General features: G+C 33.4%; 1 protein-coding gene across 1 annotated transcript; it reads right to left on the bottom strand.

Annotated features, from left to right (window-relative positions):
- Positions 1 to 12,121: 12,121 nt before the first annotated feature.
- Positions 12,122 to 41,986, bottom strand: LOC120084222 (nicastrin). Its single transcript, XM_039040129.1, has 16 exons — positions 41,762 to 41,986; positions 40,649 to 40,759; positions 40,425 to 40,539; positions 39,315 to 39,397; positions 39,081 to 39,157; positions 31,010 to 31,087; positions 30,185 to 30,256; positions 29,980 to 30,053; positions 29,747 to 29,879; positions 29,587 to 29,658; positions 24,283 to 24,402; positions 19,077 to 19,148; positions 14,683 to 14,823; positions 14,416 to 14,500; positions 13,871 to 14,309; positions 12,122 to 12,793 (listed from the first exon to the last, which is right to left on the bottom strand). Exons 1-16 carry the CDS (start codon positions 41,820 to 41,822, stop codon positions 12,529 to 12,531), a joined length of 1,998 nt encoding a protein of 665 aa, XP_038896057.1. The 5' UTR covers positions 41,823 to 41,986; the 3' UTR covers positions 12,122 to 12,528.
- Positions 41,987 to 70,946: the final 28,960 nt, after the last annotated feature.

Below are 70,946 nucleotides of genomic sequence, written 5' to 3'. Positions count from 1 at the left end.
TCAAAACAAAAGTGAAATTTGGAATATCAGAACAACCTGGCTCTGATACCAATTGAAGGAAATCGGACATGAGGATTTCCATGAGCAGCAGAAGGATCGTTCCAAATTTCAATCGTATATGAACATTAACAATTACAGTACACAAACGGAAACTACAGGCTATGTGTACAACGAAATTATAGCATGCTTTTCTACAGATCAAGGGATAGAAATTAACATACCTTTGAAGACTCATCTTCACCACCCTTGATCACGAATGCTCGTTAACAAAAACACGGCAACACACGAACGATCGTACACTACAATCGCAACACAGCACGATCAACAAAGAACTCGAACACTGCGATCTCCAAGATCATGAACAATCTGCAACCACCACACAAACACCACGAACTCAACGAATAACCTTCGAATAACCTCGACTATGTCGAGTTGAGTATGACACCACTACAAAGGTTACCTTGGTATTCTCGGTGTGAGAATCCAGAAGTGTGGGCTCTGTGTGGACTTGGTTAGAGGCAGAGACCGGAGGAAAAAATCGTATAAACAATTGAGCAAGTGGGAGATGTCAAAGCCTATCATATAGGACAATGCCCAATCGTTTAACAAAAGCTATGCGATCGTCTAGCAAAAACTATGCGATCGTTTAGTTTATCGGTCAGTTAAGTGTCTATCGTATAGAACCACTCCACAATCGTCTAGTCTCTCCAAACCGTCATTTAGTGAATCGTATTTACTTAACAACCTTTCCGTGAGAACTTTCCGAGAATGGAAATCTCAAATCAACAACTTTAAAATTAGGAAAACATTTTTCATTTTTATCTCATAGTTACCATGAAACCACCAATAACCTCCCACTCGATTGGTTATAGAGAAAATTAGATAATTATCCAATAATTAATATTATTATAAATATAAATGATAACCAACTTACCATACTATATTTATAACATATAGTTTTAATATTTCATCTCATGAAACATATAAACCATAGCCCTTTTTCTTTTCCATGATCCAATGTAAATCTCATTTACATTAATCCTCCACTAGATGTATCTCATACATCACACCGATCATATCATATATAATCGAATTACCTCTTGTTAATTGGAACATTTCAAGTCAACACCAAGAATTAATTTTCTACTTGAATCCATTGAGCTACCAAGGGGACCTTATGGACATGTAGCTCAAAGCTCCAATGGTACGTGAATAATTGACTAAACTTTTTAGTTATAGGATTCACCATCCGTTAACTGTCAGGCACTCCACTAAAGACGACAGCTGAACTCTCCAAGCTGCAAATGTATTATGTGTCCATCTTAACCAATCAACACTGCGATAACCCTTCACAGATCGCTCGTAAGTACAGCTCGACCAATAACCATTATGCCCCTGTAGTTACATCTAACTCCTCAAATACCACTAATCCTTCTAATGAACATAAGTCATAGTTCTACTATGACTGAGTCCTCTCTTCCAAAGAGAAGTTGTGGCCACTACGTTCAAGCCCCAGAATCAGCCTTTAAGGGAGCAATCTATCTACTTACCTCTGCTTCGGGGAAGGAGTGAATTCTATCTTGTGTAACTAAATTCCCAACTCCCAAATCAGACAAGTCCCCAAAAAGGTAGGCATGTTGAGTTGGGCAATCTGGCCACTCTCACCAATGCTAATCAAAGGACCGCCTTTAAAAGCAAGAGTTCCTAAAACACTCAGGATTGGGGTCATGTCACCTATGGTCATTTAGTTGAGATGTAAGCCTCTAGTGTCAACGACGTTGTATACAGAGACTAGTCATCTCGTGGTTCGGTCTTATACAAAATCTTTGTATAGGACATCCCCGCTCACATGTCTCCACATGAATGGTCAGGATCTACCATCTGTACTAGTTCACAATACTTGCAAACCTCTACAAAGTGGGTCGTATCTGTAGTGTCACCAGGATCAGGTATCCCACATTAATCCATATACTACCTATTTAGGTTATCACTTAAGGCATGATCCACTTATATGTCTCATATACATGCTTAAGTTTACATACAATAACGATGGAACTTTGTTTATTGGATATGAGTAAATGCCAAGATGAAATAACTCTTATTTTATTCAGAACAATGTGTATAAATTACAAATAACGAGAATCCGAGAGAATTAGGACACCAATCCCAACAGAGATTTATTTTCTCTCTTCTCCTCTTCTTTTTTTTTCTTCTATATTTTAGACTTTTTAATTTAATCAATGTAGTATAGCGGTAGCCATTAATTTTTTTTCCAATAGTGATGTTTAACGTGCTCAAATGTTGGTGAAAGATATATTTTTTCCACCATTTTTATATAATTTAAATATTTTATTTTTTAGTTATATTATATATTTTTCCTATGAAAATTTTCACAAAGAAAAAAAATGTCAATAAAAAAATAACAAAAAAAGATACTAATAGATACTTGTAGACTTCTATCAACGTCTTTCAGTGATAGACTTGTATTAGTTTCTATCACTATAGTATCAATGATAGGCTTCTATTAGTTTCTATCACTGATAGACACTGATAGACTTCTATCAGCCTCTATCAATGATAGATTTTCATCAGTTTCTATCACTGATAGATTTCTATCATCGTCCTATTGAGGTGTATGCCCTAAAGTCTCGTAGTTTTATGTTAGTTGAATCAATGGTTGATTGGTTTTATAATACTTGTGCAATAATCTATTAACCTAAGATCCAAGGTTATATGATGTAATTTAAACATGTATGTGGAGACATACAGGTGGATCATGTTTAAGTGATAACTTAAATGGTCTGTAGTATATGGATAAGGTTGAATGCCTTATCCTGGTAACACTACTAATACCATCCACTTTGTAGTTGTTATAATTGTTGTAAAGTGCTACAAATGATCTGATCTTGATCATTTTTGTAGAGACATGTGAGCGGGGGTATCTTATACAAAAGAGTTTGTATAAAGACCAGACCACGAAATGTTAACTCTCTCTTTATAACGTCGTTGCTAAAAGAGACTTACATTTCACTAAGATGACCATAGATGACTTGACCTTAATCCTGAGTGAGTTGTGAACTTCTGCCTATAGGGGCAATCCTTTGATTTATATGGGTGAGAGTGGCCAGATTCGCCGACTCAATAAGCCTACCATTTTGGAGATTCGTCTGATTGGAGAATTGAGAACACAACTACACAAGAAGAAATTCACTCATTCCCTGTAGTTAGGGTAAGAAGATAAATTATTCCCTTGAGGGCTGATTCCGGGGCTTGAATAATGAGACGTCTCACCCTCTCTTAGCCCGAGAGGGGTTCGGTCATAGTTGGATTATGACTAATTGTTCATTAGAGGGATCAGTGGTACTTAAGGAATTAGATGTAACTACAGGGGTAAAGCGATAATTATACCTAGCTGTACTTACAAGTAATTTGTGAAGGGTCAACGCACTGTTGATTGGTTATATCCAATGGACACATAAGTATATCTATAGTGCAAAAGGTTCAATTGTCGTTCTTTAGTGGAGTGACCGGCAATTAATGAATGTTGATTAATTTGATTAAAAGAGTTTAATCAATTAATCTCGTATCATTGGAGCTTTGATCTATAGGTTCATAAGGTCCTCTCGTTAGCTCAATGAGGACTGATGGGAATCAAATTAATTTTTGTGTGATTTGAATTGTTCAAATAAATTAAAGGGAATTAATTGTATTGTTAAATAATGTACATTGATACATTATATAATATAATGTATGTAGATACATTTTTAAGAGAGAAATAAATGTTTGAATATGATTCAAATATTAATTATATAAATATGATTCATATAAAAACTATATGTTAAAATTTAGCGTGAATATGATTCATATTAAATTTATATAGTTTTATGAGAGAAATAAATATTTGAATATGATTCAAATATTAATTATATGAATATGATTTATATAAAATATATATATTAAAATTTAATGTGAATATGATTCATATTAAATTTATGAGAGAAATAAATATTTGAATATTATTTAAATATTGATTATGTGAATATCATTCATATAGAAACTATATGTTAAAATTAATATGAATATGATTCATATTAAATTTATATAGTTTGATGAGAGGGGTCGTTAATTGAATGTGATTCAAATATTAAATTATATGGATGTGATTTATATAAAATTTATAGGTTAAATTATATGTGATATAATATAAAATATAGATTATATGGTATGTGTGATATTACATATAATTTAATATTTATATATATTAAGTTAGTTAATATATGTATTTATTAAAAAAATAATAAATTTTGAATTTGAATTTATTAAAAATAAAGGGGAGGGAGTTAACTCCACCCCTTATTCTCTCAAAAAATACACATAACAAAAGGAAAGAGAGAGAGAAAAAAAAACTCTCTCACTCTCCTCTGTTTCTTCTTCTCTCTGTGATTTTTACATATAAGAATTTTTTTCTCTAAAAAATCTCTTCTTCTTCCCTCACACCAAGATTGAGTGCAAGCCTACAACTCTGCACGATTCTCCTCCCTGAGAATAACGGGAAAGACCCTTTGGTGATGTATGTTCCTGTTCGTTGAGTTCGTGGATGCCGAGTTCGTGAGATCAGGAGAAGATGACTCGAATTGGAGAGGAACGTAAAAAATTGGTCTTCAAAGGTGAGTGATTTCTTAATCCCTGTTCTCCATTTTCACTATAGTAGCATGCTTGAATTAATAATGTTTGTCAATGGTTTCCATTATTTTGTATTTTGTATGTTCTGTAAAATAAATTTAGAGATCGTTGCATCCAATTACTTTTGCTGGGAGGAATTCCAATCCCTTCACGTCCGTTAATGATAGACTTGTATCAATTTCTATCACTGACAATATAATAATAGACTTCTATCAGTTTCTATCATTGATAGACACTGATAAACTTCTATCAGCCTCTATCAATGATAAACTTCTATCAGTTTCTATCACTGATCGATATTGATATACTTCTATCAGCGTCTAGTCTATTTGTACTAACATTGATGACAATGTCTATCACAACTATCTAAAAGCAATAAAACTCAAATCTAACATCCAAATTTATGGGGTAAATCAATTTTAACAGAAAAACATAATGGGTGTTCAATAACCAAATAAAACTAACCCAAAACGCTTAAATTCTTACCCCTAAAGGCAAAAATCTGGCGAACTCTAGCATTGGCAGTGACAAGACAACGACGACGAGGATTGGGCTGCACGAATCTAAGAGTTAGAGAAAGAGAGAGAGTGAATCGAGTCGCTGACGGCGACATACAACTAGATCTGCGATATAGATCCAAATGGCGATGGATTGACAGTTGGGCATGAGCGTAGTGCCTGTTGGACGTTAAAGTGCGTGGGTTAGAGAGAGAGACCGAGATTGGAAGGAAGAAGAAGAAGAAAGTGCGTGAATTAAAGAGAGAGACCGAGATCGAACCGAAGAAGAAGAAGAAGAAGGAAGGAAGATGATTAAATTTTACTATTTTGTGAGAATAGGTTAACTTATTCTTCTATTTTTGAAACTCCATTTATCCTACTATTTTGAATGTAATGAATGCTTGAAGTTTTAATAAAGATTGTTGGCATTTGTTTTTCTCAAAATAAAGTTGTTAAAAAAAAATAATGATTCAAATCTCTTTATGTCACATCTTCACAAGTCACATCTAGAGATGTCCACAAGATAGGGCGGGGCGGGGCCGAGGATATCATTCCCTATCCCCTTCCCCGCTCCCCATTTCATTCCCCATCCCCGTGAAATTCCCCAAGGGGATCGGGTTCCCCGTGGAAAATTTTTCTCCATTATTATTTTTTTTTTTGTAAAAAGTCAATTAATTTAAATCATTAATGTGAGCAAACTTTAATTAAATAATTAACTTTATCACTAAATTATTTATTATGATTAGTTTTATATGACAATTTGAAAAGATAAATTACTCAAATTTTGGCATAAAAAAGCTAATTCTTTTTTAGTAGAAGGAAATAAAAATAAATCAAAGTATTCACATGTATAATCTAAATTTAAACCTTCAATTTAAACATATTTATTACCTTTCCCAATAAATAATCAAATTTGAAATTTAAATATAATATTTATATAATAATAATAATTAAATAACATTAGATAACTATACTAAATAAATATGTAGAAGCTAATCGGGGCAGGGACGGGGAACGGGGTAGGAGCAGGGATGGGGAATGTCCCCATCTCGTTTAGCTCACGAGAAATTTTTTTCCCCTACTCCCTCCCTTATTCCCCGCCTAATCGAGGAATTCCCATTCCGTCCTCATGGAAAAATTGGACATCTCTAATCACATCTCACTCATGCATGTGCATGTTTATTTAGTCATTGAACAATAAAAGAACTTCTCTATTTTCAACTGTTAATATATCGACTTTTAAATTAAATGACTTTTTTATTTATACTTTACATTGGGGGGTGTTAGGATATATGCTTTATTTATTTCTTCTTATTCTTTCTTTTTTTTTTTTTTTTTTTTTTTTGAGAAAATATTGAGGTTTATAAATTGTTTATTTTAATTTTATTGTTAGTTGTTAATTTAAAATAAGATTAATTGTAATGTGAAAGTAAAAAGTATAAATGTAATTCGTGATGATTAAGATCATTCTATTTTCTTTGATGTAATTTTTTTTAATAACATAGTTTAAAATATAATAATAATAAACTAAGTTTCTACAATGTTTTGGTACATTATCTTTGAAAAAAAAAACAAAAAAACAAAAACAAACTAACTAACTAATTAACTAACTAACTGGAGAATCAGGAGCTGGGTCTTCTTCACTCTCCTCTATCTTGAGGAGTTTGATTTAGCTTTGTCTTACAATATACTATATTGTAGTGTTTTGTGTTTTGTTTCCTAAATAATAATAACAATAATAATAAATAAATAAATAAAATAGTACTAGAAGACATTTCGTTTATTACTTTTGTTAATATGAATAATTAAAATAAATTTTTACGAATAGAAAAAATCTCAAATCATTTATAAAAATAGGAAAATAAAATTTGATAGATATTGATAGGCTTCCATCAGCGTCTATCAGTGATAGACTTTTATCAATTTTTATCACTGATAGATATTAATAGACTTTTATCTATCTCTATCGAAAAATATTAAAATTTTACTGTTTTGTGTAAATAGTTTATCTTATTTTTTTATTTTTGAATTCATTAACTAATTGTAAATTTAAAGTATATATTAGAACTAACCGATTAAAACTATTAAAAGAAATAAGAAAAGTGTAAATGTTGGGAGTTTGGAAAGATTAGAATACCTAAAATTAAATTATTGGTATTGGTAGATAGAGACTAAGCATGCAAATTAATCTTTTTCTTTTAATCCATGCAAATTAATTACAAAAGATATATAAATGTGACAACAATGACAAAAGATAAATATAACTATGAATAATGAAAATTTCACGTTGTTAATATAAAGTTTGAACATCTGTAATATATTAAAAGGTGAGATGTTTGAAAAACAATTTTGGATTTCTTTACTCTTACTTGAGTTTCCAAATTTAGAAGAAAGATATCAACATTAATTATTTAAATGTCATTTTAATGAGTACAATTTCTCTCTAATTAGTTGAATGTCATTCGAATAATTAATTATTTAAAATAAATGGTTATGCTTCTTAAAAAAAAATCAATAATGAACTAAGGAAAACTTAGAAATTGGTATACTAAAGTTCCGTCTGGTAACCATTTCGTTTTCTATTTTTTTATTTTTAATATTAAGTCTATTTTCTTCTCATTTCTTATAATGATTTGCATCTTTGTTAATTATAATGTTTGAATTCTTAGTCAAATTTTAAAAACAAAAATAAATTTCTAAAAGCTATTTTTTTTTTAATTTTCAAATTTTGGTTTTTTAAATGATTGGTAAAAAGTAGATAACAAAACCAGAAATTTGAAAGTAGAAATCTTAATTTTTAATAAAAACAAAAAATCAAATAATCATCAAACGGGACGAAGATACTCTTATAAAACACCTCTCTCATACCCACTAACATGTCAATTAAAGTGAAACTCAAGAAGTTTCAAAAACAGTCGAACACTTATATAATTCATGTACTTCCTAATTAATATTAAATTAAGTATTCAATATAATTAATATTTAAATGTTGTGACGGTTAATTAAAGTATGATTAAAAATCGTGATAAATATGTAAAACAATAACCGATTGAGTTTATTCCCCTTCTCTCTTTAGACATATAAACAAGGTAGAGATCATTTGATAACCATCCAAAGAAAAAAGAAAAATCTATTGAGAGACAAAGTGAGCATGAAAATTCAGTTTAATTATTTACCGTCTTCCTCCTCTCTGTCTTAATAGCTTTATCATGTCGATTCACTCAAACCTTATTTCCTAGAATGATTCTAAAAAAATAATGGTTGGAATCGGCTACCCTCCAACAGTCAAGATTTGTGAGCAGCGAACAGTCAAGAATAGTAGACGTCAGGAAAAAAACAAAACCTGCAAAACAGGAACTTGTTACAGGCTACGTCGTCCCATGATAAAATAGCCCATGACACCCTTCAAGATTGAGATGCTCGAAAAACGGGAATGGAAAATGTAGACTGATGAAAGGAAGGAAGAAGAATGAAGACTGATGAAAGGGCTCGGGTCTAGGCCTCAAAGGCCAACTGATGACGGGGAGAGAATAATCACACCTCGTCTCGCCACGTCATGCCCGCTTGACCAAATGGATGACGGCGGCAGCGCGTGCGTGTAGGATGTCCACTGTGTCCACATGTGTCTATCTCCTCCCTCCCTCTAAAATATGGGTACTCCTTGGGGTCCAAACCCATAGTCCAAGGTGAGAGTATAAGAAAGAGACTTCTCTTTAAAAAAAAAAAAATAAGCAAAGTGTGATTCTCAACCGAAGGTTTTTTTTTTTCTTTTTCTTTAAAAACTTGAATTTTCACCAACAACAATATATTTACATAATCGTGAAACATTAGGTTAAACGAGGTTGAAGAAAGCTAGGAGATGAGATCTTGAGCGTCATTGAACATGGTACCACATATATGCACAGATCTTGTTAGTATAAAATTCTCTGTCTAAGAAAAGTATAAATTTCTCTATTTTCTATTAAAAATATAGTATTGTTTCTTTTCCTCCAATGGTAATTTATAGGTGGATGTCTTTGAAAGAAAAAAAAAAGTAAGAATTTGAGGATGTTCTAAAAACCAAGTATCGATGTTATGTTAATTCCAAGAGAAATATAGAAACATTTACAAATGAATTGAAGTTCAATAAAAAGAAATCAAATTTATTTTCAATAATGAAGATGTGTAATATATTTACCTTGATAATCTGAACTTTATATAAAAGAAAATTCAAAATACTAAGTACATTAGTTACATCAAACTCATATTCACCAAAAATATAATATGTGAATTAATTAAGTAAATATAGATTAAATATAAGGCAATTTTCAAAAATAGAAAATTAACGGAAACTATTTACACAAAATTCAAAATTTTAATCTTCTTTGATAGAGGATGATAAAAGTCTATCAATGTCTATTAGTGATAGAAACTGATAGAAGTCTATCACTTATAGACGTTGTATTAATGTCTATCAGTGATGAAAACTAATATAGAAGTTTATCACTTATAGAAGCTGATAGAAATCTTTGACATTTTTTCTATCCGTGAAAATTTCCCTTAAATATATGTTTTACTATTTTCAATTTATTAACTCTTAAATTTCATATTTAGAAAAAAAAAAAAAAAAGAAGAAGAAAAGAACTCAAGTTTCAATTTAATCTTTATTTAAATATTTTTCAATTTAATTCCAATTAGGAGTTAAGGTTAGATGACTAATAACAAACTTACATAATATACTATTTGGTTTTAAGAGAACACAAACTTGATTTCTTCAAGTTTCCTAGATATTATGCATTTTTTTCTCAAATATAATTTTCTTTCCCATCTGTGTTTTAGTTTTAGTTTGCACTATGTATTATATCATGTAAGCTCATAACCAATTTTAACGTTCATCAAAAGTGAAAATAAATGGAAAAATCATTCAAATACAAATGGATAATTGAAAATGTTGAAATCATGTCGACTAAATTGAAAAAATACTAAAAAATTAGGGATTAAAACATACTATTAATCCACAATAATATTCAAACTATAGAAGATTATATTATAAGAAGATCTAAAATTAATTTTAAATAAATTTTAATGTTTAATAAAAATTTAAGTTTAAAAATACACGTGCCATGCACGTGGTTGAAACACTAGTTTTATAAGGGTGGATAATACAAAATATGTTGTGCTTGTCTTATTTGCTTTGGAGTTTAGTGTAACAAATTCATTGGACTCTTGCAATGGTCCAAAATGCACAAGAGACAGGAAGAAAACATAAACTTTTCAGAAGAGATTTTACAAGCTACTTTCAATCTATCCTCAACTCACTAGGTTTATATGAAGCATTTTATGAGGTGAGACTTTGAGATTCAAAGGAAAAAAAAAATCAAATTTAACAGGTGTACATTTGGTTGAGTTATGCTCACGTTGATTTTAAAAATTTGTTCTTGAAATAGTATTAAAGGATGAATTGCATATACTTCAAAAGATGATAAAATATATTTATACTTAACTCGATGATTTACGTAAGTTATCGGTTCTTTTCGAGAGGAAAGAGAGATTAAATTGTAATTTATAAGTTTAGTTCTTACTATAAAGTTTGTCTCTAAATTATTGATGACTTTTAAAGTGTCTAATAACTACATGAACTTTTTTCTTTTTTGAGGCAATAAGTACACGAACTTTAAAAATGTATAATAGGTCTATTAACTTTAGAAATGTCTAAGAAGTCTTTGAATTTATACTCTAAATAAAAGTAGGTCAACTTTCAATTTTATCTAATAAGAGCCACATACATTAAAATATATATATAAAAAAATGAATTGACCTATTAAATATAAAAATTTAACTTTGTGTCTAATATGCCCACGAATTTTTAAAAACACCAAAGAGGTCAAACGTTAGATTCAAATTGAAAATTTTAAAACCTACTTGATACAAAGTTGAAATTCCAGATGTAAGGTACATAAAGTGAGATGCTATTTACTAAAAATCTATTACACTTTTTAAAGTTAAGAAACTAAATGCACACTAACTTTGAACACTACTGGTAACTCGTGCCATTTTTATTTACAAAATGAACATGAGATACATAAGGTGCAATACTACATGCTAGGTATATACTAAAAATTTATACATGATTGCTATGTTAAATTGCTAAGTATATACTAAATTGATATTTCTAAGTTTTAGTTTTCATTCCTATAAAAACGGTTAGACAAATATCAATTCATACCCCTAAACTATGGGATTATATCAAATCAATTAGCACCCTAGACTAATTAAATTGTATCAATTTAAATCCTAAATTTTCGTAAGTGTATCAATCTACACCCTCCTTCATGTTTCATTCGACCAAAATATCATGTGGAACTCATAATATAAGTCAATTAAACTTCTAAATTTTCATAAGTTAATTCATTTAGACGTTTCATTATGACTACCTTTAAAAATCATCTATGCATTAATTCTCAAACATGTGTAGACTTCTTCAAATGTCAATTTTATAAAATTGACAATTAGAGTAAACGATTCTTAAAGAAAATTAAAACAGAGTCTAAATAGATCTATTTATCAAAGTTCAGAGTTTGATCGATACAATTATAAGTTTTATATAAAATTTTTCCAAACTGAACGTAATATACTCTCTGACTTCTCTTCTGTCCTAACTTTTAATTATATGAAATCCTTCTCTACACACTCAATGGTGTCTCTATATACATACTTTATTTTACTAATCCCACAGTTCAGATACTTACCCTTACTCCCTCTCTGCACGTCTAAAAATGCTCCCAAACATCCCAAAGTGCATACAATTTCTTTTTCCATACAGCTGAAAAACCAATAAATTTTCACTTCCAAAGAATGCATATCTAGAAAGCATTATTGAAAACTAAAAAATCAAAATGAAGAATGACCCAGCGAACTCAATTCATAGAATATGTTGGGGAAGAAAACTGAACAAGTGAATCTTAAAAATGGTGCCCAGAACAGTTGAATTATCTGTCTATTTTCAATTCCAATAAACTGTTCAATCAAATATACAGAAATGTCTTTGTCGATGGCTTTTCTGTTTCTGTAATGATCAGGCAAGTATATCATGTGTGGATGCTGCACCTGAGAGAAGATTAACTACAAGAATCACAAACTGGAAACAGATAAAGAAGCAACTATACAGAATCTCGTCCAGACTCCAATCATTTGTGAACTAACATGTAAAGCTTCAAAGGCAACAGATCCGGCCATTCGCCAATGGGAGACAAGAGGGTTGCAAAATTAAACAATACAACACCTCTGCAACTAGCATGAAAATGATCTAACTGTCCTATTTTTCTCAGCCTTTTCATTTAGTAGTTCCATTAATTAACCTAAAACACTATCAATCTCTCTTCAAGGCCTTTATAATGGAGCTTTGCACGGCTACTATTGCAAAATAAGCTAAGATTGTGGTAGTAATGCCTCCAAGTAAAACAAATCGATCATAAGCAGTAGCTTGGATGGTATACATCCGGAGCCCTATGGTATTCCAATTGCTCTCTGTCCAAACTGGATCGACAGCCCCCAGCGGGTCAGATGAATTTGGAGGAAGCACATTCCAATATCCAGATTCGAACTTCAATCTTGTTGAGTATGCTGGAATGTACCTGTGGCAAATAACTACAGATGTTAACAAGAGAAGGGAGGAAGTCATTTTAAAGGGCATTTGCAGTGTAACTAATATGCAAGTTTATTTCTTTTCTATTTCAAAAAAAAAAAAAAAGGTTTGAGAGTACGGCATGTTGTTCCTCAGATTGGATGTGGAAGCAATCAGCCAAGAAACAAACTGAGCTCCTCAATATGACCATCCATGGAAAAAGGGCATGTAGAAGATTATTTTTTTAAGAATAAAATTTTATTGATGAATAAAAAAAGATTATGAACAAGATGAAATAATATGTTAAAACTAAGATATTATGGCGATGTAAAGAGTGGACCGTCCGAAAGAAAGAAAAGCTAGTAACAATGGGTAAGTCACACAAGCTGGGTTTTCTTTTTTTTAAAAAAAAAAAAAAAAGAGAGAGAGAGAGAGAGAGAGAAAAGGATAATCCCCTCTTATGGGTTGGTCGGCCCTTTCCCTTTTAGGTCTCTCTTCAATCTCTGTTCTTTCCTTTTAATCAAAGTTGGTTTCCCATTTAAGGGAAAAATGACAAAGACATGACCAATTTTGTGCGTCTGCTATTTAAGTTAAAGTTGGACAGCATACACCTTTTCTCATCAGAAAGAGGGAAAATAATAAATAAATAAAGGGTAAGGGGGGGCAAGTACATAGCTCTCCTTTATCCCCCCCACCAAAAAGAAGAAAAAAGATCACATCAATGTTCTTGACTTCCCATTTGGAGTGTGACATCAGTTTTGGTGGCAGAACAGACTAACCCACTTACACCTCTACATTACTGGCATCAACACTCTCTCGGGCAATCCTTCCTCAAGACACCTTCGCAGTCTAACACGTAGGGTGACATACATCCGACCTCTTAATAGAAGATTAATGCCTTAAACTAATTGAGCTATACTTAATTTGCTACATTTGAAGTTTGTAGTATTCTTTACTTTAATTTAATTGAAAAAAAAAATTACGAAAAAGATGTTCTTTCACTTAAATTTTGATGCAATATCTAAGTATATCGTGTCCACCAATACGCTTTTGTAATAAAGAAGTATGCCTGTAAATATAACCATACCTGGTAGTTGATATAACACAAGTTCCTTTTCCAGTCTCCGCTCCAATGCACACCTCACTTTTGTCGTCACAATTTTGTGAACAGACTGAGCTAGTATTCTCTTTAGGAATAGATGTTCTGTCAGCCAAAAAGTTCCAAACAAATCTTGAAACATCATGAACATAACCAGGATAAGGAGTAGACGAAGGTTCATCAAGGATAACACCAACGTAATGGTTTGGACAAACACTGGAGGGAGAAATATATCTCTTCACCAACTCACAAGAGAGACCAGGGTCACAATTAAGGAGACATCCTATAAGCTCTTCAACCAACGACGTGTTCACTTTGATAGCAGTTAGGGCAGAACTACTCAATTCCTTTTTGTTGGTTGCAAGAATGTAAAGAGTTCGGGCAACAAGTAAAGCAGCTGCTTCAATAGCCGATGAGTTTATATTATCTGGATTGCAAAAAATATGAGAAATAAGAAAAAGCAAGACCAGCTATAAATAATTGTGATGACGACGAATGAGAAAGGAAGAAAGAAAACAACATAGATAACTAACGTAAATCATCGAGGTGACTTTGGTAAAATTGATTGGTAAAGCTAGTATCAAAGTCTTCTAATACCACCCCAGAGATCTGAGGGTTCTGCATGGACCAAACAAACTTGTCAAATAATCAAGGTCTCAAACCTTAAATTGAGTGCCTTTCGTTTCTAATTTGGGTGTGTGTGTGTGTTTTGTTTCTTTGTCAAAAAAGAAATAATATAGATCAGAGGGTTTGGACAATAGAGGGTAAATAATAGTATCATCAAGTATGTTGTTGAAAACCTTTGCCAGAAATGCCATCAAGGAAGATGGCGGTATCCCTGGATTTGTAGTACTAGCTGGTGAGACTTTTATGTTCTCTAATGGAAGTGACTCTCGAGCAAGCTTCAAGGCGTTCCATGTCTCATTCTTGGAAGATGAAACCTACAGAAGCAATATCTTGCTAAAATAATAGGTTCAAATAAAAAATTTCATCCAGCATGACTGTAGTTACCCTGTGCATCGTAGGTTATAGAACAAAATATCAACGGAATAGTTGAATATATTACTAGGGCACCATACAGCACTAGTATAACAAAATAGATCAAATATCCAATACGAAAAAAGGTAATGGCCTCAGATTCTCAAGAGTTTGGATGAACATTTTATCAAATTTAGAACACAACTAAGTAGCAGTCTCCAGAGTTTTGAAAATGCCTAAACACAGTTTTAAGATTTTAAATGTTGCAGCAACATTTCAGATATGCATAAAATAAGGGTACATAAAAAGGTGAGATATGGAGAGTGTGTCAATTTAGTCCATAACGGAACGTTTGGCGTGCAAAGTTAAGTTGAGCTGGTAATTATTATTTGAGAAGTTAGATTATCTGTGGAGTTAGATTGTCTGTGTTTGGGGTGCAGAGTTCGATTGAGTTGAGTTAGAAAATTTGTGTTTGGGGTGTTGTGAGTGGAGTCAGAAAATCTGTGTTTTGAACAGACTTTGAACAAGCATTTGGTTTGTCTATTAATTTCTCTAAGAGTGAGTAGTTAAGGGTTAACCTTCCCGAGGATGATTTGGACTGGATGGTGAATTCATTTGGATGAAAATGAGGCCATTAGCCCGTGACTTATCTTGGTCTCCCATTGGGAGACAACTCCAATTCTATAAGGTTTTGGCACCCTGTTGTTGAGAGAATTCAACAGAAGCTCCATAACTGGAAGTATGCTTATATATCTAAAGGCGGAAGGCATACTCTCATCCAAGCCACCCTTTCAAGGTTGCCTACAAACTCTCTCTCTCTTTAGGGTGGCCTACATACTACCTCTCTCTTTTCCGAGCAATTTATTCATGGCTTTCTTTGGGAGGGTTCCCATGGTGAGGATGGCATGCATAATGTGAATTGGGCAACCATTCAGCATCCTACGCTTCTGGGTAGCCTTGGTATAGGTAACTTTTGATGTCGTAATTCTGCTCTTCTAGCCAGATGGATTTGGCGGTTTTTACATGATGCATTGCAGAGGCAACTTATTGAGGCTAAATATTACTCTCCTTCATGTATATGGTCGTCGATTCCTCGTACTTTGGTCAAATCCCGATGGAGGTTTATTTGTCGGACTGTTGATTTGGTTGCTTCTCGCACTCAGTGCTCCCTTGACTCGGGCTCTACTTTTTCCTTTTGGAAAGACCATGGGCTTAGTTGTGGTGTTCTCTCTCTGTGGTTTTCCCTCGTTTGTTTTGGCTTACTAGGTCTCCCGATATTACGGTGGCTGAGGTGTGGCTTGCGGATTATGAGTCTTGGAACCTACGTCTTCGTCGTAATCTTCGTGATTCTGAAATTCACAAATGGGTTTCGTTATCTCTATTACTGTCTACTGTCAGATTTCGTGTTGTGCCCAATTCGTAGAGATGGTTAATTGGCCCACCTTCGTCATTTTCCATGAAATCTCCCATTGATGACTTAATGGTTTTTTCTGAGCCTCCTGTGAGAGAGTATGGATTTATACTCTGTCATTTGGCGGGATCATTATCCTATGAAAATTAAAATTTTCTTTTGGGAGCTTAGACATAGTGCCATCAATACTGCAGATCATCTCCAACGTCGCATGCCTTATATGTGTCTCTCTCCTTCTTGATGTGTTATGCGCAACGTTCAGGTTGAGTCCCTTGCTCATCTGTTTATACAATGTTCCTTTGCCTCCTGCTTCTGGAACAAAATTTTGGATGCTTTTGGGTGGTCAATCGTTTGTTCCCATAATATTTTGGACATTCTTGTCTCCCTTTTGGTGGGACACCCTTTTACTGGCACAAACATGATGACTTGGCTGGCTATTCTGCGTGCTTTTTCCTGGGCCTTATGGGGTGAATGTAACAAGCGTCTCTTTAGGGACTCCATCTCATCTTTTGACTCTTTTATTGATCTTGTCGTGTCTACCGCTTTTTATTGGTGCAAATTTGGGCACCCTTTTAAGAACTTTACTCTTTCTTATTTAGTTTCCAATTGAAGATCTTTTTGTAATCACCTATAGATGTTTGGGGTTTCCCCATATTTCATTTTTTCAATGAAATGTTTCTTCTCTAAAAAAATAAAAAAGAAAAGAAAAAGAAAAAGGAAGTTGTATCGTAAAAAACGTATGAAATTGCAACTTTCAATTCAAGAAATTTAAAAAAAAAAATAAGAAAAAAAAAATATTGTTGTCCGCGATTTGTCAAAGGAGAAGGCGACTTTGTGTCGGCTATGGCCACAACCGCCAACGAAGAAATGAAGTGAAACAAAAGAAAAGAGGGAAGTAGAAGATGAAATAGAAAAAGGGAAGATGAAAATGAAAAGCCGAGTCTGAAAAAAAGAGAAGAAATGAAATAAAAAAAACTATGGAACCTAGAAAATGAAGAGTCACACGCAATGAGGAAATAAAACTACGAGAAACGGAAAAATCATCTAACAATTTGAAAATTATAATTATTAAAATTAATTGGGTGGTTGTTTCTTCGAGGACTCCATAATGACAATTTTTTGTTTTTATTAAATACTTTATATGCATATTACATCATATTGGTTTAATATTTTATTCTTTATAATGTTTTCTTCCTACATATTTTTAAGTTATTTTCTGTTTTGATCTATTTTAGACTCAATTATTTATATTTACATTTAAATATTATTTATTAATTGAAACTTACAATACACGATACGTTGCGACACTCGATACACTAAATTTTGATTTCAATACTCCTTCCGTTTCACGAGTTAACAACCTTGGTTAGGAGTACCCCGAACAAAGATTTTATGCTTTTTATTGGTTTTATAATAAAAATTATTTTATTCTTTTGAATTTAGTCAAATTTTGTGAAAATGTCCTTTTGAGATTTATGCACGCATATAGTATCGATCTGATTCTCATTCTAGAACGTCGAGTCGTTACAAAAGGTTTATTTACACGTTTACAAAAACTAGGGTTGCCACTAAGGGTCTCGTTAGAGGTGGTCTTCATCAGAGTTGGTCGCCTGAGGTGGATGTTAGTGTTGGTTGATAGAGGTGATGTTCACCAAAGTCAATCATCGAAGATGGTCTAGTCGGAGTTGTCGTCGAAGGTGGTCGTCAGAGCCCGAAGGTGGTCATCGGAGTTGCTTTTGTGCAAAGGTGGTCGTCGGCGACATGGGTTTGGTGGGGGTTGGTGGGGGTTGTTTTTTCAACAGCGGCGTGGGTTTCTATGTTGGCAATGGAGTCTTCATCGGAGGAAGGAAAGAGGGAAGGGAAGGGTCAAACAAGTTGGGTGGGAAGGATAGTTTTATTTAACTATATTTTAATTTTGATTATTATTATTATTTACTTGTTTTCATTGTTTTTTTTAAACATTGCCACGTCAACATCAAGTTGACAGTGCCTTTGATGAAGGAACTAAAATTGAGCAATTTATATATATCATGGACTTGATTGTCCAATTTTCAAACTTAGGAACTAAATTGACACAAATCCTAAACCTTAACCAAAGATATCAATGAGGTGGGGCGAGGACGAGGCCGGCTTCCCCATCCCCACCCCCTATTTTGATCCTCATCCTCCTGAAATTGCTAAGTTTAGTTCCTCGGGGATCATACACACATTCCTTGTGGGGTTCAAGTTCCCCAAAGGGAAAATTTTTCATTTGCTTTTTCTTTTTTAATTTATTCTCAACCAAATACATTTTTAAAAGTTTCTATGCTTTAGTGGATCATTTCCAATCCAATTTCCGTTTAAAGGGGAAAAAATAAAATTTCCTATGCCAAGTGTAAAAATATAAACAGAATGTTCAAATCACCCTAATTTCTAAAAGTTAAAATTCCAATATACAAATACAACAACATAGTCTTCAACTTAAACATTACAACGTATTTCCAAAAAGGAAAAAAAGAAAAGGAAATCCAACAAAATTGCCCTCAATTTCCTTCTTTAGTCATTATAAATTAGGGTTTGTTTTATGTATTATATATATATATATATATAAAACTAGATGGGACGAGGTGGGGAATCAAGGCAAGGCTGGGGACATCCCCGACCCTACTCAACGGAGAGAAATCTCTCTCCACTCTCTCCCCCATTCTTTCTGCAAAGGCAGGGTAAAGAAACCATGCTGGTAAAATAAAATGGACGTCTCTAACCTCAGAAACCAAGAAGTTAATTTGCCCTTAAAATAATAATTAAGAGGAAAGAAGCCATTACCTCTGTCATATGAGCGAAAAACTTTCCAAAACCATGACTGGAGCTCTTTCCAACAGATCCAATTTCAAAAACCTAAATTGAACAAGTGAAAGCACAGTGAGTTCAACTTTTTATCTTCAATAAAATGGACCGAAACTATCAAAAAGAAAAGAAAAGAAAAGAACACAGAGACCAAAGAACAAAAAATAAATAAATGAAGGCAGCTCTACCTCAAAAAAAAAAAAGTTACTTTTCTGATATCATGCCAAATCCACATCATGTCATTCAAATGAAATGCCATGCTAAACCACTTTCAAATATGACTGTATGAAATCCTTATTTTCCTCAACTAGGAATCTCTGAAACATCACGTTCTTTATCTCATGTGATGGAGAAAAGTTATTGTCTAAGCCTACGTACTTTTCTCACCCACATGTAATTGCCAATTTATTGAAACGATCCTGGCAGTGAAGGCACCATCCGTAGGTATATGCTTTCAGGAGTCTGAGAATTTCTATTGAAAACTATGCACCATTCGAATTTTCTTTGGTCATGATAAGTATAACCATTTTCAGTTTTTTTTTTTTTTTTTTTTTATAAGAAACATTTCATAATGAAATATCCAAAAGGATTACAAAAAGGGCCTTAGGAAGTACAAAAGATTGTTCCAATTTGCAACAAGAAAACTTTCAAGAGACTGTAACTGTTTACACCGATAGAGAGCATTAAAAATGGAAGCCTCTATTACATCATTGGTGGAATTTGAGTTGTTTTTTAAGATTCCAGCGTTCCTTTGTTCCAAAATCTAGGACAAAGCCGCGCAAATGAAGCTGGCCCATAAATAAGCTTTTGTGTCTTTGAAGGAATGGTCCAGTAATGTCATGCTGACCCAGCCCAACAAGCCATATGGGAGGACTTTGGTCCAATTGAAGGCAAGGAGCAATTCAGTCCAAATAGTATTACCAAACGGGCAGTGGATGAACAAATGGTTCGTTGTTTCACTGTTTCTTTGGCAAAGGCATCATTCTGAGGAGGATATATTGATCTAGGGGCATCTAGTTTGTAGCCAATCCAATAGTGTTAAGGCGAGAGTGGCTAATCTCTCCCAAACTAGAAACTTGATCCTTTTAGGGCATTGAATTTCCAACTCTTTATATAAAAGTCAATCGCATTGGATGAGTTGTCAGAAGATAATTGTGTCAATAATGAACTTGTAGAGAAAAGACCATTAGTTTCAAGCTTCCAAATCCAACAATCGGGCTGGCTCAAGAGCTGAATACCCAGTAGGAGATTGGTTCAGTCTTTTAGATGTCTTTTAAACTTTAAAGACCAAGATTCATTATCGAAATTCCACACATCAGTAATGGAGGCAGCTTTAGATTCAGCAATGGTAAATGATCGTGGGAAGCTTTGCTTGAAAGGAGAAGAACCAAACCAAACATCTGACAAGAAAGCCGAGGCTCCATTTCCAACTTTGCACTGGATATTGCTGTAAAAGAGGTCCTTCAGCTTCAAAATGTGGGTCCAAGGACTTTTAGATGAGAATGTATGGTGGCTAGATGGTTTTTGGTCAAAGTGATAGGATCCAAATTTACCCTTGATGAGAGATCTCCACTCTTGATTGAAGCACCATAACTATTTGGCTAAAAGAGATTTTTTTCAATGTCTAATATAAAAAATGCCAAGGTCACCGTGTAAAGGACATTTGAGAATGTCCAACATAGGAGATGTTTGGTGTTGCCGATTCAATTGCCAGACATAGGGAACTTCTAAACTTTTTTTCTTTTTTTTTTTTTTTATAAGAAACTATTTTATTGATGAATGAAATCTTCAAAGAGTACAAAATGAGCCATAAACGGGATTACAAAAGATTCCTTCAATTCGATACAAGGAAGTTTAAATCGTAACTATTGAGGGGCTGTAAATTTTTACACCAGAAAAGGCCATTGAAAATAGATAATTCAAGAATATCCCGGGGGATCTTTCTTTTCCATTGAAGATCCTAGAATTCCTTTCATCCCAAATCTTCGAAAGAATGGCTCTGTTAATGCTGTCCCATAGGAGTCCTTTTGTACCCTTAAAAGGATGATCGGCGAAAAACATTCTGACCCATGCTATAATGGCCAGTGGGGCAGCAATATTCCAACCAAAAGCAGAAAAAACAACAGCCCAACTTCTAAATTTTTTATCAATGATAACCACCACTTTCGGTGGAATTTGAAAAGGGGACAAGTAGTGAATGGGCAAGTTCAAAAGAGTGGCTTTCAAAAGAGTGTCTGCCTCCCTTGGAAAAAAAATTGTGCTGCCAGGAGGAAAGCCTAAAGGACTTAGAAGAGGGCTTTACCAAAAAGGGAGTCCCAAGTATTCTGTTGACCAGGAGCCCATCTTGCAATCATATTTCTTCGCAATGTCTTCAATCCATAATCAATCACAATTTTTAAAAAAAATAAAAAGGAAACAAGACTTTTCATTGATAAAATGAAAAGAGACTTAATGCTTAACAAAATATAGCATTTACAACCATTTCGGCCAAATACAACCAATAATAGAAGACAATACCCTAATCGAACTCAAACAAAACCAAAAGCAACTAATCTTGATAGGCTCAAAGAATTATTCCAATGTGAAACTTCTCAATGTAAACAAACACTGCAAGTAGACAAAACAACTGACGAAAAACTTCTAAAATGCCAACCAAACGGGAAACCGTTGATCTTAAACAAGCTATCGAAAACCCACTTGAAGTGAAGAATGGTAAAAAAGGCCCAAAACTACAACACCCACTGAAAGACTCACTGAAAGACTTCAAAAGAAACTTCTAGTGACAAAAAACTGAAGAACAACAAATCGATTAAAATTCTTACCCCACTCGAAAGTCGCAGACAACTTCAATGTAGGGTCTAGCCTATTGTTACCGATTCAAAAAAAAATGTGAAAGAGAGCGCATTGTAGACTGTCAATTCCAAGAAGGTATTTGATTGCAAAGAGAAAAACACTTGGTCGGGGGTTGACAAGTGGGTGTCCACTATAGTACATTCTGCACAATTTCAACAATGTCAAGCTTGCACATCAAAATGGCAAGGAGCAACTTAACAAGGAAAACAATATGAAAATGAAAAACAACTTGCTAAAACTAGTCACAAGGCATAAATATAGGGTGGTTGAGGATGGTCAAGCATGCCCAAGACAGAGGAGAGGGAATTATCGCTCACCCAAAGATCCTCCCAGAAGTACATGGCCTCACCTTCCCCCACCACATAATTAACTAAATGGGAGAAAGAGGGAATCTCAAGAGAAATATCCTTCCAGGGATTCTGGTGCATGCCTTTAACCCCACTAGAAGACCACTCAAAGGGGTGAGAGTCGTACTAACTCACAATGATTCTATGCCTAAAAATTCGAGTTCATAGGGGAAACACCATACCACTTAGCCAACGGAGCTTTGTTCCAAATCCTTAAATATCCAACCCCCCACACAAACAAATTCACAAGCTTCCCAGCTCAAAACCTCTTCCTTCATCCAACCATTCTCAAAGGAAATCTCTCATAAGCTCCAATTATTTCTCGCCAGCCATATGCCCCAAATGATGGCAAAAAAACCGTCCTTTGTAAACTGCTTCCTTTTTCTCCCTAAAGGGAGACTGGACCAATACTTTCTACATCACACAAGAACAATCTTTGTAATGAACCAAGCTAGCTCACCCCTAGAGTCCCAAACATGTGATCCCTAATATGGCAAAAAAAACTAGCACAATCACAGCGAATGACCTAGATCCTCAATGCCTGCATGTAGAGAAAATACCATTTTGGTCTCAAGACAGAAGAATAGTTTCTGAATCCAATCCAAAGTATTTGACCTTCTTTGGAGAATACACCTTCCATATTGAGTAGAAGGGAACAAGGAATGGGAACAAGGGCTGCCAAAAGATTGGAAAAGAAATCGCAGGAGAAGCCTTTCGAAGGACTAGGAAACCAACACCTAACATTCCAAATTCCCACAAGGATAACTAAGGAATCCAAGAGGGATAGGCAACAACATACACAAACTCCCAAAAAGACAAGTCTACGAAAACCCAAGTCGAACCAAGGAGAAAGACCCAAAAAGGAGGCAACCAATGACAGAGTGCAGCCTAGATGAAGATTGATAATGAAAAAGGAACTCTAACAAAGACGTGTGTGCCTCACCCGACAATCTTTCCAAAAATAGGTCTTCAAGCCATCCAAGGAGGGAAGACCAAAAGCTAACCAAGTATTGTAAGTTGTTCCTTTTGAACCACGTAATGGGGCCCATTTAAATGGGTGGGGCTCGCACTCGCTAACAAAACATTTGATTCCAAGGGAAATCGCCATTCCGAAGTCTCAAATTCCCAATGGCCAAACGCTCTCTAAATACTCAACTTAGACACAATGTTTCATCATAGTGTGGCCCCCTAGGAAGGGTTTCCATAGGAAATCTCTCATAATCTTCTCAAGGTTTCTATTTGTCAGATATTATAACTAAATTTACCTTCACCCATTAGCTTAAACTTTTGGGTCAATCGATGATTTAAAATTGTATCAGAGCAGGTTGGTTCAAGATGTCCTGTGTTCAAATCTCTGCAACGTTCTTTCCTCCCCAATTAATATTCATTTCCACTTGTTGGGCCTTCTTCATATTTCAAGCCCACAAGTGAAGGGGAGTGTTAGATATTATAATTAAATTTACCTTCACCTATTAGCTTAAACTTTTAGATCAATCAGTGATTTAAGACTACTAACAAAAACTTGAGTCCTGAAAGCTGACAAGAAATACGTAGGACCCTGGCTAAGAACGGTTTGAAAAAAATTTAAGGATACATGTACCTTCCCAATTGAAAAGAACAAATTACGGAAACAAAATTTTAAAAATAAAGAGAAAAGATTCAAAGATAAACATCCCCGCCAAAAACTTACCAGAATTGTGTACAAATATTAAACCACATACATGCGATATGAACAGAACCCAACTACACACGAGAAGGGGAAAATCATCCTTTGACTGTTACAAATTAGCAGCCAAAGGATTTGGATGATTATTTTCATCCATAATGCATTTTTCCAGTGATAATGTACTAGGAAGACACTCAAGCAAGAAAAGTAGAAAATGGAGTTCTTCCCTTGGAGACAAGTGTAATTCTACATTGTCAAAGAATAATGAGTATAAGAAAACTAAAATTCAGAGCACTAATTTACAGGTTCAGTAGTATACCGAATCAATTAACCTATTGTTAAGGCCGCTGACAGCATCAGACTGTAAATCAAGTTCAAGCAAAAATCTCCTACTACCAAGATAGCCCCAGGACTCTCCAGTGAAGACAACAAAAACAAGCTGTATAAGCAAGAATTAGCAAGATAAGAACGGGGAAAAGCAAATGATACAGACAAGATGTAAAGCACCATGCTCCATGTAATCAATCTGAATGAAGCCAAATAGAAAAGGAAACAAATTATAGACCATCTGCATACGGGCTTAGGACGATTATATCCCACACATCAACAAGCTCCCCACTAAGTCTAATAAGTGGCATTAACCTAAGTCTATAAATCCCCATCCCCCATCCCCCCCCATGGTTAAAGTTGGTTTAGTTTGATAGATACAGCTATCAGTTCAGTTTCAAGGGGGAGGTCAGTTTTCTATTCTTCTTCGACCGACATGCATGTATCCAATGTGAACCAAAAAACAATCCAGTTAGATAGATGCCTATAAGAACCATTAGGAAAATCATAGCCTCTGGCCCTCCACTAAAGAAGGGATCACCCCAAGAGAGAGAGAGAGAGATCCTTCACGCCACGAAATCAAATATTCCTTGTACAAAAATGCCATCAGCCATGAGTTTTTCTAGAACTTCTCATTTCGTATAGGCACATATCCACATGTCTAATATTAATATTTATGAAACAATAATAATGAAAGCAACCACGTTTTTTGTTTGTTGGAAACATGTCCACCATGTGTCCAAATGTATCACAAGACACGTCTGACCAGAGTAAGGTTCCCCAAAAAAAAAAGTTTAGATTTTATAAACATTTGGATAAAGTTTGATGACCCATTCCCCAGAATGACTGTGATATTTTGAAGACTTATATTTGTGTCCATCACAGTCTATCATAGATAGACTAATATTTTGCTATTAGTTATAAATATTCTTAGCAGTTTTGTCATTTAAAATAATTTTTCTAAAAAAATGAGATAAAAATATGATATATTAATAAAGAATACTAAAAAGAAGTTCTATAAATATGATATGTTAATAATGAATGAAGTAATATAAATTAATCACAATAGATAATTAACTAATTATAAATGAGCAATAATGGTTATATGTTCATAAAAAATGATCAAATTAAAATTAGGAAAAATTTCACAGATAGAAAAAATGTCAAATTATTTACAAAAATAGCAAAAAAAAACACTGATAAAGACTGATAGACTTCTATCAGCATCTATCACATAATATCAATGATAAACTTCTATCAGTTTCTATCACTTATAGACATTGATAGACTTCTACCAGTCTCTATCAAAGAAGATTAAACTTCGCTATTTTATGTAAATAGTTTCCCTTATTTTTCTATTTTTGAAAATCCCCCTTAAAATTAATCTCAATAACTAATTGATTGATTATTAAAAAAAATAAAATAATAAATTATTATCAATAAAAAATAAATTATTGTACTAACTAAAGTTAACTAATCTTAGTTTACTAATTAAATATATTTAAGATATTGTTAACTAATTAATTAACAATTTATGTAAAAAAATAATTGCATTATTTAATAAATTTTTATTGTAAAAGTAAGTTGAGTAAATATTTTAATAGGTTTTTATTGATTTATTAAAATAAATATTTATATTGATTTTGTTAAATTAATATTATTAAGTTAATAATTATATTTCAAATGAAATTATATATAAAATGAAAAACAGATGGAGAGGGGAAAAGAGAAAACTCACAGTTTTGGAAGAGAATAGAAAACCCTTGTCTATGGGGAATGAGGATGCTGAGAGTAATTTATTCCCAAGCAATTAGTTGAAAATTGTGAAACAAACATGGGATTTGGATGTCTGTATCAATTTGCATGCAGAAAAACCTCTAATCAAATGGCCTCAATAAATTATTCCCAACATCCTCATTTCCCACATACAAGGGTTTTCTTTTCCCTTCCAAAATTGTAGGCTCTCTTTTCACTCTTCTTTTGTTTTTCATTTTATATCTAATATCATTTTGAATATAGTTAAATAATTAATCATTTAAATTAATATTAATTTAACAAAATTAATATAAATATTTGTTTAACAAATCAATAATAACCTGGTAAAATATTTGCCTAACTTATTTTTACAATAAAAATTTATTAAATGAATGCAATTACGTAATTACATAAATTATTAATTAATTAACTAACAATATCTTAAATATATTTAATTAATAAACTATGATTAACTAAATTTAGTCAGTACAAAAATTCATTTTTTTAATAATAAGAATTGATTACTTATTGTTTTTTTTATAATCAAACAATTATTCATAGAGACTAATTTTAATTTGATCCTTCGTTATGAACATATAATCATCGTTGATAATTTATATTCAGTTAATTATTTATTGTGACTAATTTTTGGATTGTTTTCAAATATAGTAAAATGAGTCAACGTATTTACAAATATAGCAAATGTCACCTATCGGTGTCTATCATTGTCGATCACTGCTAGACAGTGACATTTTGCTACATTCGAAAATATTTTTAGCAGTTTTGTCATTTAAAACAATTGTCCTTAATTTTTATTACTTTGGGGGCGTGAGGCAAAGAGTTGGTTATTATAGTCCTAGGTTATTATAGTTGAATTATAATAATGTGTATTTTGGGTGGAGATTTTTTTAGTTGGGGTCATAATAGTATGTGTTTAAGGTGTAAACTATTTTAGTTTGAGACGAAAATAGTAAACATTGTAGCAAAAAATAAAAAAAAATAATGAATCTAAATTAGTAAAAATTGTAGCAAATAGTAAATACGGTAGCAAATAGGGGTTTTGAAATAGTTTTGACTATAGCTAATTGGAGAATACAAAATAGTATTTACTGTATTAAGAGGTGGTTATTATAATCTTAAGATAGTCCTTGCTCCAAACACACCATTTATAGTTAGGAAAATTATTTTAAATGACAAAACTATTAAAAATATTTACAACTAATGGCAAAATATCACAGTCTATTTACGATAGACAGCGATAGACTACTATCTGTGTCATGATAGACACAAATAATAGTCTATCGCTATTTATCACGGTCTATCACAGATAGACTATGATATATTGTTATTATTTGTAAATATTTTGGTTCATTTACCTATATTTAGAAACAGCTCCTATATTTATTATTAACATATCATGGTTTTATCTCATTTCTTCACTTTTTACACATTGTTTATTAAAATATATTTTTTTATATTATTTAATTAAAATTAAAATTACGAATGTTGAACTTAATTAATTATAAAAATGATTAAGCCTTAATTATAATAATATGACATTCATTAAATATTAATTGGTTACTTTTAGGGTTAAATTATAAAAAATGCCCTTGAACTACAACTTTCAAAAGTTTCAAAAATACCCTTGTATCTTAAAAAAAATTCAAAAATACCCTTGTCGTTAGTTTTGGATGGAAATCGTTAAAGTTTTGTTTAAAAGATACCCATGAACTTTCAAATGTGTCAAAAATACTCTCAATATATCAACAAAAACCGTTAATATCCTGGCTCGTTGCAAACATAACTCCAAAATTTCCCCAAAAAAAGTTTTAAATGATTCTACAATAGTATGGTGATCAATTTGGTTAAAGTTTTCTTGAGTTCGAAAAAAACCAATTTTAAAACAAATTATAGTGATATCTTCATATTTTCATATAGACCTTCTCATTTTCTCCTGTTTTTCCAATTCTTACACCAATTTTCTCAACAACCAAAATTTTAAGTTAAAATATGAAATCCCGCAAAATCTCACAAAATTCCAAAATCAAAATCTCCACTTAAAACATACCAAAACGATAAATAGTCAAATAAAAAAATGTATTTGGTTATAAACACACACTCAACTACTAACATACAATTTTGTTAAAACATTTAAGTCCTAAAATCCATCGGTGCTTCCATTATTCTCTTTCTTCTTATTATAGTCTATATACCTTTATTGAAGTGTGCAATTTTTTTTTATTTATTTATTTTAAATAAACAAATGTAAAACAATTAACAAAAAAGGGAGTGAGAGGGTATTGAAGAAGACATGGGAGAAAAAAATAGAGAAGTGAGACGGTATTAACAGTTTCTATTCATATGACAATAAGGGTTTTGAACCAATTTTTTAAAATTTAAGGTTATTTTAAAACTTTTGAAAGTTCATGGTATTTTCGACACAAAACAATGATGGTTTTCATCTAAAACTAAGATAAGGATATTTTTAATTCATTTTGGAAGTTTAAGGATATTTTTTACCCAAGGTACAAAGTTTAGGGGTATTTTGCATAATTTAGCCTAATTTTAATTTTAATTTATTCAATTTTTATCAATATATTAAATGATGTTTATTGTTTAATTAATTAATCTATTAAGATTATACAAAATTATCCTACTTAATTTTATAAATTAAATACAAACATAATTTATGTTAATCAAATTCTGATAGCATTTCCCATGCACAACCAAACACAGTCGTCTTTGATTTCCAAATATCTTATATTCTCAGGCATCATTTATTTCTAAGTATCTTCAATACCTTATATCAAACGGCCCCTTAAATGCTAGATTTCTTATCCCCAACCCACCATCATCGAACTACTTGGAAATAACCCCCCAAGTCATGCAACACGTACATAAAAGGTTTTTCCAAATAGAAACATAACTTTCATTAAAAAAAAAAAAAAAAAAGTGACCATTACACACACATACAAGGTTGACACCAATGATCTAAGGAAACATGCACCAATACAAAGACGTGACCTTTTTCTTATAAGAAATATAATTTTCACTATCAAAGACACCAATGATTAAGTAAACATACAAAGATGTGGCCCTTTCTTATTATAAAAAACATGACTTTCATTATTAAAGATGTGATCATTGTTTTTCCGTTGTTCCTAGATCAAACACGAAATACAAATTGAGATATTTGCAGGGTGTTTTTATGAATCTCATCAATATATATATATATTACAAAGAAACATGGTCCAAACAAGAAAATAATTTTTTTTTTTCAATTTCCATAGTAATTTAGACAGGTCGTAACTTAGGCTTAGATCCTCTATTAAAGGGCAAGGATTAAGGTTAAATAAGTCCAAAATGCAGCTATGTAGATGGAAAAATTATAGAATATTTCCATTTGAGCTAGTAAGCTCTTACTCTTAATATAAAGACAGTGCAATTAGATACAAAGAAAACAGCTTCAATAAGAACTTATCCAAAAAAAGAAAAAAAGAAAAAAAGAAAACAAGAAGAAAAAGGAAGTTTCAATAAGAACCTGTTTATGAAGATCATCAAATCCATCCACATGGGAAAGTGCATCAACTGCAGCCAGCAACGCAATCAGGCCCTAAAATGTATCAAAAACAACTTTAACGGGTAGCAGAACAAACATGGTAAGGTTTTTGACTGATATGCTTGTTCAAAATAAATCATACAGAGATGGGGGAGTCTGCACCAATGCTTTTATCACGGAAGAAAGAGGCAGAATCCATTGAAGCCACTGTGAGAATGACCGGCTTAGACTGATCAGAGGAAGAGGTATTGATTGGAGGAAGTGATGACCAGACACTGTAATATACTTATCGCTTTTAATAAAATAAACACGGTGAGATTGTAAAACTATGTGGAGACAAAATATATATGTGTGTGTATATATATATAACTTAACCTGTATCCACCTAACGGAAGGCATGTTACTTCTTTCAAACAAGACATTGAATTATGAGTTCCAGCCTTGGTTGTCTAGGGGAAAGAGAAGAAGGAAAATATATATATATATCAATTATACAGACCTCGCAAACTGTGATTAAATAACCATTTAAGATGTGAAATCACTGAAATGTAATCATAATGTAACACCAGAAACTAAGTACCTGCATCACCAGATCAAATTCAGCAACATTAGATATGTAATCTTTCTTATTCTTCACATTTTTTGAAGCAGCCTGCATCAAGTGGTAAGATTATGCAACAGAATAAATTATTTTAATCATCGTTATTCACATAATTATCTATTAAGCATGAAAGCACTTAAATGGATCGAGCTTATGGTAAATTACATAAGAAACATCAACCATATGTCAAAAATGCTGTCCTTGATTATACATACTAACGCAAGTCCTGTAGCTTCAAAAAAATATAAACTAAAGCTGTCCTCTTTTAATTCAGTATGCAAACATAATTGCAAAACATCAATAAATTTCAACCCTAAGTCACATGCACTGGTTCAAAAACATTTCTACTTTTCTGCTTTGGTTTGTTGTTATTTGGCGGCGTTTACAAATTGTATTTCAGTTTTGTGATGAATAACACCACACTTTCAGAAAAAATGAAAGAATGTAAATGCATACAAAAAAGAGGAGGCTACCTAAAAGAAAGGCCTTCCCCCCCCAATCAAGCAAAATAAAACTAAGAAAATAATTACTAAAAAGCATCATACCGAAGGCCACAAAGAAACATAAAATCATGATCTGTAAAAGTAGGTTCTCCGTAACCATTTATTAACAGTAAAAGCACGTCATGATCTTATTCTAATGACAAAGAAGAACTGTACATTATTAAAGAACGTCAAATGGCTACGGCTACCATCAGAAAAATCAAAATAAAAATTTGATTTCCAGAGAGAAGCATATAGCAACTGAGCCAAACTTTCAGATAGTAAATGAAACATCTTACAGTTGAAAGGAATCATAAATTACTTCCTGTATAGACGAAATGCTGCTCTCAGATATTAAGAAAACAGGAAAGTTATATTGATTCCACATAATTCCAGATCCCTGCAAGTGCAAACTTTTAGATGCTATAGATTGTTGAGCCAAATAAGAAATGAAAGCCAATGATTTTGTTTTTTTGGTTTTTTTTTTTTTGAAATAGAAACAAGACTTCTCATTGAATTAATGAAATGAGGCTAATGCTAAAAGTACAGAAGAGGAAACAAAACATAAAACTCAAACTTACCGATATAAAGCAAGTAATACAAGACTAAACAAAGATTCAAATATTAGAAGAAACGATAAAAGCATTCAAGTTTAGACAAATAGCTTGAATTGAATAATTTGCAAAATGTTTGGAAAGAGAGCACCATGTAGAAACCTTGGCTCGTGCAATCTCATAACGATCAAACCAAGGAAGTGATTCATCTTGAAAGGTGCCCATTCCTCTCAAACCAAATTTCAGAAAGAATAGCTTTAACCGTGTTAGCCCACAAAATTTGAGGCTGAGCTTTTAATGAAGGGCCCAATAAAAGCTAGATGACGTTGGACTTGAAATCATCGATCAAGACCCATTGAAGATTAAACAAAGATTAAGCTTCCTCCAACATTCTATGTAGTAACAACAACCAAAGACTAGATGTAGAGAATCTTCATTATCTGCCGAACTAAGAGGGAAAATTGAGGGCGAGAGTGAATTACTTGGAAGCCCTTTGAAGAGTATTTGAGCAATTCAGCACCCCAGAAATCATAACCCAAATAATAGTGTTAACTCCCTTTGGACAGATTGATATCCACAAAGCTACACAGCTTGTTATTCATGGGAGGATCGTTGGGTGGGTGATAGACCTCTTTGTGCTTTGTTCCCTCGTCTTTATCATTTGTCATTCCTCAAAAATCACTTTGTTGTCGATTTTTTGGAATGGTCCAGGAGTTCTTGTTCCTTTGCTTTCGGGTTCCAGCGATCTCTCCAGTTGGGAAGCAATGGAGTTGGTTGCTCTTCTTTCTTTACTCAAGAGCCACCTCTTTAAACAAGAGAGAAAGGATGTTAGCTTTTGGGCCCTAATCCTTCGAAAGGATTCTCGTGCAAGTATTTCTTTTAGTGTCTAGTTGACCATCTCCCTTAGGCGTGCCGGTTGTTTCTGTGCTTTAGAGGATGAAGATTCCTAGGAAGGTGAAGTTCTACCTAGCAAGTTCTTCACGGTCGTGCTAACACGATGGATCGGCCTGCGAGGAAGTTGTCTTCGTTTGTTGGGCCTTTTTGTTGTCTTCTTTGTCGGAAGGCAGAGGATGATCTGGACCATATTCTCTAGCGCTAAGAGTTTTCAAGTAGTATTTGGGATTCTTCCAGACGTTTGATTTGATGCATGTTCGTCGCAGTGATGCTAGTACTATGATCGAGGAATTCCTTCTCAATCTGCTGTTTGGAGAGAAGGGCCGTTTTCTATGGATGTGTGTGCGATCCTTTGGGTCTTGTGGGGTGAGCGGAACAATAGGATGTTTAGGGGAATGGAAAGGAATCGTAAGGATATTTGGTACCTTGTTAGATACCATGTTTCTTTATGGGCTTCGATTTCGAAAACCTTTTGTAATTATTCGATTGGTGCTATCTTGTATAGTTGGAATCCCTTCTTATAGCGGGAGACCATTTTTGTAGGTTTGGTTTTTTACCCGTGTATTCTTTCATTTTTTTCCTCAATGAAAGTTGTGTTTTTCATTTACTAAAAAAAAGGGACGAGATCCCATCAAATGCTTGAAAAGAGAATTAACTGAAAATGAACCTAACAAATCCAATTTCCAACTTCTAGAATCATTTCTAATCAACCACCCTTTGGCCCTCTAAAGATGCCAATAACCGTTGAAACTCCAACGCTTCGTCTTCCTTCAAAGATCTTCTAATGTGACTGTCCATGATTGAGTAACTGGATCCCAATGATTAAAGACAGAATCTTTGGGATTAGAAGCAATTCTCTGTAAACTTGGGAAGAGAGAACTCAAAGAAGAAGCAAGATATTCTACTTGTAGCCAAGCTCAAGAAATGTTGATCCATAGACTAAGAAGACTTGTTCCGTAATTACACAAAATATGCCAATTGTGAGAACCACTTCCATGAACATTCTCCGTCACTTTGCGCCATAAAGCTTCCTCCTCGAAGATAAATCCCCAACCCCACCTTGCCAGCAAAGCCATGTTCATATTTCTACCTATTACAAAGAAAATTTAGATCGATACTCAAAAGTAGAATGGATTGAGACCCAATTTATATTAGAAGGAATCATTCATAGCACCCAAATGAAGGTTGTTTTTAAACGTAAACAAAAATTTTCATTGATGAAATGAAAAGAAACTATTGCTCGAATTACAATGAGACAAAGTAAGTTTGAATACAAGGATCAACAGGCACACCTGGACATCACACCCAAATGAAGTTACAAAACACTTCTCCAATTGAATATTAAAGTACTTAAACCATAATTGTTAAAAGAGACATGTTTACACCAATATAAAGCTAGAAAAAGAATGTTGTCAATGTCCATCAAAGCTTTAGTAGTACTATCTTTGTCATGAAAAAAGTTTGTTGTTCCTTTCATTCCAAATAATGCAAAGAAAACCATGTTGATATTGACCCAACGCGCCTATTTCGTCTCTTAGAAGGGATAGTTTGAAAAGAGTGGGCAACCATCCTTTAGGTCAAATGCGGGCGTGAAAAAACCAATTAGAGATTATTTGGAAGTGTACCCAAATCCTTAGAAAAGGCCATGTATGAAGAGATGGACTTAAGTCTCATAATCAAAGTGTCTTTAAGCAATTTGAGGAGAGACTAATCCAGGGGTGTTGATTCGAACCTCTGACATTTTGGTCGGAAGTATACGCCTAAACCAATTGAGCTACGCACAGGTTGGCTTCAAGAGTGGTCTTTATCAACTTTTTTCCATTGTGTTGATTCAATTTAGGTTGATCCCATGAAAGAATTTATTCTTCTTTAGAAAAGAGCCCCTTCCAAAATCAGCTTGTATAAGTCTGGAGGATCCCTTGAGGTATAGATGAAAGAGCAATGATTAATGATTTTGGGGTGAAAATCCCAAATCTCACGAGCCACCAAAGCGGAGGCCATTCATCCTTGTTGGTATTAAGTCGGACAATAGAGAGAATGAGATTTAGATCAACCTATTCTACAATTTCCTTGATGTTACAATGATCTTAAACAGAGGCATCCTTTAATGAGAGCGGAAACAATCTCGGGAAAGATTCATAGAGAGGAAAGTTCGACAATGTTTTCCTCACATGGCTCTTTCCCCACAATGTTGCACGATTTGCAAAGCCACCCATGAGAATTCAAGTCACCTATTCATCAATTGTCTTTTTGCTGAAAGATTTTGGATGGAACTAAGCCTTTCCTTCGGGTGGACACTGCTCCTCCCAACGAGCTTATTAGCATTCCCGCATACATTTTCAATGCTCACCCTTTCAGCTTCAGCAATGGAAAGAGGATCATGTGAATGCATCTTGTCCGTGCTTTCCGATGGATCTCTTGAAAAGAGAGAAACAAATGCCTCTTCAATGAAAAGAGAAGCACGTTTGATAGCCTTTTTTAACATTGTATCTATTTTGGTATGTCTTGGTGCAAATGTATGTTTTTCTGTAGCTCTTATAATCTCTCCTCTCGTTTGACCAATTGGAATTTTTTTGTAACTCCTTTGGTTTGGGCTATAGCCCTTCTCTTGTAAATTTCATACATCAATGGTTATTTTGGTTTATAAGGCATTGAGTTTCTCCAAATGCACTAAGTCAAGTTGGGCTCCTTACATGGTTTCAGTTTTATGAGTTGGATTGCTTATCGGAATTGTCAAAGTAGGAGTTGGCTTTCTCTCTGTTGGTTTGTCTCCTAATATTTGCCCTCATCACATGGTTGTTTGTTCACATAATTTTAGATTCTATAGTTTCCGTTCAAGAGCCAAGTTGTTACGTTATGGGTTGTTTTTAATTGTATTTGCTTTATCTTTCTGGCTTAGTCCAGTTATGGGCTACATTTGGTTGTATTTGTTTTATTTTGCTTATTTTGTTTTATTGCACTTTGAGCATTAGACTCTTTTCATTTCATCAATGAAAATCTTTGTTTCCTTTTTCCAAAAAAGGGTGAAATTTCACCATGATCGCTTTCCGCCAAAGAGATTTCTTTGTATGTGGAATTTCCATGTCCATCTAGTTTTTTTTTTAACAAATTTTTCATTTATATAATGAAAAGAGATTGATGCTCCAAAGATACAAACTCCAAAACAGATTGAAAAAGACGAGCATAAAAATATAATAAAGAGCTACTAATACAAAATTAAACATTTCCAAGTAAGGCAAATATCTTGAATAGATAAACCCCCAAATTTGGAAAGAGAGCACTAAGTAGATTCCTTCAAGCAAGCCATATTTCTATGATGCAAATCTAGGATTACATTAAGTCTCTTTTCATTATATTGAAAAGTTATATTTCCTTTCAAAAGAAAAATGATGCAAATCCAAGATTCCCATACCACTTGTAAGAGAGGTTTCTTCACTTTTTCTTTGATTTTATCCCAACAGAAACTGCAATGGATTTTCTTGATGGAGGAGGTAGCTTTCTTAGGACCCGTTTGGATCAAAATATTGTTTCATGAGTATAGATATTAAATATCTAGGATTTAATGTATGTGTCTGGATATGCAGGAAATTAATATCTGGAAGTCAAATGTTTGTGTTTAGTCCACCAACAAAAACCAAAAATCAAATAATTACTAAATTAAATGCAAGAGACCAATTAATGCAGTCATCAATTCAATCCACCAATGCTATCTTAACTATTTAATAAAAACTATTATTATAAATTATCAATATTCTAATTAATTTATATTATTTAAGAGTAATTGTTTTAAATGGAAAAACTATTGGAAATATTTACAAATATAGAAAAAGGTCACTGTTTATCACTAATAGACAGTGATATTTTGCTATATTTGTAAATAAGTTAGCTCATTTTCCAATATTTAAAAACATCCCTTAATTTAGGGGAAAATTGCACAAAACACCCCTAAACTATTGGGTTTGTACAATTATACCCTTAAACTATTAATTCGATCAATAAACCCCTATAGTTTATTAAGTGTTGCAATCAAGCCCATGTGTTATTTGATGTTCAATTAAATATGGACAAACTTGTCAATTTCCAAATCTATTAAACCAAAAAAAAAAAAGTTTATGCAGAAAAGAACCTCCAAGACCTCTTACCACCGGTAGTCTTGGATCGTTGAAAGGGCAGCAAGAGTAACACTATTGTAGCAGCTTCAAATGGCGGATGGGGTGGGCCAGAAACGGCTCCGGCATGGTATCGAAGATGGAGAGAGTTTGAAAAAGAGTGAGAAGGAACAAAACAAAGAAGGACGAAAAAGTTTGAAATGCATAAGTCTTGAAGGAAGTGATTTCATTTTCATTTAAAAAATATAATTTTTAAAAAAAAAGAATCTCAAATGCATAAGGCCAAAATCATGAAATAGTTTACTTACAAGTGACAACCTTGCGTCTAACAACCTTCTAGATCTCGCCTAAAAGAAAAGAAAAATAGTTTTTTTTTTTTTTGGTATCTCAACTCCGACGAACTAGGAACTTTTCCATTAAGCGTTGTGTGTCTAACAATTTTCAAGCCTTGGATCATTTTGGTGTAAGCGCGATAAGTTTTTTTTTTTTTAATAGATTTGTGGATTGACAAGTTTCCCCATATTTAATTGAACATCAACAAACCCAATAGTTTAGGGGTGGTTTGTGCAATTTTCCCTTAATTTAATTATTTTTAGTAATTAATTTAAATCATTTAATTATGTTTAATATAAAAGCCATTTATTTTTATTTTAATTGATTAAATAATTAAAATAAACTATGCTATATTTTTACTGTTCATCTCCCAAGCATAAAATTCCCACAATTATGGAGGGTATTGAAAAACCCACATCATATAGGTTCTAAAATTTTATGGATAATAATACCCTGGATTTTAGAAAGTGAAATTTTGTGAAACAAACAAGGATATTAAATGTCTGTCTGAAATCCCATGAGAAAACCTAGGAAACAAATGGGCCCTTAGGGATCTTGGAAAGGAAAAGATAGTATATGGGTAGATTAACCAAGGTAGCTCTAATGAGGGATAGTCTTCCTCCTGAAATATGAGTTTGGCTCCAATTATGCAACCTTCACTCCACGGATTTCCATGGAGGGAGACCACAAATAGGTGTTCGATCAACTTCCAATTTTATGCACCAATTAGCTAAGAAAGCAAATGGGACTCTTCACTGTTAATTCCCAAAAATTCTAAGTTTTGTCAGTTCATATTAAGGCTTAAGACTTCCTTGTAGAGATTCACCATATTAATAAGATTGGAGATATTTTCTTCCGTGAGAAGAAAAAAGTAAGGCGTCACGTCACACCCTAAAACATTTGTGAATTGGAGATGATGAACTCGCAAGTTTAAAGGATGCAAAGCACAACATACTAACGAAGTGATCAACAACTAAAATAAATGGGAATGGAGAGAGGGGGTCACCTTGGTGAATGTCACGGGCTGCCTAAATTTCACCCTTGGTCTTCCATTGATGATAATGGAGAAGTTTGTTGTAGTCACACAACCTTTTCCATTAATGGTTTCCTTTTGAGTCAAAGTTGTGTATGGCCATAAGCTCTATAAAAGAGATCCACTCACCTCTTTCTTAAACAAGACAAAAATTGTATGTTAGGTATCTTCTTTTCTGCAAATAGTATGATCCCAACAAAATATAGAAGAAACAGAGCAACAGAGCTCTGTAATTGTATTGATGGGCAGAGTAAGAAATATAGTCTAATATACAAAACTCCAAGAAGGACACAAGTACTCGATCCGTAAAGAAACACGGTGTGATAACAACTAAAGAAGGTAAATGGAAAACCAGCACATTCGAGAGAGCCGGTGATTCTTTCCCCCAAAAGAGCCAGCAGCCTTTACTAAAAATGATCTCTCCTTTCCCTTGCACGTCATTTCCTTTTTAAGCATCCTCCGTGGTCCCCCACTCTAACCAACTTCATGTATTTCATCCTTTCCCATATTTTCCTCATGTAACTTCCCTTTTCTACCTTTCCTTTTACAAGTGTGGAATATCGGGGGCCTTGCACTATACTTAGGCTAAGAGAAAAATGGAGGATGCGAGTTAACCCCATTGTAATCCTAGTTCATATATTTCGACTACATAAACCCTTTTGTTCATGATCTTCTCAATCCACAGAACTTGATCATTGATCCTTTTTAACTTGAAAAACTCCCCGTTAATGGGAGCTGCTAACAAAAAATTAAAGCAGTCTATGATCCATCTGAGCATACTCCAATAGATATTGTTGATTCAGTTAGACAAACTCTACTTCCTCTGTAGTTTGGGCCTATCCCCACCCCTTCACGTTAATCTCGATCTATGGTAGCAGCACGGTTGAAAGTTTGATTCATCATGAGGAGGAGGTACGGTCAAGCAGGGATGTTGGGGAGGAAAGATTGTGGAGAGAGAAAGAAGTTGGAGTACAATATCAATATCATTTTCAATTTGATTGTTAGAGACAAAGACATTGCCACCTTTATCCACTACTTAATAAAACTAATTATTCTCCAAGTCGATCAAGTTTTGTGAAAGAAAGAGGAGCTTTCTAAAAAGCCAAAATTTCTTGCACATTTAGCGCCAAAAGTAGATTCTTTCAAGGTAATGCAACTGCGGCTGATGTCCAAATATTTTCAGACCTCAAACTCAGTTAAGACAAACCCCTAAAGTCAGTAGTAGCTCTAAATTTCACCACAGATCTGCCCTAATGATTGCTTGGGCGACCAAACTCTTACCAGATTCTAATCAAGAAAGTTGAGAATAAGTCGTAGTTATCATATGGCTGGTATGATATCAAACAAGGATTCGCAGTTCGATGCTTAGCTTTATAAATGATAACAGAACAAGACTTTTGCAGTAAAAAACTTCTAAAAGTTGACCAGTCCTAAAAAATCTGAGAATACTGTAAGAATATTCAAACATACAATTGGGTTCCATTCATAGTCAATCTTTTTGTAAGGAGCAAATGAAGCTTGTGGAAACTTTTGGGCCGGAGAAAATCCTGCAAGCAAAAATAAATGACCACGTCAGTAATTGATGTGCATGCCTAAATTACCACACAAATACAACCAAAAAAGAACACACAGAGAAAGAGAGAGAGAACGGGAAATAAGAAAATGAAGGGGGGGAAAGAACCCGAATAGGTAAATGAATTTTACCTTTTGTACTATTTTGCATTTCAGTTCCTGGTTTGATTAAAACACCACCAACGTTATTTGCAAAATGAGAATCATCCTGTAGTCTGAAATAGGTAAATGAATTCTACCTGAGTAGATAGTTCTCTTCCAATTCTAATGAGCAAAGAAGAAAATGAAGGAAGAGATCATTTATATAATCCCACTGGAGAAACAGTTCAAAAATATGCAAGGAAAAGCGCAATTGAGGATTCTTTTTCAGAATGTCACCGCAACTAGTGAAATATTTTAGTACAAGAGATCCAAAAGAGACGTTGATTTTCTTAGTTAGTACTCCACTCCAAACCTCTTTTTCCAATTCCAAAAGAAGATTCCATATATGGCTTTTATCTCCTTTTTGCCCTTTGTGTTTTTCAGCTTTGGAAGATAAAGTTTGTATCTCCTCTCGGTGTTCTTTCTCAAGGTTTGCTGGTTTTCTTTGTTCTGTATTTTCGATATAAGCTATGTTTTTGGTGAAGATGTTCATGCCAATATATTTCAAATTCTTTGTTTTCCACTTGTTCCAGTCACACCTAATCTTATATAGATCAATGTTTCAAAAGCCATTCTTTTAGACATTTGGCTGAAACGAAATCAACAAATCTTCAAATATAGGGCCAGATTGCTATGAGCTTATCAAGATTAAAGCTCCTCATTGATGCTCCCTTTCAAAGCTTTTAAGAGTTAGCCTTCCGAATATATTTGCTACAACTGGGGTGCTTTCTTCGGATGGATGCCCCCCCCCACAATCTGAGTTCACTTCTTCCTCATGTCAACTGATTTCATTTTATAATTGAGGTGCTTTCTTGTAGTTCTACGCTTTATTTGCTTTATTTGTCTTTATCACCCATATACTTTTTCTTTTTTTTTTCTCAGTTTACTCTTTGTAGTCTTGTTTTCATTTTCTCTTGTACTCTTTTCTACATTAATGGAAAAATCTTGTTTCCTTTTCAAAAAAGGTTTTATCTTCACTTATCTTTAGTTTTTCATTGGGAGGTTTGGAAAGTGTTTAGACCCAAGCCTAGAAAATAATCCTTTTAAGGAAACAAGAATATGTAGGAATCAAGGGAGTACATATAAAAAAGTAAGACCCACCTAGTAAAGAAACTCGAGATTTCATCCATTGAAACTAAAACTGCAGATGGTTGCAATATCTCATCAGCATCTTTGAAGTTAATCATTGGAACTACAACCTTTTCTCGTCCAGGATCTAAGGTACAGAGTAAAAAGACATGGATGATGCCACCATATTCCATTGAGGATTACGTTGGCACTAGAGAAAGTAATTGATTTTCAACATCTAGTGCAAAATAACCTACTTGAACAGCCGATTTCACCAGAAAGATTAAGTAATCGAATGCATGGGTAACCATCAACTGCTAGGTACATTGAATTTTGAAGATCAGGAACCGACTCCATCGAGTGTTCATCTGTTGAATGCATTATCAAAAATGATAACATGTCAGCATCGATGCTTTGAAGCCAAAAATAAAAATGCCCACTCAAGAGAGCTATAAAATTATATTAGAAGAAAGGATAACTTTGCCTAAACCCATAATTATCCACCATTCATGTGTGTTATTATCTTTCAACTTAGCCCCAACTCTGACTGATAACATAACCACTGGAAGGAGGGCAAAAGTAATTATCTAGTATAAATGTGCCTTCAGTCCAAGCAAGTTCCGCACACCTTAACTGATCCCAAAGGACTAGTAGTAGTGAATATTGGAGCAAAAGACTAGTGGGACTGGCTTTTTCAATAAAGAAACCACTTCTCATTTAAGTCTAAGCCAGGGCCTTCTAAAACATTGTTAACATAACTATATAGCAACTTTCTACTCACATACTTACACATGTATGAGATGTTTAGTAAGCAGATTGTGTAATTGGGTTAATAAAATAAAAAGTAATTACATGGATGATGTTACTAAATTATCTTCTTCTTTTTTTTATGAGAAGACATTACTGAAATTATCAACCAAACAATGGGAACAGCAACATTTAAAAATGTTCTTCCAACCTTCTGCCCCTTAATAGGATCGTTAGGGCAGCTCGGGAATCCTCCAGAAGAGTATGTCGTATGAACAACCATAGAATAAGCTTCGTGGGGATGGAACAGTATCTCCATTGGTTAAAAACGAATTATCTATATGCAATAAGAACTTGAGGGGAAGCAAAGAAACCAGCGTCCAAACAAACAAAGCACTTACAACAAAGCATTCGATGGTGAAATTTAAATATAAAGTATCAAAACGGCATTTAATTGCTTCAAACAATGTACCCTTTAGCTGCCAATAAACTATGCAGAATAAGAAATTGGAAGTACTCAAAACACAATACGTAGAGACTGATCGGCATTCATACCCAAAGAGCAATAAGAAGCGATTGAAACAAAATAAAAAGAACTGATAGCCCCTTCTGTTTGAACATACCTGATGAAGAGAGACGAAGGGAAGTAACGAAGAGGAGGAGGTAGAGAAAATGGGAAGACATGGAATCTGGTTTGGCTGTCCTCTGCGTCGAATCGCAATCCGTTCTTAGGGACCTCAGCTCTGCGAAGAGTGAAGATGAATGAATAGGTCCCTGAAATGGACTTGACCTTCTGACATAGGAGAAAATCAAAATGAGATAGCTCGAGTATGATCGAAATAAATTAGACGTTTGATTAAAATGGGGTTCGGTCTGCTGGAATCTTTGAAAATTGAAAGAGTATTAGATTGCATAAAATATTAACGATAAAATAAAAGTTAAATTGTGTGAGAAAATGTTGGATTAAAAATGTGAAAATGGAATCAGTTTGGTATTATAAATTGTACTCGAACTTCGTTTAGAATTAAGTTTGCAATCTTCAAATTATGGAAGTAATTTAACTTGGTAAAATGAATTATTTATTAATCTATCAGAATCACCTTCTAATTTTAACTAACGTGTAAAGCTCATATACATCAGCTTTTAGATTTAGCTTACTTAGAAATTTGCTGGACTTCTTAACCATGTAACTAATTCTATTATAATAATATCCCTTTATATTAATATAATTTGTTATATGTATTTTAAAATAATAATTCATTATTTTTTATGATAATTATTTTTAATCATTTGCCCCAAAAAAACATTTTTTAAAAACTTCTATCAAATTATTTGGATTGAATAAAATTAGTAGAAATTTTAATTCATATACATTTTAAAATAAATTATAAATTAATTATCCAAACAAAAATATTGAAAAATAACTCTAATTTGACTCATCGAACTAAATTACACATATTTAGTATTAATTACTAAATACCATAACTGATATTTATAATTCAAATTAAAATTTACCAAACATTATTTTACTTTATTTCACAACTGATTATTCTAAAAGTACCGTTACCAATAATTATTTTAAAAGTTACCATAATCCCAAATAGAGCGCTCAATTCAAACGTTGATCTTTTATTACATTCTTCCAAACTCATCTCATTCTAGTAAAACAAACAAGCCTATGGTGTCTTTTCAATAGTGAGTTTGAAAATATAAACTTCGATGAAGATATACTAATGTTATATGTTTTAAGATATGTGTTTGATAGTAGATTCAAATTTTGAATTTAAATTTTAATTAATTGTTCGATAATAATATAGTTAATACTCGTCTCAAAATATTTTTGAGCCTTCAAAAATTATTAATACTTTTGGGTTTGGTTGGCAATTCATATTTTGTTTTTTGTTTTATGTTTTTAGATTGTTTGGCATACAATGAATTTTGTTTCTAAAAATTGTTTTCAAGTTTTGTGATCTAACAAGTACAAATTACGATACCAATATTTTCATGATTTTATTGTATCTAGATTTTGAATTAAACATTTTAAGGTGCATAATTATATTAAATAAAAATAAAAATATATAGAATTGCTTCCAATTACAAAATCGATTCATTTTTTAAAATAAAATATGTATTATGTAATACATCGTAAATATTAAAAAATAATTACTACACACTTTTTTTAGGTAATTGTTTTAAATAGCAACACTGTTGTAAAGATTTTCACATATAACAAGATATCACTGTCTACCACAGTGACCTTTTGTTGTATTTAAAAATATTTACAATAGTTTCTATATTTAGAAACAGTCTAATTTTTTTCTCACATGAAACATGTCCGTAAATAAATTAATAATAGTTTATTTTCTACACGTATTTAGTGGTTAACAACAACTAATTTATTATTTATAGATAAGTATCAAATACATTTCAAGCAATTGTTTAAATTATAGCTCAATTTTTCAATATGCTACCAAACACATGTCTACAAATATAAAACACAACTCTGTTTTAATTGAAACTCTTGTTTTTAAATTTATTTTTTCAGATTTCCTACCAGACAAGCCCGTGGATATTCTCCTTCTTCATATAGATACGTTTACATGAGTACACCAAGCTGAGAGAATAGATCTTGTCTATAAGAGTCCTATTTGTTGCCAAGGAGTTTAGCGAGGAGTATAAAGATAAGCGGTGTTGCAAATGTTTCCTTTATTGGCTATAAACGTTTAGGCCCTAAAGTCAGATTTAAAGAATAGTTTCGATCAAACCGAACGCAGTATAGTACTAGGACTTTATTCCATCTTTCTGTATCGGAACGCTAGTTAAAGAAATTGATTTCACCTTTTGTTTCCCTTTTGACCGTTGGATATTTCAATGCACCATTATATCTTTTCTCATCCTGATATCCGAGTGAGGGACCCCTACGACGACTGGGGGGCCCGAACGTTCCTTATACAGTGGGAGTTTTTTTAAGGGACTCTGACTTATTGTTTGCACCGGAATCATCGATCGCCACAATGACCAAAGCAAGCCAAAGCCAGACCAACCTATGCCTTTTCCTCACCATCATTGTCATATCACGACTTGGATTTGAACCAATCAAGCTACTTGCCCTTTAGTAGACTGTGAGTGGGTCTGTCGTCCTCCTCATTATATTCCTCCTAAAATCAATAGCATTTCGTCGGAATACATCTTGTCTTTTCACTCATTTGTCCTACCAAAATTCTCCTTATAAAAAAAATAAACCAAAACTTAAAGTTAAAACATAAAATTCTACAAAATTTCAGAATATGAATCTTAAATACGAAAAAGACATATTTTGATATTAACACACGTTCAACTACTAACACACAACATTGTTAAACATTTAAGTTCTAATATCTATGTTTGCATTATTCTTTATATAAATACTCCTTAACTAAACTTGACATTTTTTTATGAGATAAATAAGGGAAAATTTTAACAGTTAGAAAAAAAATGTCAAACTATTTATTGAAATAGCAAAAAAAAAACACCAATAGACACTAATAGAATTTCTATTAGTTTTTGTTTCCGATAGACACTGATAGTCTTATATCTGTCTCTGTCAAAGAATATTGAAATTTTGCTATTTTTTGTAAATAGATTCCCTTGTTTTTCTATTTTTTAATCTTCCACTAATAAATGTCAAATAATTAATAAAAACGAGAATGAGAGGGCAAAAAAACAGAGAAATGTTAGGTCATGCACTGAAGTAGAGGAGAGAGATAAAATGGGAGAGGGAGGTGATGGAGTGTTAGATAGACAATAAGAGCATTTTTAACATTTTTTCTAAAAAAGTAAGAATACTAATACAATATTTAAAAGTTCAAATGTATTTTAACAATGAGGAATTACCGATTTCATACATTAACAATTATGTATTTTTTTAATTTTTCTTTTAGTTTAAGGGTACTTTTTGAACTTTTGAAAGTTTAAGGGTTTTTTTTTTAATTATTCTTTAAGTTTAAATGTGTTTTTGAAACTTTTGAAAGTTCAAGGGTATCTTTTAAACACAACAATTTTATCCATACTAAACATAAGAGTATTTTTTAAATTTGAAGGGTATTTTTTAAGCTTTTGACAAAATAAATCTTAGCAATTTTTTAACTATGAAGTGATATCTAAATATTTATAGCTTTTCAATGCTTTATCATTAATTTCATCAAGCTCAAGATTATTTTCTTAATTATCTTCTTGATTATTGTTAGATTTTTCAAAAATTATTTCCTTATCTTAATTTTCTTAAAATGGAGATTTCAATTTGTTATAAATGGGTGGAAGGGAACATTTTATAGTTCAAGCCTGAATGAAAGAATTATAAAACTTTTTTTGTTTTTGTTGTGAACTTGAGGAACACAACGGGAACACGAATATAGAGAAATTATAATATTAAAAGAAATATATATAACAGTAATATATAATAAAATAAATAAAACATAACATATAATAAAATAAGTAAAATAACAAAAAATAAAAATTATGTAAATAGAAGATATGGAAATTTAAAATTATCTAAAATTCTCCAATCCTTTCTTTACTTTATTGCCAATGTGTAATTTTTCAAAATCCACTAAATGTCACTATTTATAGGTAATTTGGCAAGTAGCTGGTGGAATTAATTGGACACTAAGGATGATTATCCATAAGGCATTTGGACTTCGTGTAGAATTGAATGACACATGACGGTGATGGAAGAATTACACATGCTCTTTTAGGACACTAATCATGGGTACTAATGGGCATCTATTTTATTATAATATTTATAATACTCTCCCTTAGATGCCTATTATATATACAAAATATGTCTCATTAAAACCTTCATAGGAAAAACCCAATGGGAAAAAACCTTAGTGAATAAAAAAAAGTATATATTTCATATATAGTTATACTCCTAAAAGAATATAATATATTTACTCCCCTCGTGAAAACATCATCTGAGATCTCTAAGTCGTCGCATTCCAATATCGTGCACCAATTTTTCAAAGGTTGTGGTAGGTAATGCTTTTGTAAATAAGTCTGCTACGTTATCATTCGAACAAATTTGTGTACAGTGATGTCACCATTTTCTTCAAGATCATGAGTGTAGAAAAGTTTTGGTGAAATATGTTTTGTCATATCTCATTTACTATATCTATCATTGATTTTGGATATGCATATTGTGTTGTCTTTGTATAATATCGTTTCAAGATTTTTACTATAAGACAAACCACATGTTCCATGAATGTGCAGAGTAATTGATCTTAGCCATACACATTCTTGACTAGTGATGTCCACGGGGCTGGACGAGGACAGGGACGGGGAAGGCTTCCCTACCCCCTATTTCATTCCCCGTCCTCACGAAATTTTTCGCAGAGATCGGGGCGGGGATTCCCTGTGGAGAAAATTTCCCCGTTTGNAGATCGGGGCGGGGATTCCCTGTGGAGAAAATTTCCCCGTTTGTTTTTTTTTTAATATATTCATTTTTAGTAATTTTGTTTATTTTCAACCAAATAAAATTATATATATATATATTAAATGAGTTGTTTTTAATAAAATTTTTCATTAAAAGAAAATAGTGTAAAAATTCATTATAACAATAATTCATTATATGTGTAAAAATATAATTTAATCCTATAATTTCTAAAAGTTGAAATTTAAATATTACAAGTCAAGCTTTCCATTTAAATACTACAACATTTATGACTTAAGGTATAAAGTCTCAAATGTTAAAACAATTAAAAAAATGTATTAAAATACGAAAAGGTTGAAATGAAAATTAAATTAGAAAATAACTAACTTTTTATATCACTTTTTTTTGTAAAAAGTATATAGATATAATAATAATAATAATTATTATTATATCTATTATAATAATAATTATTATTATAAACTCACATTATGTTCATGTAAACAGAATATGAGATAATAATAATAATAAGTAATTATTATTATATAAATATAATTATATAATATATTCATCGAGGATGGCTCAGGGATGGAGACAGGGAAATTCTCTGTCTCCGTCCCCGTTTAGCTAATGGGAAAAAAATTATCCTCGTTCCCTCCCCCATTCCCTATCTAATTGAGGATTCCCTGCTCGGTTTAGGGTGGGGACCCCGCGGAGTAAATGAACATCCCTATTATTGACTTAGCCTCGTGAATTGTAAGAATTTCAGTACAATTTGAGGAAGTAGCCATTATGGTCTCTTTCACTGATCGTCATGATATGAAAATTCTTCTCCACATACTAAGTAACATGTTTAAGATCTAGTTTGTATGGGTTAGATAACTAACATGCATATTCACAACCAACTAGATCATAATTAGATTTATTAGAACAAAATAAATCAATGTAAATTAATTCTCAGATAAAACATAGCATATGTTTAACTCTACTTCAATATCCTCCTTTTGAAAGAATAACATATACATGTAACAAAATTATTGAAAAAATACTAAAAGTGCAGTGCATAAACTAGTTAAGCTACATAAGTGCACTTATTTCTCAAATTTTATGGTTCTTCTGCACTTAACATTCTCCATTATCTTTCTGAGATTAGATGATATATCATTTTCATATCGAGTGAATGAACCACCATAGGAGTATTCAATGATGTACATATTGGGGTTGATGCCCTAAATCTCGTGGGTCATGTAGTTTGTAATTGTAACATACAAACATTTTATTTAATAAATATGATGTTTATTAATATTAGTAGCATAACCCAAACAATAAATAAGATAAAAGTTATCATCTGTAGCTTAAACATGTATGTAGAGACGTACAAGTGAATCATGTTTAAGTGATAACCCAAATGGTTAGTAGTAGATGGATAAGACTATGTACCTTATCCTTGTGACACTACGAATATGACCCACTTTGTAGATGTTACAATTATTGTAAAGTGCTACAAATGATATGATATTGATCATTTAGGTAAAGACATGCGATGGGGTATTCTATGCAAAGGAGTTTATATAAGACCGGACCACGAAATAACTAGTCTCATTATATAACACCGTTCATAATAGAGACTTACATTTCACCAGGATGACCATAGATGAAACGGCATAAATCTTGAGTGAGTTGTGAACTTCTGCTGTGAAGGCGGTCCTTTAATTTCTATGGGTGGGAGTGGCCAGATCACTGACTCAATAAGCCTACCATTATGAGGATTCGTCTAATTAGGAAGCTGGGAACACAATTATACAAGACAGAATTCACTCATTCCTTAACGTCTAGGTAAGTAGATAAATTACTCTTCGATTGCTGATTCAAGGGCTTGAACAATGTGGCACCACACCCTTTCTTGGCCCGAGAGGAGTGTGGTCATAGTTGGACTATGACTTTGTTCATTAGAGGGATTAGTGATAGTTACGGAGTTAGATGTAACTATAGGATTAAAACGGTAATTTTGGCCCAACTGTACTTACGAGCAATTTGTGAAAGGTCATCGCACTGTTGATTGGTTATATCCAATGGACACGAAAATGTATCTATAGTGCAAATAGTGCAGTTGTCGGTCTTTAGTGGAGTGACCGACCGTTAATGGATGTTGGGTAATTTAATTAAAAAGTTTAATTAATTATCCAAGTACCATTGGAGCTTCAATCTACAAGTCCATAAAGTCCCTTTTATAACTCAACGGGGATTATTGAGAATTAATTTTGGATTAGTTTTGAATTGTTCAAATTAATTGAGTGAATTGATTATATGTTATATAATTAATATAATATATTTGATACATTATAATATAAATTTTATTTGAGAGGAAATAAATATTTGAATATGATTCAAATATTAATTATATGGGTTGGATTCATATAATTAAATTTAGTATAAATGTGATTTATATTAAATATCACAAATTGATGAGAGAATTTAAAACCATAGGTTATATCGTATTCGATACAATATAAAAACTATAGGTTATGTGTTATATTTGATATAACATATAGTTATATATATACATATAATAAGTTAGTTATTATATATATATATAATAACTATTATTTAAATTAAAATTATTTATTAATTTTTAATTTAATCTTGAAATTGATAACTTCCCTCCTCATTATTCTCTCAATTTTTTACTTGGTGAGGGTTGCAGTTTTGAGGGAGTCTTCATCTTCTTCATGTAGGCTTTTATAGAAGGGGATAAGAGATCTTCTGAATTTTGCTCTTTAAAAACTTCCCCTCTTTCTCAAACTCTCTCTCTTCCAAAATTTTGCAAGGCCCACATTGTTGGGATTGGTGTCCTAATTCTCCTAAAGTCTCGTTGTTTTGTAAAGATACACATTGTTTAATGAATAAAATAAGTGTTATTTAATTATGGCATTTACTCGTATCTAATAAACAAAGCTCCTTGGTTATCTTACGTGAACTTAAACATGTATATATGATATACAAGTGGATCATGCCTTAAGTGATAACCTAAATAGGTTTGTAGTATAAGGATTAAGGTGGGATACCTGATCCTGGTGATACTACGGATACGACCTGCTTTGTAGAGGTTTGCAAGTGTTGTAAACTATTATAGATAGTAGATCCTGACCATTCATGTGGAGACGTGCGAGCAGGGGTATCCTATACAAAGAGTATGTATAAAACCTGGACCATGAGATGACTAGACTCTGCATATAACGCCGTTGATACTAGAGACTTGCATCTCACCTAAACGACCATAGGTGATACGACTGCAATCCTGAGTGTTTTGGGAACTTCTGCCTTTGAGGGTGGTCCTTTGATTAGTATGGGTAAGAGTAGCCAGATTTCCAACTAAACATGTTTACCTTTTTGGGACTTGTCTGATCTGGGAGTTGGAAACTCGATCCACAAGATGGAATTCACTCATTTCTCGAAGCAGGGATAAGTAGAGAGATTGCTCCCTTAAGGGCTGATTCTGAGGCTTGAACATAGTTGCCACAACTTCTCTTTGGAAGAGAAGACTCAATCATAGTAAGACTATGACTTATGTTCATTAGAGGGATCAATGGTACTTAAGGAGACAAATGTAACTACAGGGGCATAATGATTATTGGCCCAACTGTACTTACGAGCAATATGTGAAGGGTTGTTGCACTACTGATTGGTTAAGATAAACACATAATATATCTGTGGTAAAGAGAGTTGAGCTGTCGGTCTTTAGTGAGTGTTTGGCAGTTAACGAATGTTGGATTTTTTTACTAAAGAGTTTAGTCAGTTATTCACGTACTGTTGGAGCTTCGAGCTACAGGTTCATAAGGTCCCCTTGGTAGCTCAATGGATTCAGTTGAGGATCAGTTCTTGGTTTTGATTTGAAATGTTCAAATTGACAAGAGGTTTTTTTTTATTATTATATATGATATAATCGATATGATGTATGGGATATATCTAGTGGAGGATTGATGTAAATGAGATTTACATTAAGTACCATGGAATAGAAAAAGAACTATGGTTTATATGTTTCATGAGATAAAATATTAAAACTATAGGTTATAAATATAGTATGATAAGTTGATTATCATTTATATTTATATTAATATTAATTATTGGATAATTAATTTTTTTTCTTTAATAACTAATTGAATGGGTGGTTATTGGATTTTCATGGTAACCGTGAGTTAAAAGAAAGATGGTTTTCCTAATTTTAGTAAGTTTTTCATAAAAAGTTTCTTGAGATTTCTCTCGCAAAAAGGATCTCACGGAGTTGTCAAGTAAATATAGATTTACTAAACGACAACTTGGGCGAACTAAACGATCGTGCTGTATTTACTAAACGACAGCTTGCCCGAAGTAAACGATCGTGTAGTGTTTGTAGGCGGCAAACATTGAGCTATGCGATGAGCTAAACGATTGGGCATCGACCTATACGATAGATCTCCGTCTTCTCCCACATGCCCAGTCGTGTACACGATCGGTGTTTCCTCCTTCGTCTGCCTCAATCCAAGTCCGAACAGAGCCCACCCTCTGAATTCTCATACCGAGAATACCTAGGTAACCTCCTTGGTGGTGTCTTACTGAACTCGACACCGTCGAGGTTCTGTGGAGGTTGTTCGTGTTGCTGAGGAGTTCGTGATCGCAACGATCGCTGAGTTCGAGCGCGAAGTGTTCGTGTTCTGTTGCAATCGTGTAGATCGAGCGTTCGAGGTTGCTGTTGTTCGAGCATTCGTGAGCAATGACAGTGGAGACGAGGCGACAAATGTTCATAGAGTTCTTTCTTGTTCATTTGTTGTTCATGCTGTAATTTCTATATTAATTGTATAACCGCATGTTTTGTATTCGACTGTAATTTGTAATGTTCATTCATGATTGTAATTTAGAATGATCTTATTTCCGCTACTCATGGAAATCTTAAGTCCGATTTCCTTCACACACCTCTTGCTATTCTCACCCTACCCTAAGGAGAATATAGAGGTCGATTTTATAGTGGTGTCTTGGTTTCTTGGATCAAGGTTTTCTTGTTCGTGATCGTTCGTGGAGAAGGGGATTTCGTGAAGAAATTCTTATGTTCATCAATGGTATGGATTTTCTTCTCCTTTTTCCTCTTTGAATGCATGATGTAAATTTAGATGAATGCATAATTTTTTTTTTGAATTATGTAAAATTTGTATCCTGTGGAAATTTGAAAATTAGGTTGATCCCCACTTTCACTACGAAACTTCACAATTCCTTCAGTACATAATCCACAAAAGATCTTTAATGTGTAAATTGATGCAATTCCACTTGCTCCATGCTTTATCTGCAAGCTAAGGCAAAATTTATCATCTCATTTTATTTCTTCAGAAATTCTATTGTCTTTGAAATCTCTTTATGTGTTTCTACTCAAATCATTAAATGTAGTAAATCTCAGGTTGTGATTTCTTGATAAAATGATATGGACAAATGGGGCTATTCTTGTGCCCTCATACCAACAAATATTGAATAAGATGATTATATCACGTTCATAAGGATATTTTATAAGAATCTCTACGATATATATATAATCATCTAATATTTGAATTATAAGATTACTGTACCTTTAATTCTTCAAGAATTTTCATAAATAAACATCATTATTAAGAGATTCATATAAATGTGGTATGACTGTATCCACAAGATATATATAAATTTTTTCATACACAATGAAATAAATAAAATATCTCATAGTATTGTTATCAATAATTAGAGAATATGTTTTCTCATAATTAATACATGTCTATTGTGAGGATTATTGTGGGATCTGTCTCGCTTTATATCTTGTGACTTCACTTTATTTGTTTTACAAATATTCCATTTGTATCCCACATATTTGACATTTTCTGATGTCTGGACTACTAGTCCTCATGATTTGAAAAATAAGTTTATTTATATTTGATTGCTTCTTTCCATATAAGTCAATCTTTTCTATGTCAATATTTTTCATACTCACTTTCATAAATAATATCGTGAGTAACATTTTATGCAAAATGTTGTCAACTTACATGGTTCCATAATTTATTGAGATCTCACTATTATCCTTATTTACTTCAGTATCCTTATTAGTACTCATATCTAAGCTTTCTTCTATAACATCCATATTTTTAATTGAGTCATTTATTGACCATTTCTTTTTCAAGGATTTTTATCTTTGGAACTAAATGGTTTATCACGCTTCTGGCGTGTCCCAAACTCATTAGTCACAACTTACTGCATTTAATGGAGCATTTGCAATTGGTATATGTAACTTAATCACTTTCTTAACATTTATAAATGCATTTAGTAATTGATTTGCTATATTTGCAAATGAATTATTTTCTGAACTTCGAGTTCACATTGATCTGTACGGGGGTCTAAATAAGACAATAACGATGCATTCCATGTAATTTTTTTCCAACTTTTTAATTCCTCCCCTTAATGTTGGAAAAGTCGTCTCATTCAAATGACAATAAGCAAATCATGCAGTAAATACATCACCTGTCAGAGGTTCAAGGTATTTGACAATTGATGGGGAATCATATCCAAAATATATTCCTAACCTCCTTTGAGGACCCATCTTAGTACGTTTTGGTGGAGTAATTGGAACATATACATCACATCCAAAAATTCTCAGATGGGAAATATCTGGCTCATGGCCAAGCTAATTGTAATGGGAGTACTTATGATAAGCTACTGGTCTAATGCGTACAAGTGACGTTGCATGCAAATTAACATGTTCCCATACAGATGTAGGAAGCCTAGCTCTCGTAAGCAATGGCCTAGCAATTAACTGCAAACGTTTTATGAATAATTATGATAAATCATTTTGTGTATGAACATGAGCTATAAGATGTTCAACACTTATCCTAATTGACATACAATAATCATCAAAAGCTTGGATGTAAATTCACTAGGATTATCAAGACAAGTGGTCTTAATTGTATAATCAGAAAATTATGCTTTTAACTTAATATTTGAGCAAGTAATCTTGCAAATGCAAGATTTTGATTTGATAATAAGCACATATGTGACCATTTACTGGATGCTTCTATTAATACCATAAAATATCTAAATGGTCCACTGGTGGGTTAATAGGTCTACTTATATCACCATGAATTTGTTCTAAAAATGCAGGTGATTCAATCCCCACCTTGACTTGTGATGGTCTAATGATTAGTTTGCCTTGATAGCAAGCATCACAGGATAATTTATTAAAATGAAGAATCTCCTGGCTCTTCAATAAATGACCATTTGAATTCTCAATAATTCTTCTCATCATTATAGATTCTGAATGACCCAATCGGTTATGTCAAATTGTAAATATGTTTGGATTCATGAACTTTAGGTTCATTGTTGCATATGTTTCAATTACTCATATATGAGTATAATATAATTCAGAAGATAAAGTAGGCAACTCATCTAGTATATGTTTTTCATATGAGACAGTAAATATGATATAAAGATACTCAACGTTATTCTTTCTATCAGTCTCAATTTGATAACTATTGCAATGTATATCTTTAAAACTAAGTAAATTTTTTTATTAACTAGAGAACAATGCATTTTCAATTGTAAATTTTGTTTCTCTAGGCAAAATAATATTTGTTTTTCCAAAGTCTTCAATCATGTTTGCAAAACCTGATATCATATTGACTTTTGCTTCCAGCATTGTCAGTTTGGAAAAATATTTTCTACTTATAAGTATTGTATGTGTAGTTGCACTGTTTGCCAGTAATAGATTTTATTTGCTCATTTTTTAGTCACCCAACATATTTCTTCATTAAAAAAAATAATTAAAATTGAGAAAAAACACTTGGAATATACAAAACTTAATATTAACCAAGGAAAATAACATAAAAATAAAAAAACATACAACATTAATACTAAATATTTTCAAAATCAAAAGAAATGCTTGTTATTCTATCAATTGTGCATTTTTTCTCTTCAAGAGAAAAAATGTGCCACATACAAATCTGTTATATTGGATGTGTAAAATATCTCATTATCTCGGTATGCAAAATTTGCTTCAAAATTTATTATCTTCCACAGTTGCTCTAGGCTGCTCTTGTTGGGTTGTATGTCCTAAAACTCATAGTTTTGTAAACAGTAAACATATATGAAGTTTATTCAGACAAGTATGTTGATTGTTTAATAACTCTAAATCCAATAAACTACGAACCATGGCTATTGTCATGAATACTTAGACTTTATATGGAGACATAAACTTGATCAAGTTCGAGTAAAATAGCCTAAATCGTCTATAGTACTTGAATTAGGTTGAATACCTATTTTTGGAGATATTATTGAATACGACCTGCTTTATGATTGTTACAAAATTTGTAAAGTGTCATAAATGATGTGATTAGTTCATTCATGTAGAGACATGTGAGCAGAGGGTGTTCTGCACGATGATATTGTGTAAGACAGACCACGAAATAATCACTTATACGTATTAACGCCGTTTACTGTTAACACTAATTAATTTCACTTCTTGATGACCTAGATAACTTGATATGAATCCTGAGTTGTCTATGAACTCTTGTTTATTCGCGATTGTCCCTTGATCTGCATAGGTGAGAGTAAGACCAACGTCGCTGCTCAATATGCCTCTCATTTCAAGGATAAGACCGGGTAGATGGCTAGGGACATAGAATTTGCAAGATGGAATTCACTTCTACCCATTTTAGGGATAGTAGAAAGGTTGTTCCCTTAAGGGCTGATCCCGAGTCTTAAACAAGGGGCCCCATCCTCTCATTGGCCTGAGAGAGTATGGATTTAGTGATTATGATCCTAAATTAATTGTTCATTAGAGAGACAGCGGTACTTAAGGAGAAAAGATGTAACTCAGAGGTATTTCGGTATTTGACCTAGTTGAGGTTACGAACAACCTATGAAGGATCAAGTTATTGATGACGATTATATCAAATAGACACACGATATATCTCTAGTGAGGGGAGTGCAACTATAGGCTATAGTGGACAGTCCTGTTAGTTAACAAATGTAGATTAACTAAATTAAAGAGTTTGACTGGTTAGTCTTAGATCGTTGGAGTCCATGATCTGTATGTCCAACGGGTCTCTTTGCTAGCTCAATGCAGGCAAAATTGAATAACTAGGTGAAGTGAGAATTTGAAATGTTCAAATTCCGTCTTAAAGGAAAATTATATTTTATATGAGATATAATTTATAATTAAATAATTTATTTATTATTGTTTAGAGTATATTTGATCATTAACATGTAAGTATTTTTTTAAACTTAATTAATGTGATTAATCAAAGCTAGGATAAGACAATTTAATATGTGATATTAAATTTGTTTATTTTATTTTATTGAAATTGTTTTAATTAAATAATTTCCAAAATTTGAAAATTGTATTTCATTTTTTAAAATAAAAATTAGTTAGTGGCAAAACCCAATTACTGGATTTTCCTACTAACTGAGTAGAATTTGAAGTGGCATTTCCCAAGCTTGACACCTAGAGATTACATGCTAGTAGAGTTTGAGGTGGAAGACATGCAAAATGGGTGTTTTCTCTACATAAGGCTTTGTTTTTAAAATTTGCAAGACTATTGCGTCCTTTACTTTTGACTTTTTTCTTCCACCACAAATTTTCTTTACTCTCCTTATTTCTATAGTGAAATTTCCTTATTTTCACGAACATAACGGTCCCACAACCGTGTTCTTCAGTCGAAGATACCGTTGGTGGTGTCGATCAAGCTCGGGAGAGGAAGATTGTGGTGGAGTCTTCAAAGGTTGTATTTTGTATCACTTTTGCATGCTTATTCTTGTTTTTAGAATATTGTCGATTTCATCGCTTCCGCTGTGCATGCGTTTTTTATGTTCCATCAACTCCACCGTCTAGGAAACTACTCTTTGCTCTATCTGAGCCCCATGGCTTAACTGGGGATAATCCCTCCTAAATTGCCCTATCTGTCCACACTGGAAACGGGCGTTTCTTCACTATAACATGTCCCCAATGGTGCTTACCACAATTTGTACATAAAGGGGTTCTTACCTGTACTAGCTACTGGCTCACTTTTCGATCACCCTACAACCAATGTTGAGAAATAACTTTCTTGCTCCATCCCATCTACATCACTAACCTGTCATACGTGCACACTGAGGAAATTGAGATCCTGACCACCTTACCATACCGTCAGTGTCAAGGATCATTAATGAGTAGAGTACTACTGCTTATCACTGAAATTGAGTGTGCTACTCTGATATCTTCGCTAAGTACTTCAGTATCAGAATATTAACATAACTGTAACTGGGTAGTACAGCTCAGATACCTTATCCTTGTACTTAAGTATTGAGCCGAACATACCTTGTAAGAAAATATTCATAAATCAAGCTTACTAAACTTGGTCTCGTAAAGATAGTTTTTAGCATTCAAGCTCTAAACATAACTATCAACGCATGCCTCAAGTTCTTGTAATAGTTTCTAACTAAAACATGTCATTAAGCTTCACTTTGAAGAATTGGTATGCGTTTGAAAACATCATACTTCATAACTTTTAAACTAGCATGTGTTGGACTGATACATTTACTTGGGAACTTTTTGTAAATTAACTTGGCAAGAGATAAAACTTTCATTTGAAACTTTAATTTCTAAAACATCAGAAATACTTAGTCATTCATGGATTTTGGCAATCCCTTAGTGGATGATAAACATCCTCTATTGGTGTCAACCCTATGGACCAACATTATACTTTAGCTACTAGTTAGGGTCTTCCTTTTAAGACTAACTTCTATAAATAAACTCTTTTCCTTCTTGAAAACTTAAGTCTTACCTTCCAATGCAAGTTTCCCTATGTTTTGAGTACTTAGGAAAATTTCTAAGTTTTAAGCTTTGGCTAGGCGGCAACAATAGTGTCAACACATGCCTTACCTTCGACCTTCCTTGTCTTAGACGTCCACTTGCTTCACCTTAATGCCCAGGTCTTCCCTTTGGCATCCACGACACTTATGTCACCTACACTGCTCAATGCATAGCTCCAACACACGTAAAGGCTTGCCTCACCCCATATGCACACATTAATCCTTGAGTTGCTACCTTGTTCAGTTCAAGCAGCTGCCTGCTTGTTCAAAAAATTCCAAAATCAAATTACTGGTTTAATAACCTATTTTCTAGAGCTTTTCTCATGAAACTTCCTTCTACAAACTTTCTAAAAAATGTCTGATACTTATCTTCAAGTTTGAGCATAGAATTATTTGTTGTTTGGCCAGAATCTTCAAAACTCTAGCACTGGCCTTGGTTTACCTGAGAGCTTGACCTTCTTGTAGTTTCTTCAAATTTTCAGCACGTTTCTGATGGTTTCTTCTTCTAGCAGCCATCCATCATTAAGTAGACTTCTTTATCTTTCAGTTGGCTATGAAATCTCCTCAAAAGCTCGAGTGGTTTGCTCAAAACAACTTTTTGAATTCAGTCATTCATCCTTAATAGGCTGCCACAACAACTATTTAGTGGGCTAACTCCACTAAGTCGACACGGCTAGCCTTCCTAATGGTGCTTAAGGCTAATTGATCTCGTAAACTCCATGCTCGATGGCATTTTTGTAATTACTCGATGGTACTCGATGGCAGACTCGATGCTCGATCCTTTTTTCGTTCATGCATACTCGATGCAGGATCCTTTCGTCGCTCATGCATACTCGATGCACGATCCTTTCCTCACTCATGCATACTCGATACACGATCCTTTCCTCGCTCATGCATACTCGATGCACGATCCTNGATCCTTTCCTCACTCATGCATACTCGATACACGATCCTTTCCTCGCTCATGCATACTCGATGCACGATCCTTTCCTCACTCATGCATACTCGATGCACGATCCTTTCCTCGCTCATGCATACTCGATGCACAATCCTTTCTTCGCTCATGAATGGCTTTTACTCGATGCTTGCCTACTGTTTACTCGATGCTTGCCTACTGTTTACTCGATGCTTGACCACCATTTTCACGGCCAACACTTAGCCAAAATTTCTTCTTGCTAGGCTAACTTATAAACATCCGAAAGCCAAGTCTCAAATACTTAAGCATTTTCCCTTTTGCATTTCCTTATCCTTTACCCATTTCCCTATAATTCGACATTAACTCAAATACTAAACCCCCGCATTTTACTAATCTCAATGAATATGTATTTAAGTAGGGAAGATAAGGTCGGGTTTCACACGTTAACTACCAAGACATACCACTATAGCTCAGTAGTTGCACTCTCCTCACTGTAGATATATTTCTGTCCACTTAATTTAACCATAATAGTAAGTCGATCCTTCACAAGTCGTTCATATTTACAATTAGATAAAAAAAAATATCATCTTAACCCTATAAATACATCTTGATTCATAACCTTCTCGTGCTTTAACACTCATCGATCCACAGAACTTCGAATGCACACGAGCTTTAAGGTTCCTTTGGCTCGAAGACCTTTTCCAGAAAAAAATCTTTTTTTCATTTTTCCTTGGAGACATGACTCACATGGTGGTAAAGAGACATCTTCAAAGTTGTTTAGAAGTCCAATTTTAGCCAGTCTCTCAATCCTATTAAGATTAACGTGATCAAGTCTTAAGTGCCAAAGATAGGTATTATGAGAAATGCGTTGCCTTTATATTTGAGTTTCGGTTGTTTTAAACATTTATGTGTTATATACAGCTTCAACTTTAGATGGTTTTAGCCTATATAAGTTACTTTCTAAGTTTGTAGAACAAATTTGTATACCTCTTTTTATAATGAACGCTTCATTAAGACAAAAATTTACTTTGTACAATTCTTCCAACAAACAGGAAATAGATATCAAGTTTCTTATAGAAGAAGGTACATAAAGAACATTTTCAAAATACAGATATCTATTTCCAAAAAGTTAACTTAACAGCTCCCACTGCTTTTGCTGAGATACGCTCCTCTGATCCAACCCCAAGAGTAATCTCATCATCTTCAAGCTGCCTTCAGGAACTAGTTTCCTAAGAAGAAAAATAAACATGATTAGTGGCCTCTGTATACAATATCCAGGTAGAATCTTCATTCTCTACTATACATGTTTCAATAACTAGTAAATCTAATTTACCTTGTCTTTCTTTTTCAGCTTTCTTTTCGGCAAGATATTCAGGGCGATTTCTTTTCCAATGCTTGTTTTCGTTGCAATGGAAACATTTTCCATTGACAACTTCCTTTTTGCCTTTCTATGCAACTAGAGCCTTCCCCTTCCCAATTTCCTTCTTTTTCTTTTGAATACCTCTATTCTTGGAGAAAGAAGGATTAGATTTACTCACATAAGACGAAATTTTCGGGGGTTTCCTCTTGCTTCCACCTCTGAACCTTTATTTTTCAATAAAGATTCGTAAATTTGGAGTTCGTTGAGAAGACTTGTCAAGTTATGCTCAATCTTATTCATCATCGCATTCATTTTGAATTGAAAAAAGCTCTTTGAAAGAGAGTGCGTGATCAATCCAACTTGACTCTTCTCATCACTTCTACAATATTGAAGTGAATCATCATGTTCAAAACATGTTCCTTTACAGAGGTTCCTTCCTTCATTCTTCAGTTGTAAACGAATTTTATTGCATCATGCATGGCAGATGTGGATGGTTGTCCAAACAGGCCCTGCAAAGACTCCATGATCTCTTTTGCAGTAGTTAACCTCTCATGTTTCTTACACAGTACATCAGATATACTGGCTAAAATATAAACTGAGCCTTCTATTAGCTTTGACCCATCTGTCATACGCATCCTGAACTGTTCGATTTATGTTGGGATCAGGGGATGGAGGACACTCCTCCATTAAAACGAATAGGAGATCATCTATTACTAGTATCGTGTTTATATTCGATTTCCAAGTTCTGTAATTATCGCCGTTAAGTTTTTCAAAAGCTAACAGTTGTATAATGGATGTTGACATTGTTGAAAAAGTAAACAAATTATTAGAGAATTGATTTAACTCTTTTTAATCCAATTTATTTAGCAAAAAAAGATGTACTCGTTCTCATTATTCTTTTGCTACGATACTTCAGTGAGTCAGAATAGCCCCCACCGAAGGCAGTCAACTACTCCTTAACTGAATCAAGGCATTCTTGACTAAATACTAATACCATAATAACTCTTATCCTTATAGTACTTAGTTACCATTTATTTGGTCAAGATCTTTACTAACACTTAGTAAGTCTTGTAAGTGTATACCCGCTACTTTTGAATTACATAGATCGAAATCAAACAAGCCCTCAAAGGAGAAATAATTGTTTGAAAACGGAACCTAAGTAGCCCTATCCATTTATGGAGTTCACGGTGTTCCAAATCCTATGTTACAACCCTTCGAAGGGATAACCGTCACTAAACGTCTAGAAAAGGGTCGCATAAAGCCAACCAGTAGGCGCAACATAGGAAGCTCACAGTGTGACCTAATGGAAGAGACCGTAGGACGTGTTGACACATATCCTTCACCAACTTACTATGAACTACTTCCCCTTTCACCTTGTTATTGACCCATGCAAACATTTTCTGAAGGGAGGTTGCCGCTAATAGCAACTCGAAGTCGAGCATGGATCTCACGGTTTGAACTCTTAGAGACGTGAGTGTAACGTCCCGATCCTTACACATTATGATCCGACCGCTACGACATGCATACTTAGACTTTTCTATCATGAGATGAGTTTTGGTTGAAATTTCAAAGAACATATCTAAATTTTATTAATTACATAGAAAAACTATATAAAAAGTTTATTTATCAAAACATCGGGATCCATAAAACATTAGCGTGGTGGTACAAAATGCATATGCCTATAATACTGAGTTTGATGGTTGGCCATTTGAGCGACGTCCAATTCTGCCATGTACGTTGTGTCTTTACCTATAAAGTCTGTAAAAATATAGGATGAGTATATAATATACCCAGTAAGTAGTTCTCACGTAGGGTAGTGACCAAATGCGCAATCACAAGCAACATGTCATGAAAAAATATGATCGGGATCGAAAACGTATAATAACATGTGGTGGTCGGTTATGCTTCCAACATAAATCTTTCCGCCCTGATAGGAAGATGAGGACCTAAGTGAAAACTGACCCATCTGATGATTAGCGGGTCATGCAGTCAATAGAGCCAGAGTCGCATCCAACATCAACCATTAGCATAAACGTAATATTGGACTAGAGAGGTGCAACCATACATACCCTGCTAGCCCCTAGCATAAACATAATGTAAGATTAGGCCTGGAGGGGTGCAACCATACATGCCCTGCCAGCCCTGGAAGCATAAATTTCTCCGCCCTGATAGGAAGATGAGGACTTAAGTGGAAACTAACCCATCTGATGATTAGCGGGTCATGCAGTCAGTAGGGCCAGAGTCGCATCCAACATCAACCATTAAACTAAACGTAAGATTAGATTGGAAGCATAACTTACACCTAATTAAAACTTGATTTTAACGTAATCGTGATCAACATAATGCATGGGGTCCCTTGTAGAGAAACGTTTCTAAAATGTAATGCAATATAACAATTAACATAATCATCAACATAATAAAGGTACACTACCATAGAACACTTAAAGAGAGGGTGAGATAAACTCACTTACCGTATCTAGTTATTCCTTATTATTCTTTTGATTTGATCAATAGAGCTTTCCCTTTTTAAACTATAAGAAAATTTGGGCAGCACCTTACTCGAGCTTTTTCTCTTTTAACCTCACAAAACTTCCTCACTCACACTTTCACACGATTCTTTGTACTGAGATTTGGTTTGAGAAATGGGTTAAATCTTTAGACAAAGGGTTCTATTTATGTAGTTTTCAGCTTTTCTCAGTGTGACAAATCATCGTACAGGTGGCTTCTTAAAATTACTTAAGGTTTAAGGATTCCTCTCAATAAGACACCTAATCTTGGCTAACGTTGCCCTTACGTCATCATTCTTTGTTTGTATCAATTTTAGGGTTTTTCTATGTTATAATCTATATTATCATGGCCAAAATTCAAACGCATAATTCGCGCTTCTGTCCAAATCTGCTCACTCGCTCTCAGAATCTCGCTCTCTCCAGTTTTCTCTCTAGGAATTTCGCTCTGTTCACTTCGCTTTGTCCAAATCTCGCTCCGTTCAAATCTCGCTCTCCCTACTCTCAGAATCTTGCTCTCTCCAGCTTTCTCGCTAGGAAATCTCGCTCTCTCCAGACTTTCTCACTGGAATCCCGCTCTCTCCACTCTCGCTCTCAAATTTTCTCTTCCGTCTCGCTCTCTCCAGCTTTCTCGCTACAATTCTCGCTCTCTCCGATTTTTCCTTCAATCTCGCTCTTTCCAAGGATCTCGCTCTCTCCATCTTTCTCTTTCTCTCTCCAATTTTCTTTTATTTACTTATTTATTTATTTATTTATCATTCCATTAGAGTCTCGCTCTCTCCACCTTCATTCTTTCCAATTTTCTTTTATTTTTATTTTTATTTATTTATTTATTTTTATTTATTTATTTTTTAATTGTTTTTCTGCTTCCTAAATTAAGGTTAGGCTATTTATATTTATCATCCAATAAATTTCAATATATAATTTCCTGTATTGTATGCGTTTAAATCTGGGTTGTTACAGTGAGAACTAGAAACAATATATCTCATATACTATTAATCTCCAACTGAAGTGTTCTATTTTATAAAAGATTGGGTATTTTCTTGGCTATTAACCAGCTAATATTGAATAACCTAAGTCTAAGTGATTTTTCCTAATATAACTATTATACCAGGATTAACCTATCACGTCTAGGTGATAAACCAATTTTATTACCTTACACCACTCATGCATGCTCATAAAACTAGGGTTATTGACTTAGACGCCTCCAGGTAGGAGGTGTTCCGTAAACCGTCAACTTAAGTACCCCCAACCTTAGACAAGATCTCCCCGGGTAAGTAAACAACTCTTGTTTTACAAGTAATCGACCTATTCTAACTCTTAAAAAAAGCGATTAAATTGCACCGATTAACCCTAGGTGAGCATGCAACTTATCGTTGTTATAGATTTTAAAAGTCTAGGTTATTTTATAACAATTATAAAATAAGTTATAACATTTATAACCTTAGAACATTCATCTATAACATATTTCCTTAAACAAACATGTTTTAATATAACACTTATATTAAAACTAAGCATGCATACTATATACATTATAACACTTATAATATATATCAAATGCATGCCACATGCTTATCGTATGATGGGGTTTAAAAAATAAAACTATATGCCATACCATATGCACACATAATTAAAACAATATGATACATCACATGCATGATAAATAAACAACACTAAAGTGGACTAGTTTTGGCATTAAAAACAATTAAACAACTAAAATTATTACAAAAATCAGCAAACAGCTCCCTCGAATCGGCTTCAAACTCTTTGAACCAACACGAACCGGCTCAGAAACTCCAAAAACTCGATTGAACTAGTCAAACTGGCTCAACCAAGTCAACTGGACCATCTAGACCTTTTGGACCAGCAGGTCAACACACGCAGACTGGTCAACGAAGGTGGCACGCGGGTTGGGAAGCCGAGTCAACGAAGCGGGTCAGACGAGGAAGTAGGCGTGCACGATGAAACGAGGAACGAGGATGAGTCGGGTTAGATCGGGCATGCAGACGAGTCAGAGCCGAGTCTAGACAGACGTGCACGAGGAAAAGCCAATCGAGGATCGAGTCAGGTCGAACTGTCGGGTTCTCGAGTCTGGATCGGGTCTGGGAGGCTCTCTCGGGTCTGCAAGTTTAATTTCTCCAAATTAAAGTTGTCCTATTTCCCGGAACCGAGCAATTACAGCCTAATAACGACTCTAATGACTCTAGCAAATTTACAGACCTCTTGTTACACATTAAAGCTTCTACACATGTGAGCAATTACAAATTTCAACAAGAAATTAAATGAAAACTAATGCCAAAATCGTAATGTATCCACTTTGCAATAGAATGTTATAAGCATGCTTTGATACCAATTGTTGGAATATAAAGAACACATGTACAGCGGAAGCAAGGATCGATAACGTTCTAATTCCATAAAAACAAGAATAAGCATGCATAAAGGGTTAAAAATTAGAACCTTTGTTGAATCCACTGCAATCTTCCTCTCTCGAGTTCGATTGACACCACCAACGACATATCCTTGCTATTCTCCGATTGAAGAAAATGGTGGTAGGACCGTTTTGTTAGTGAATACAAGGGAAATTCACTTTAGTAAAAGGAGAGTAAAGAAATTTTGGTGGAAGAGTTTAAGTCAATGGTTAAATAAGCATTATATTTTAAAAAATTCAAAAACCAAACTATTTATAGAAAAATACATGTAAAATTCTATCTTGCATGTCTTCCACCTCAAATTCCACTAGCATGTAAGCTTTAGGTGTCAAGCTTGGGAAGTGCCACTTCAAAGTCTACTTAGTTAGTGGGAAAATCCAACAATTGGATTTTTTCACTAACTCTTTTTTTTTTTATTAAAAAATGAAATACAAGTTTTCAAATTTAGAAATTATTTAATTAAAACAATTTCAATTAAACAAAATAGATAAATTTAATATCATATATTAAATTGTCTTTGACATCTAGCTTTGATTAATCACGTTAATCAAGTTTAAAAAACACTTTTATGCTAATGATCAAGTATACTCTAAAAAATAATTAATTAAAAATAAATTATTTAATTATAAATTATATCTCATATAAAATACAATTTTCGCTAAAGCCCGAATTTGAACCTTTCAAATTCTTACTTCACCTAGTTCTTCAACTTTGTCCGTATTGAGGTAGCAAGAAGAACCGATGGACCTACGAATCATGGGCTCCAACGATCCGAGACTAACCAACGTTAACTAACATGACTATCCTCTATAGCCTGTAGTTACACTCTTCTCACTATAGATATATTAAGTGTCCATTTGATATAACCATTATCAATAAATTGATCCATCACAGGTTGTTCGTAACCTCAGCTAGGTCAAATACCAAAATACCCTTGAGTTACATCTTTTCTCTTTAAGTACCACTGTCCCTCTAATGAACAATTTATTTAGGATCATAATCACTAAATCCATTCCCTCTTAGGCTAATGAGAGGATGAGGCTCCTTGTTCAAGACCCGGGATCAACTCTTAAGGGAACAACCTTTCTACTATCCTTAAAATGGATAGGAGTAAATTACATCTTGAAAATTCTATGTCCTCAGCCATCTACCCAGCATTATCCCTAAAATGGGAGGCATATTGAGCAGCGATGCTGGGCTTACCCTCACCTATGGAGATCAAAGGACAATTGTGAATAAACAGGAGTTCATAGATAGCTCAAGATTCAGATCAAGTTATCTAGGTCAACAATAAGTGAAATTAATCAGTGTTAACAAAAAATAGTGATAATAAGTATCAATGATTCTTTCGTGGTCTGTTTTACACAATCTCATTGTGTAGAACACCTCCGCTCACATGTCTCTACATGAATGAATTGATCACATCGTTTATGACACCTTACAACATTTGTAACAATCATAAAGTGGGTTGTATTCAATAGTATCTCCAGAAATAGGTACCCAACCTAATCCAAGTACTATAGACGGTTTAAGCTATTTTACTCGAACTTAATCAAGTTTACGTCTCTACATAAAGTCCAAGTATGTATGACAATAGCCAAGGGTTCGTAGTTTATTGGATCTAGAGTTATTAAACAATCAACAACACTTATCTGAATAAACTTCATATATGTTTACTATTTACAAAACTACGAGTTTTAAGACATACAACCCAACAAACTCCCACTTAGACTAAAACTCCTAGTGGGTTAGAAAAAAGTTGAATGCTGTGAGAGAAAACTAAATACAATAAACTAGGGCATTTCATACCCACAATTTCTCCCACTTGCCCTAAATACAATAAACTAGGGCATCCCACTCTTTAGGTGACCCTCGAAAATTTTAGCCTGTTAGGGCCTTTTTAAACGGATCAACAATATTGTCCTCAGACGCCATTTGTCTCACAATAACTTATCCTCTTAGCACGATCTCTCTAATGAGATGATATTTGCACTCAATATGTTTTCCGCGCTTATGGGTTCTAGGTTCTTTGGAGTTCGCTACTACTGCACTATTATCATAATACAAAGTGATTGGCAGATGCGTGTCTGAAATAACTTCCAGATCATTTAAGAACTTCCTAAGCCATACTGTTTCCTTGGCTACTTTACAAGCACCAACAAATTCTGCTTCCATTGTGGAGTCTGCAATACAGCTCTGCTTAATACTTCTTCATACTACTGCTCCTCTATTTGGAGTGAACACCAATCCTGAAGTAGATCTCCTAGAGTCTATATCGGTCTCAAAATTGGAGTTAGTATATCCAATAGAATCCTTATTTCCATATACAAGCACATAGTTCCTCGTTCTTCTAAGATACTTGAGGATATTCTTAACAGCAGTCCAATGTTCATAACCAGGATTGGACTGATACCTACTGACAATCCCTACTATAAAGCATATGTTTGGTCGAGTACATAGCATTGCATACATTAGACTTCCGACTGTTGTTGCATAGGGAACCTATCTCATATCCTCAACTTGTTGAGGTGTCTTAGGACCTTGTTCATTTTACAAATGTATTCCATTCATAAAAAGTAAAAGACCTCTTTTGGAATCCTGCATCTTAAACCTAGACAACACCTTGTTTATATAAGATGTTTGAGACATGGCTAGCATTTTTTTCTTTCAGTTTCAAACTATTTAAATCCCAAGAACATATTGTGCCTCTTCTAAATCTTTCATCTGAAATTGGGTTACTAGCCAATTTATAATGTCAATTAGGTATTCTACATTATTCCTAATAAGTAGGATATCACCTACATACAAAACTAGAAATGCTATAGTGGAGTTGATGATCTTTTTGTATACACACGATTCATCAACGTTCTGTTCAAATCCATAAGATTTGGCCGTAGTATCAAATCTTATATTCCAGGATCTAGATGTCTGTTTCAATCCATAAATAGATCTCGTCAGTTTGCAAACCTTTTGCTCCTGGCCCTGTTTAATGAACCCTTCTGGTTGGACCATATAAATACTCTCTTCAAGATCTCCATTTAGAAAGGCAATCTTGACATTGATTTGCCAAATTTCATAATTATAAAAAGTGGCAATGGACAAGAGTATCTTGATTGATTTGATCATAGCAACAGGTGAGAAGGTTTCTTCATTGTCCACCCCCTCAACCTAGGTATAACCCTTTGCTACTAATCGAGCTTTATAGGTCTGTACCTTCCCCGTATGGTCTCTTTTACACATGTATATCCACTTAAAACCGATAGGTCTTACCTCAACAGGTTTATCTACAATTCCCAGACTGAATTAAAGTACATGATTTTATTTCAATGACCATGGCTTTGATCCACTGATCTTTATCAACATCATCCATTGTCTGTTTATATGTTAATGGTATTGGGTTATATATCCTTAAACTTGTGGTTTGTAAACAATAAACTCATTCTGTAAATCAATAAAGTTGTTATTGAAGTTTTATTCAATAAAGTTGTATTGAATATATGAATTGCTTATTTCATTTTAGAAATAAATCCAATAAACTAAAAGATCCATGACTATTACATGAGTACTTGAACTTTATGTGGAGACATAAGAATGGATCATGTTCGAGTAATTAGTCTAAATGATCTATAGTATATGAATAGGGTTGGGTGCCTTATTCCTGTAACACTATCGGATGTGGCCCACTCTATAGTTGTTAAGAGGAGTTGTAAAGTGTTATAGACGAAGTGATCCTGATTCGTACATGTAATGACATGAGGAGTGGGGGCGTCCTATGCAAAGAGATTGCACAAGATCATATAAAGAAATAAGTCACTCTTACTTTATAACGCTATTTACTGTTTAAGACTGACTATTTCACAACGATGACCTAGGTAACTTAACCTGAATTCTGAGCTAACTATGAACTCCTGTTTATTCAGGATTATCCTTAGATTTGCATAGGTGAGGATTAGCTCAACAGTGCTGACTCAATAAGCCTTCCATTTTAGGGGTAAGATCGGGTTGATAGCTGGGACATAGGGTGTAAGATGAATTCACTCCTACCCATTTTTAGTGATAGTAGAGAGGTTGTTCCATTAATTGCTGATTCCGGTCTTGAACAAGGGGCCCTACCCTCTCATTGGCCTAAGAGGGACTCAGTTTGATAATCGGATCACAAACCAATTGTTCATTAGTGGATCAGTGGGACTTAAAAAACAAGAGGTAATCTCGGGGGTAAAACAACCTTTTGACCCAGACGTTATTATGAACAACCTGTGAAGGGTTAACTTACTAATCATGGTTGTATCGAGTGGACACAATATATCTACAGTGATGGGAGTGCAACTCTGAGCTTTAGTGGAGTGACCCAGTAGTTAATGAATGAGGGTTAATTTGATGTAGAGAGTTTAGCCGATTAATCTTAGATTGTTGTATTCCATGATCTGTAGGTCCACTAGGTTCTCCTACTAGCTCACAGACGTATTTGCCTTAGAGTAGTGTGTTAAGTTGATTTGAATTGTTCAAGTTATAATTAAGGGAATTAGTAATTATATGTGATAAAATTACACGTTTAATTTTGGAATTAAACGAAATTGGAGAATTAATTAATATTTAAATATAATTTAAATATTAAATTCATGAATAAGGATTCATGATAATGGAATTGGTGACAAATTAATTTAATATTTGATATTAAATTAGTAAAATTAATAAAATTATTTAATTAATTTATTATTTTTATTAGAAAATTAGTTATTGAATTAATTATGTAAAATTAACAAAATTTCAATTTTAAATTGAGGAATTAAAATCTAAATGAGTTTTGATTTTGGAAATCAAAATTTAAATAATTGAAAAAAAGAGAAAGTGGAAAATCCCAATTTTAGGATTTTCCCACTTTCTTTGAAGTAGGTCAGCCACATTCCATAAACATTTCCAGTCCAATTTCTCAAGCATGAGTTGTAATTCATGCGGGAAATACATTTGCATAAAAGTCATGCAATAAATAAACCAAATTGGAGTAGAAATCAGGCATGCATCAAAGGTGTTTTAGCTGAAAGTTTCAAGAGTTGAAGACTGGGTTTGAGTTGAAAAACCAGAACCTCCACTCATTTATTCCCTAATTCAAGCTTATCTTGAGTCTCACAACTTAATCTAAGGCACCAAAAGGATGGGGAAGGTCTTGTGATCGTTCACATCCAAAGGAAGGGAGGATTGTACCTGGAATTTATGATTCAAGGGTATTCTCAAAAGTTAGTGTTGAAACCCTCTTTTTTAGTTTACGAGCATGTTGTTTTTTGAGCTAAAATTAATGAATTAGAATGCTTGTGATTCTGTTTTTCTTCTGCTGCTTGCTTCCTTATTCCAACAAATGGATCCTCTAAGCCATCATCAGGTATGTTGACTTCAGATTTAGTTAAACCCATATAGCGGTCAGGTTATCTAACAACACTCCCACTACGTCAAGTCTTTCTCAACTCTTGAGTAGGATGTGATGGACTAGACGTCCTTGATCTACCTACAACTCTTGTTGATGAGAAAGCCTGATCAATAACTTTTGTTGATTCATCTATAGTATTATTTAAAATCTCTTCCAATACTAGTTTACTGTGGGGTTTATGATCTCGAATGTAGTCTTCCTCTAGTAGACTACCTAGAGAGTCTTCCCTACATTCTCAGACTTGGATTGGGTGGTGGAACTCTCGATTGAGAAGGATATTGAAAGTGTTTGAGAGATTTGAGAGCAAAAGAAAATTTTCAGAAAAATCCACTAACTTTTTCAATTGCATGAAGTTCATAAATATCATTTATGAAGTATTTAACAAACTTAAACATGCAAACACTCATTGATTCAACCAAATGACACCTCATTACCCATTAAGTGAGTGGCCTAGGTGTCAAAGATTTGAAAAGCAAAGAAAAAACTACAATGTTGGACTTTTCTACTCAAGAATCAAATTTAATTTAAATTCAATTCAATTAATTTAAATAATAAACTATATTTCCAAAAAATGGAATTTATTAATTTTGAATAAGATTTTATTTGAATAATTATTAATTTTTTTTAATTAATTGATTAATTGACAATAATTTAATATCAAATATTAAACTAATAAAAATCCTAATTTAAATATTAATCCTATTCATGTAATCAATGTTTAAATACTTTAAACTCTCAAATTTATGTTTAATTCCAACATATTAATATGTTTAATTATATCAAATATAATTATCCAAACCCTACAAAAATTGAGTTTGAACATTTCAAATTCAAAACCTAATTTCAAATATTGAACACTTCAAATTTGCTCAAATTTTCTAATCTAATGTGTTAATGTTTTACAAGCTAGTAAAAGGACCTTACGGACCTACAAATCATGAGC

The sequence above is a fragment of the Benincasa hispida genome, chromosome 1, assembly GCF_009727055.1.
Source record: "Benincasa hispida cultivar B227 chromosome 1, ASM972705v1, whole genome shotgun sequence".
Classification (NCBI taxonomy): domain Eukaryota; kingdom Viridiplantae; phylum Streptophyta; class Magnoliopsida; order Cucurbitales; family Cucurbitaceae; genus Benincasa; species Benincasa hispida.
Note: the sequence above shows the minus strand (reverse complement) of the source record. Positions and strands in the feature narration are given on the sequence as shown.

Excerpts from the sequence above, each read along its gene's own strand:
- LOC120084222 (XM_039040129.1), bottom strand. The coding sequence starts at position 41,822 with ATGTCTTCCCATTTTCTCTACCTCCTCCTCTTCGTTACTTCCCTTCGT. Across the intron at positions 24,403-29,586 it reads TTGATGATCTTCATAAACAG|CTTGTTTTTGTTGTCTTCAC; the intron begins GTTCTTATTGAA and ends TTGCTTATACAG. Across the intron at positions 14,310-14,415 it reads AAGTCACCTCGATGATTTAC|ATAATATAAACTCATCGGCT; the intron begins GTTAGTTATCTA and ends TTTGCAATCCAG.